Source organism: Helianthus annuus, chromosome 5, assembly GCF_002127325.2.
Source record: "Helianthus annuus cultivar XRQ/B chromosome 5, HanXRQr2.0-SUNRISE, whole genome shotgun sequence".
NCBI lineage: Eukaryota > Viridiplantae > Streptophyta > Magnoliopsida > Asterales > Asteraceae > Helianthus > Helianthus annuus.
In genome coordinates, this window is record NC_035437.2 from 134,518,807 (window position 1) to 134,590,895 (window position 72,089).

The 72,089-nt window shown below is 36.1% G+C and overlaps 3 protein-coding genes and 1 long non-coding RNA gene across 4 annotated transcripts; 2 read left to right on the forward strand and 2 right to left on the reverse strand.

Moving 5' to 3' along the window:
- Positions 1-28,647: 28,647 nt before the first annotated feature.
- Positions 28,648-35,404, forward strand: LOC110941366. Its single transcript, XM_022182985.2, has 3 exons — positions 28,648-28,767; positions 29,140-29,187; positions 34,692-35,404. Exon 3 carries the CDS (start codon positions 34,830-34,832, stop codon positions 35,241-35,243), a length of 414 nt encoding a protein of 137 aa, XP_022038677.1. The 5' UTR covers positions 28,648-28,767; positions 29,140-29,187; positions 34,692-34,829; the 3' UTR covers positions 35,244-35,404.
- On the forward strand, positions 29,214-33,676 carry LOC118492343. The gene is made up of 2 exons (XR_004893279.1): positions 29,214-31,169; positions 31,250-33,676. It is a non-coding gene; the product is annotated as an uncharacterized LOC118492343 (long non-coding RNA).
- Positions 35,405-43,561: 8,157 nt separating the features above from the next.
- On the reverse strand, positions 43,562-44,350 carry LOC110941367. Its single transcript, XM_022182986.2, has one exon. The coding sequence runs from the start codon at positions 44,286-44,288 to the stop codon at positions 43,734-43,736; it is 555 nt and encodes a 184-aa protein (XP_022038678.1). The 5' UTR covers positions 44,289-44,350; the 3' UTR covers positions 43,562-43,733.
- A 3,247-nt stretch (positions 44,351-47,597) lies between these two features.
- LOC110941368 (UDP-galactose transporter 1) lies at positions 47,598-52,068 on the reverse strand. The gene is made up of 5 exons (XM_022182987.2): positions 51,736-52,068; positions 50,303-50,552; positions 50,015-50,222; positions 48,281-48,512; positions 47,598-47,988 (listed from the first exon to the last, which is right to left on the reverse strand). The coding sequence occupies exons 1-5, from the start codon at positions 51,844-51,846 to the stop codon at positions 47,767-47,769; spliced, it is 1,023 nt and encodes a 340-aa protein (XP_022038679.1). The 5' UTR covers positions 51,847-52,068; the 3' UTR covers positions 47,598-47,766.
- Between the last annotated feature and the right edge of the window lie 20,021 nt (positions 52,069-72,089).

Here is a 72,089-nt window from a genome sequence, read left to right on the forward strand (position 1 = left end):
AGCGTTCCAAGATAGTCAATTCGAACGAGCCTGATCTGTCCAGATAAGTGACCCGGTTGTGTCCAAATAAGCGAATTCAACCGTTCATATAAGCGGTCCAAACTGTTTGAATTAGCGGTCCAAGCTGTTCAGATGAGCGGTCCAGACTGTTTGAATTAGCAATTCCAAATTGTTCGGATGAGCGGTCCAGACGGTTTGTTCAAGCGGTTCCAAGTTGTTCGTTCGAGCGGGTCAAAGATTATCCGTTCGGATTAACGATCCAAGACCTTGTTCCTGATTTGTACGAATAAGTGGTCCAGCAGTGTCCGAAAGAGTGGTTCAACTCCTGTTCGAACGAGCGGTTCCAATCAGTTGATTTTGGAGCGATTCAAGAATAATCCGACCGAATGAGCGGTTCTCAATTCGTCCGGATGAGCGGTTCAAGAGTAATCCGACCGAATGAGCGGTTCTCAATTCGTCCGGATGAGCGGTTCAAGTCAATTGATCGAAAAAGCGGTTCAAGCAATGTCCGTTCGAGCGGTTCCAGACCAAAATTTCGAGCGGTTCCAGACCAAATTTTCGAGCGGTTCCAGACCAAAATTTCGAGCGGTTCCAACAATGTTCAAAAACACGGTCCACTTTCAAACATCATTTTGACCCCTAAAAACTTTGAATTTTGATCTGAAACTTTCCAGGGTTTGTCACGGTACTATTTCGCACAATCCCTGAGATTTTGATCAAATTCCGACCGTGAAATCTTTCCGAATCAGAAAAAGAAGGTGTAGAAGTGAGAATTTCGAGCGAAAATCGAGCTAAACAGCAAGAACTCTTCCTCCTGAGCTCTGATACCACATGTAGGATCGTTTGCTGACCCGATGAGTCGATCAGAAGAGATCTTAGACTAATTCAGAGGCGGAATTCATTGAATTAGTCTTCGTAAAGCTTGATTTCACACTTTAACGTCTCCTTTATTGATTCTATAACAGTTTACAAGCACATGGAGACAATTCGGACAGAGCTTCGTCTTTACACCTTGAAAAACACCTACACAAGACTTTTCTATCTACTGGAACCACCCATATGACACCTATATATAGGAGTCAGGAACCACTCATATGGACATGTCCATATGAGCGAACCTACCAGTTGACATATGGGCGGTCCACTTAAATGCCACAAAAGCGGTCCGACACATTTACCCTATAAGCGGTCCTAATACTCTAAACACATATACAATACGATCAACCCTGTCCTAAGACTCGAACTAAGATGTAGTCGACAGACAACTGCACCAACAATTCTCAAGTTTTAAGAAAATAGTCAATGATTTGAAATACATTGTAGTTACCACTGTTTGGGACCATTTCCTTATCAATTGATTGCAAAGTCCTCTTTTATGTTCAATCACTGGTGATACTATTTTTACCTGAACTTCCCTGAATCAATGAATGCACACAGTTACATGACGACCATTGCTCACCCAATTTTGGACTCTAAAGTGTTTTACATTTATACTCTTTTCTTTTGACTTCAAAAGTTTTGAGATAAATACACCTTTGAGTTATTTTGCTTCTTCTTCTTTTCCTTTTTACACTTTCCATGTATAAGTTTTGAAGTACTTACTGGAAGGTTCTAAGGGAAGAATATTCAAATCCAAAATCATTTTTCAGCAATGTTTTTAAGAGATTTGGACATTTCTGAGCATGTTGATGCCAAATTTCACATTACTCATGATCTGGATATTTTGACTACTGATTTTCTTAATGTATTCTTAACACAGCTGATTTTGGTCCTTTTTAGAGGATTCTCAACCTGTTTTTCAATACATAAGATCTACATGGCTAAAGTTTTAATTTCCCTCCTTTTATGTTAACAAAACACTCATGTTTTCATCCGAACATGGATTTTTGTTGATATGAGGTAAACACTTTAGCGGTAGTTATGATAAAAACATTACAAACTTCATAACAACAATCGACATCAATTTTGTGAAATAATATACCATAGTCATCAGACATATTTTCAGATCTGAGAGCTATAGGTAATTTCTGCATGACGCATATGTTATGTGAAGTCTGTGTATCTTATGACATATTGGTTATTTTACAGAGCTTTTGAATTACTCGTTACTCTGTTTTTCAACGACTACAATCAACCTTAGTATCAATGAATTTTGAGCTGAACTGTTATGTCAAATTGATTGTTAGATCGAATTTGACTGTCCAGGCTCTAATACCAATTTTTAGGATCTGAGGCTCATATAATTGTGCTTGTTTGCATAATTTAAACATTAAGTGCAGCAGAAATGAACACAAACTTTGTAAGCACAATTTAGGAAGAGGATAGTTTTGATAAACACATGCTTTTCATAGAGTCGAATGATTACAATACAAAGCAAAAGATTTACAGAGCATGCTTACAAACTAAACTCCCCCTCAGCCTGATGCTCCAAGGTTGATTGCACAAGATGAAAGGATTGGACTAGAGGAGAAGAACCCACTCAGTCAATCAAATGTAACAGTACAGGGTACTGTTACATTTATAGGCAAACCAAACCACTGAGGCATCTCAGCTGACATCACTATGAAAGCGACATCTAACAACTTAACAAACTCTATCCACTGATCTATAACTACTGATCATACAGACACTGACTATATTCTAATCACTGATGTATAAACACTGATTCTTCATTCCACTGTTGCAGTCAACCACTGATATTGATCATCAGTGCTTTCTTCAAAGGGTGATCAGACCTTGAATGGGCAGTACTTCAGTTCTTCATCAGTGCTTGGATTCCATCAGTAGATTGAGCTTCAGTCTTTAACCTTCATCACTACTTTAGTAACAGTTGTCTTATTGAGCAGTGCTTTGAAGTCTGTCAGTTGCCAAATAACCACTCTCAAGGGGAAAGCTTAATGCAAACAGCTGATTATGATGAATCCACTGTTGTGAACCAGTCTTGGCTTTCATTATTTGTTCCTTTGGTAGGGTTCAATCCCAACACTTTGTAATCCGGTATGAAAGCGTCTATGAACAGATCAATTAATGTGTAGCTAATACATTAATATGTGTGCAACAGTGTAGGAAGGCTCAACCCTTTTATGTGTATTTCGTACCGGGCCATCTGGCGGGAACGGCATAGTCACCACATGGTCCAACCCGCGGGCTTATGGGTGGGGCTCGCAACACCCAATAGATTTATCACTCATGCCCCTCGGTCCTTATACAAGGATTAATGGTCTTAAGTTAATCGCTTACCCATTCACATGATCTAACAGTTCATTCCTTAGCTAAACATACCATTTGTAAACATTGTAACATGTATTTCACCCCTGGAGTTATAAAACTGAAAACAGTTAAAAGAAAAGGGGGGGCATGAACTCACTGAGTTGTCTCGTTTTCCGTACGCAGACCAACCCATTCCTATTGTTGTAACTAGGACATTCCCGTCTCTTGTCATGAAAATCATGCGAGTTTCGTAAATACGCATTTGTTTTGTAAAACCGGTATATTCAGTGTAAATCGTTCGTAAACCATTTGAGTTCCTTGAAATCCATTCGTAATACGTTTAAAAATGAGTTTTCGTCTATCGAGAAATTGTTTACTTTTGCAAAGCATGCGTGTCTTTCCACCCCCGAAAGCATTTATAAAAATGTAAACAGTAAAAAGTGGGGGTTATGAACTCACCTGGATTTCCATGTGCAAAGCTAGCCAAAAGTGCATTCCATAGTGTCGTTTCCGAACGTGACTCGCTAGCGTGTAATCTATAAACATCCCTAAAACGGGATAACTATAAGTTCCTAATAAAGTGACGTAGTTAACCTACGTGTCACTGAGCTCTACCAAATCGTTAACCGAACGATTCGACGGTAAGTTGTTAACTTAATGAAAACGATTAAGTTATACTTGTTTAGTTGGTTTATTGTCAGTAATAATTAATACGTCTTGAAGGACTTAGTTCCCGAGAGACTTAAAATATATAAATATTTAAAAAAAAAGAAAAAAATATAAATATGTCGGTATAATCGCGTTAGTCGTCCTGAGAAATCGTACGTGTGTAAAAGAATATTTATAGGAAAGTATATGTAACAAACTCGTGTTGTGTATCGCGTCTCATATCAAAATATGTGTATGTCGTTTAGGCGTTTGAAATAAATATAAAAACTTATATTTATTTGATAGAGTTTTCGTGTTGAGGTCATTTAAAATAAACATAGAAGTTATATTTATTTTATAAAAGAATACGAGTTGCTAGACATTTGAAATAAATATATATAAAATATATTTATTGCTGTAAAAGAACTCGTGTTGTACGATATTTGAAATAAATATATAAACTATATTTATTTTAATAAAATGAATTCGTGAATTGTTTGATATTTGAAATAAATATATAAACTATATTTATTTTATAAAATAATAAGAGTCGTTTGATGTCCGAAATAAATATATAAACTATATTTATTTTAATAAAAGAATCCGAATTGTTTGATGTCTAAAAGAAAAAATTTTACTTTTATGAGAGAATTCGGATTGTTGGTGTTTGAAGTAAATTATATTTACTTTTATAAAAGAATTCGTCGAATTTTTCGAAAGTTTAAATCAAATATAATATCTATATTTATTGTTGTGAATACTTTCCGAATCGTCGTTTTCGTAAATTGTAAAGTGTCGTCGAATGTAATTGTATGTTTGTATTTGTTTTTCTAAAAGATCATTTGAATCCGATAGTATATTTTATAATAAAACATGTTATTTTTATGAATTTTCTCGAAAAACGGGCAGAGTTTCCTCTGTTTTTGGACGCCCCGACAACACAAGTTGTCGTTATGTTTGCAAAATTCAATCAAAATTCAGTCATCAATATAAATAATTTTCGTAAAAAGATAAATTATAAACTAGACACTAATCCGTTCGTTTGAGCTCGATTTTCAGGTATTTAACCAAAGCTATATAAAATAACGAAATTATTTATCGCGCCAATAGACTTTACCAAAATATCATGTCGAAACGCTAAATGGGTTGACTGAGTTGACCGAGTCAACCGGGTTGACCGAGTTGACTCGCTGAGTTGACCAGGTTTGACCGAGTTGACTCAGCTTGACCGAGTCAACCAACCTGAATTCTGACCCGAACACTCCTCAAATCTGATCCGAACAAACCCGTGGGTGACCCGAAACGCCCGAACCGTGGCTGACCCGAGAAGTTGCGTTAACTGTCATTGATCGATGTTGATAGCCTTGACTGTTTGACCCGGACCGAACCGAGTAACTCGGTTTAATCGAGTTGACTAGAACCAGAACCAAAACTCGAACCTGTAATGATGCGAACCTGAACCAAACCTGAGCCAAAGCTCGAGCAACCACAACCACCATTACTACCGCCCACTGCCATCATCACCGGCACCGGCAGCCGTCGCGCGTCGGCTTCATCTGTCATCACCACCCTTCACTAACCCTAAACAGACCAAACCGAGCCCTTAAATGTCAGAACCGAACTGAGATGAGATTGATCTAATTCATAAAACAAGATTTCGACAGAGCCACTTACCGGAGGTTGAAACCCGTCGGATAATGACAAAGACCGCCGGACCTTGACGTCGACCGCTGGTCCGAGACGCCGACCACCGGACCGAGACGCCGACCGCCGGACCGAGTCTCCGAATCTGCTGACCAAACTTGAATCTGAAGGAGTGAACCCGAAACACCTGAACTTGAACCGTGTTGTCTAAACTCGAATTTGTTGAACTGAACTAAGACTCGACGTGAACTGATGTGAACTCAAAGCAACCAAAATTCGAACCACACCATAGCCATCACCACTGCCGTTTCTGGAGCTTTAGGTCGCCGGTCTGACGGCTCCGCCGTCTGTCCGCTGTCGCGCCACCGTGCACCACCGGCTCCGCCGGAGCTCCGCCGTTGGTCGGCCGGTTCCGGTCGCCGGTCTTCTGCCAAGGAAGAGAGAGCCGTGTGAGTGTTTGTGTGTTATGTGGTTTGTAGCAGAGAAGATGAGAGGGAAAAGGATGAAGGAGATGAAGGGTTGTGCTTGTTTAATGTAATTGAGAGAGAGAGAGAGAGAGAGAGAGAGGGAGGGAGAGAGAGAGAGAGAGAGAGAGAGAGTAGATGTGAGGATTTTTGGCATTGCTGTAGATTATATATGAGGAAAATGTATGTTACAGCTTGAATGGGTTTCACTTCTCTTTTATAATTAGGTTTATTTACTAGTGGGCTTGGGCCCAAGGCCCACAAGCCCATCTTGTTTTCTTTTTAAGCGGGCGGCAACATTCCCAAAGCCCGTTTTTCGAACACGATTGTCGTAACATGTCGCTTAATAATGGATTAAAGTCAAAATGCTCAAAATTTCGTCGATAACTATTGTTTGGCGCATTCACTTGTCGGTTACGCTAAAATCGCGTACTGACTCGTTTGGCGTTCTTGATTTGTTTTTCAATCCGGTTTTAACTATGGATATTTAAAATTTTAAACGGAACTAAATATATCATAATATTTCGGTTTTTCAGTTATTAACGCGTGCCTGATGCTTCCGTTTCGTAGCCGGTGCGTTCTTGAAGTCGCGTTTGTGACGTACGGAAGCACGATAAATTCGCAAAAAACTAAATTTATAAGTATAAAATATTCGCATAAAATTCTTTTTTGTCAGCTTTGTCAATATTTTGTTTGGTTTCAATTCGTTGTCGTTTAACGTTTAACAGGTTTCTCTGTAAACCACCGTTCGCGCACTGTAAAGTCGAATAAACGTTCCTAGGCACTCCAAAGGCCTAATTAAGTTAATCTACGTCTTAAACACTATTTATTATCGTCCTAATGCGTGTTTTGCGCGTAATTAGGAGCCGTAAATTACCGGTTGTCACACTTACGACTCTAGAACTTGCCAAGACGATACATTCCCGGTCCTTACCAACTTGAACCCAAGTAAGTAATTGGTGGAGGCTTTCAAAACCATTGTTTTCCTTATTTTTACTTCACTACCTAAAATCCCCCTAGATTAACCTCTTTGAGCCTAAACCTTTTCGTTTCAAAACCAGTAAAACACCCATTATCCACTAAAACCTTTTTCCTTTCAAACCCATTTGTTTTAGTAAAAAGCTCGGTTATCTTGTGACAAAAAAAATAGAATTTTGCAATAACCAAACAAGTTCCTCAAAAATCTTGTTTGAATATGCTTAGTTTGAATAAATGTCACAAAAACAAAAAAAAAGTTTTACGACAACCGATGCTTTTTACGCTTTTCGCCATTTCGCTAACTACTAACCCAAAAACCACCCACCATTAGCCCAAGTCTAACTCTTTCCAAAGTCCTCTTGATATTTACGAAGGTTTATAGTTTAAAAGGAGAAGGTTTGATCGCTAGGCAAGCATCTGGTAGAAGCAAGTTCCATGCCGGAATCGAGTGTTTCACAAAAAATACACCTTCGGCTGAGTGTTGAGTGATCTCCTGTAAGGTATGTGAACTTGTATATAAATAGAATTTTAAAGAGGCATGTTATACCCTAATCTCAATATTTCTGCGAAGCAACCATCACATTAGTAGTTCTAATATATCAGTAACATTTCTAGCATCTTGGCAATCAACACACATCCATTTACAAACACATATTCATTCATTCAAGCATGATCATCTAAACACATGACTTGTTTGGTTATCTAGGGTTTGTGTGAAATAAAAAGAATAATGTTAACACCATATAACATAAAACACTTACCTTATATTCTATCTAGTGTTGCTCTTGATGGAGTGAAAGGATTGAAGGATCAGAATTGCAAATGATTGTATGTGAGGTTTGAACGTCGCCCAAAATGATTAGAGAGAATTTAACTGCCGTACAGTGATATGATGGGGAGTGTTAAGGGTTTGTGTTCTATTATAACTTCTCTAATATCCATAACACACCCTTAATTATAAAATCTTCACATAAAGCACATACCATCTTGTAATTTACAATTAAGGCATATAATTCACGTATCTATCAAGCACAACCATTCCGTTTACAATTATTATTTGCGTTAGTCACCAACGTTTGAGAGTTATCATGTGTGTGTTCCGATAATTCCTCAAATTACCAATGTATTGCGTTCCGGTAATTCCTCGAATTACCAATGTAGACTCATTTAATTAACCCTAGTTAAATACAGTGCTATGAATGTATGTCTAAGTTGACCGTGGTTCGCTTAAAGTATTAACCTGAAATTACGGGTTGTTGTAACAGCCCTAAATTTTTAAACTATATATATGTGTGTGTACATGTATAAGTTATAATATTCATAGTAAAATAGCGAGATTTTTAAACTAGGAATAATTAACCTAGTTAAAACCTTGTTATAAAAAGATGGGGGAATTCAAAGGATTATAACCATTTTATATAAATTACAAACTAGAGGGGTTAAAATGTCAATTGGGAAAGTTGTTTTCTAAAAACACAGGATAAGTATCACACACATACTCTGTGTGTGATACCCTGTTCGATCAAAACCACAAGAGCCAAAGAAACTTCTATCAAAAACCCTAGAATCATCAAATTCTCTCAAAATCAAAGGAGGAATTGAATTAGAAATCAATTCCAATCTAGAATTGTGATCACACAAGTTAATATATCACAAGCTATGTCAAATTCTTAGATTTGGTGATATTTTGAATTTACATGAATTCTTATAGCTGAAATTAGTTGAGAATTGATTGATGTTATGATTTAATTAGGATGACTATAGGTCTAAGAACAAGTCTTAGACAAGAAATTGGTAGATTCATGTTAAAATCCATTGATTTCAATGGTTAACATATGGGTTTTATGAAAAGGATGAAGAACACTTGAATTGTAAGGATAAATTAGTGTCAACTGAATGTTTGAAAGTAAGTTTAGGTGTGATTATGGTATCCTTGACCCATAAATCGAAATACTATACTTAAACATGGTTAAAGTTACTAATCATGAATATGTTAGTGATAGGATACTAATTATGAACACAAGATGTTTGATAAACTACTTGAATCATTGTGATAATTTGTAAGACCCAGTTTATAATACTAAATGTTTATAAGTTAGAACCGTACATTTAGTACCAAAACTTTAGAGTTTACAAAAATCTTTTGAAGATTTAAAGCCAACTAGTTACAACATTCACATCATTAACCTACTAAACGATGTTCAAGGTAAAACTATTAGCGTTTACATAGTTACAAAACAAAAGATCTAGTGCGGAAGCGTTATAATATGTGTGTTCGGTTCGACACGATTGCTTGATCATCATCCTTTTTCTTGAGTACCTGAAAACTAAATGTTTTAAACAAGCATTAGCATTATGGTTCTAGTATTTCACGTATACAATCAAATTCGAACACGTTATTCGAGAGATTAAAATAGAATTCACATCAAGCTGGGCTCCACCGTAATTTACGGTGTCACTGTAAATTACGGTGGCTTCTGGGCAGTTTGGAACCTACCGTAAATCAGTAGGTTCCCACCGTAACAGTATGCAGGCCACCGTAAATTACGGTACTACCGTAATTTACGGTGTGCCCTGCACAAAACCCCTTTGTTTCAAATGCAGTTTTGCTGATTATTTTCGAGCGTCAAACAGCTTAATCTACGGATTAGCTTACAACTAAATTACAAGGCATCTAGTTAGTCGTTCGTGCTATTGTCATGCATCAAATATCTAAACTTTAACTCCTATATTAAGAGCAAAGTTTCTTAACTTGCTTATGGTATTAGCTACACGGCTTACACGTCATGTAGAACGTGCATTACGTAATAGTGTCTTGCTTCTTGCTTATTACAAAAACTTGTTTGACCCGTTTGGGTGCTGAATTTACACACCGTTCGGGACATGCAAGATTTCATGCTTATCACTTGTTTTGACCCGTTCACTTGTTTAAGACGAAAAGTCTCTTTCGTGACACAAGGGTCTAACCTGTTTACCATGCTTTATACTATGACATAAAGTACACAATAATTAACCTTTACGTAACGAAACGACAATTTCGTACCTTTAGAGCACACCCTTTCCCCGTGGATTCCCTTCGGCTTGTCCGCTTGACGATCCGGACTCCTTGCCTAGAAATTTCAGTTTACAACATGTTTAGAACTCTTTTTATGACCACAATCACATCATTATGGACCATTATCAAATCTGCGTTTTTATCAACATTTTACATTTAAATCCTCACTTAGGCATTTCAACAAACACCTAACGGGTCAGATTTTCCTACAATCATTACCAAGTTCATATCTTGTAGTTTTCTTCGGATTTCACTTTAATTAAACAACTTCGCACATATCTTATCATTCTAACATTTCAGAAATCACTTCCAAATCTCTGATTGTGCTAGAACAAGAGTTTTAAATTCTGCATCTATCAAGTTTCTTTGAGTTTACTACTCACCTACAATGGTGATTATGTAACCCTACAAGTTTTATACAAGATTATGTCAAGAATTCATCTAGGGTTTGATCCTAAACCTCATAACCCTTCTAATTTCACCCATACATCAGTAATCAAGCTGAATTTTTCATGTTTCACATTTAATCTAGAATTTGTGATGTAACAAAATTACTAAATTTTACATACCTTTTGATCCTTACAATGAGGTGTTCACTAATATGTGTTTAAAACTCGATTTGGAACGGATTTGAGGCTTCAATTGGGAATTTTTGTGTGAAACTTAGGGTTTTGGAGAACCCCTTTGTCGCCCCCTTCCTCTTGTTCGACCAGGCACACCCAAAAATGGTGTGTTTGGTGTATTTTGTTACAATCAGCCTATAACTTTCATTCTTTGGCAACTTTAGTCCCTCACTTATCATTTATTTTTAAATACTAGTGTTTTAACCAAGTGTAAGTTATTTTCAGGACTTGTAAATTTTTAACTAGGTTAAAAATTTCTACATGGTTATCTCTTGTTTATGAAATCCTTAATTTCTAATATAAAGGTTATATTTTCGGGGTGTTACAAGTCCACCCCCCTTAAAAAGGGTTTCGTCCCCGAAACCGAATTACGTACCAAATAAAGTAGGGTATAGCCGTTGCATTTCTTCTTCGGATTCCCATGTGGTATCAGCACCCTTCTTGTGTTCCCATTTGACTCTCACTTGATTGATCTCTTTATTTCTTAGGGTTTTCACCTTGCGATCTAAAATCGTGATAGGTTTTACTGCATAGTTGAGACTGTTATCCACCTCGATATCATCATAGTGGATATGAGCAGTTTCATCGGCCAAACATTTTCGGAGATGTGACACGTGGAATGTGTTATGTATCCCACTCAACTCTTCGGGTAATTCAAGACGATATGCTACTTTACCAACCCGTTCAGTGACTCTAAATGGCCCAATAAATCTTGGGCTTAGTTTTCCCCTTTTTCTGAATCTAATAATACCCTTCCATGGGGAAACTTTTAGCATAACCATATCGCCAACCTGAAATTCAATTGGCCTATTTCTTTTATCTGCATATGCCTTTTGCCGGTCTTGAGCTGCTTTCAAGTGTGCCCGAACTATGTCGATTTTCGCATTTGTAGTTCGGATTATATCGGTAGGTGCTAGCCCCCGCGGACCCACTTCTCCCCAACATACCGGGGTCCGACATTTTCTGCCATATAATAGCTCATACGGGACCATTTTAGTACTCGCGTGATAGCTATTGTTATATGCAAATTCGACCAAGGGTAAGTGGACGTCCCAACTACCTCCAAAGTCAATGATGCAAGCCCGCAGCATATCTCCCAACGTTTGTATTGTTCTTTCACTCTGCCCATCCGTTTGTGGATGGTATGCAGTGCTAAGAAACAATTTAGTTCCCATCTGTTCTTGGAATTTACGCCAGAATTTCGAAGTAAACCGAGTATCTCTGTCTGACACAATGGATATCGGTACCCCACGCCTTGCTATGATTTCATTGGTGTATACTTCCGACATTTTCTCAGATGTATAAGTCTCACGAATCGGAATAAAGTGAGCACTTTTAGTTAACCTATCCACAACTACCCATATAGCATCAAAACCACGACTTGTTTTAGGCAGTTTGGTCAATAGGTCCATCGTAATTTGCTCCCATTTCCAAACCGGGATTTCTAACGGTTGAAGTTTACCATATGGCTTTTGGTGTTCCGCCTTAACTTGTAGGCAAGTCAAACACTTTTCCACGTATTTCACGGTGTCACGCTTCATTCCGGGCCACCAATAGTTTTGCTTCAAGTCATTATACATCTTGGTCGCTCCCGGATGAATGGAATAACGGGATTTATGAGCTTCATCGAGTAGAAGCTTCTTAACCTCACATGTGTTAGGGACCCAGATTCTATTAAAACGAGTCTTTAGGCCGTGACTGCCTATCTCCAGGTCCTTAACTTGGCCGATAATTCTTCCCTTTTTCCAGTTTTCCGCCTTTACGGCTTCATCCTGTGCTTCTCGAATTCGTTCTAGTAAGCTTGAAGTCACAACAAGTTGCATTGATCTTACCCGTATCGGGGTATAATCTGCTTTGCGACTCAGCGCATCGGCCACTACATTGGCCTTCCCAGGGTGGTAATGTATTTCACAATCGAAATCTTTGACTATTTCCAACCACCACCTTTGTCTCATGTTTAATTCCTTCTGATCGAAGAAATATTTCAAGCTTTTATGGTCGGTAAAAATTGTGAATTTTACCCCGTACAAATAATGCCTCCATATCTTTAAGGCAAACACCACCGCCGCCAATTCTAAGTCGTGAACCGGGTACTTCTTTTCATGAATCTTCAATTGTCTCGAGGCGTAGGCGATGACCTTACCTCGTTGCATCAAAACACACCCGAGCCCTAAATAGGAAGCATCCGAGTAAACTTCCATGTCGTCAGTCCCTTCCGGTAATGTCAATACGGGAGCGTGGGTCAACCTTTCTTTGAGCGTTTGGAAAGCTTCCTCTTGCTTAACGCCCCACACAAACTTTTCCTCCTTGCGAGTCAATTTGGTCAATGGCAAGGAAATTTTGGAGAAATCCTGTATGAATTTCCGATAATACCCCGCAAGCCCTAAAAAGCTTTGGATTTCTGAGGGGTTTCTTGGAGGGTTCCAATTTGACACCGCTTCCACCTTGGACGGATCCACTAGTACTCCATCGGTACTAATGATATGCCCAAGAAATTGCACCTCTCTTAGCCAGAAAGTGCACTTAGAAAATTTTGCATATAGCTTTTCTCGTCTGAGGGTGTCTAATACTTCCCGCAGATGACACACATGCTCAGCTTCATTCTTTGAATATACCAAAATGTCATCGATAAATACGATTACCGACTTATCTAGCATGGGTTTGCAAACCCGGTTCATGAGGTCCATGAAAGCCGCGGGTGCATTTATCAATCCAAAGGGCATTACAAGGAACTCATAATGCCCGTACCGTGTACGAAAAGCCGTCTTCGGAACGTCTTCCTCCTTGACCTTCAATTGGTGATAACCAGATCGGAGATCAATTTTGGAGAACCAACTTGCTCCTTGTAATTGGTCAAATAAATCATCAATTCTTGGAAGTGGGTATCGATTCTTCACCGTGAGTTTGTTTAACTCTCGGTAATCGATACACATGCGCATACTGCCATCCTTCTTTTTCACGAATAAGACTGGTGCGCCCCACGGAGACACACTCGGTCGGATAAACCCCTTGTCAAGAAATTCCTGAATTTGAGACATCAATTCTTGTAACTCCGACGGTGCAGGTCGGTATGGCGCCTTGGCCACGGGTTTCGCGCCCGGAATCAACTCGATTCCGAACTCTACTTCCCGTTCTGGTGGTATCCCCGGTAGTTCTTCCAGAAACACATCTTCATAATCACGCACCACCGGTACATTCTCAATTTTGAGGGGTTCTTTTTCCGTTTCACTTGCATATACCATATAGGCCTTGCATCCATGTTTCATGAGTTTATGGGCTTCTAGCATTGTGCATATCACCGGGTTACCTCCTTTTTCACCATATATCGTAACTTGTTTTCCACTAGGAGACGTTAGTTTTATTTCCTTTCGGAAACAAACCACTTTCGCGTGGTAACGGGATAGCCAATCTATTCCCACTACCACTTGAAATTCTCCCATCGACATCGGGATCAAGTCTATTGCGTATTCCTCGTCATCAATGTTCATTGTACAGTTTTCACATACATCGCAAACAATAAAGCTTTTGTTATTACCTACCTCTACTTCTAAGGGCATAGGTAATTTCGTTAGAACAAATGAAGGGTGCCGAATAAACCCATATGAAACAAAGGATTTATTCGCACCAGTATCAAATAACACACGTGTGGGAATTGAGTTTACAATAAGTATACCTGAGACCACGTCAGGTTCGACCTTTGCTTCAGCAGCGGTCAGTTGGAAAGATCTTGCTTTGGCTTTCGAGGCTTCACCTTTCGAGTCTTGCCCTTCTTTCTTCCCAACCAATTCCGGGCATTCCGATCTTTTGTGACCCGTTCGGTAACAGTTGTAACAAACGGTCACTTTCTCCGGGCATGATATAGCCATATGTCCCGGTTTTCGACATATGGGACAAGGCTTATCTTTGAAGCGACATTCGCCCTTATGATTCTTGCCACAGATTTTGCAACTGGGTGTACCGCCCTTTGTATCTGATTTCTTCGCTGTTTCATTCGTTCTTGCTTTCTTGGTAGGGCTTGGATTTACGTCTTGTGCCCTTCGTTCACCCCGCTCTATACTCTTTTTCAGCTCGATCTCCCTTTCCCGAGCGGCATTGACAATCTCGGTAAGGGTCTCGTACTTTGAAGGGGTTATGAACTCCCTATATTCTGCGCTTAGCATGTTATGGTAGTAATAAACCTTTTGCTCTTCATTCGTTATCAGGTCGTCACAGAACTTCATCTTGTCCATAAACATCCCCATGATCTTGTCTATGGATTCACCTTTGTGTTTGAGTTGCATGAACTCTTCCTTGATCTTGTTTATAACCGCTTTGGGACTATGGTGTTTAAGAAACGGCGTCTTAAACTCCTCCCATGTCATGGCCTTAGCCGCTTCGCTTCCAATTTCCTTCTTTTTATTATCCCACCAGTCTTTCGCTTGACCTCTTAATTAACCCGTACCATAAGCTACGTAGTCATTCTCATCGCAATGAGTTCTCTCGAACACTCCCTCGATATCGCCTATCCATCGTTGACACACAATTGGATCAACCTCCCCATTATATATGGGTGGTTTACAAGCCATGAATTCCTTGTACGAACAAGGCTTTCGTCCTCCAGATTTTTCCTTTGCTAGATTCGAGTTATCCTCTAGCTTCTTGATTCTTTCTTCTACTACTGATAAAACCGTATTCTGGATTTTATCAATGAAGTTCGATAAACTGTTTTCGATCGCCTTTCCAACCTCCTCGGCAATCACTATTCTCATTTGTTCGGTGACTCTTGGCACCGCATCACCATCACCTCCGCCCGCCATCTTTAGTACTGAAATGTTTACATATATTGTTAAACATTCCATTTGTAACACATGCTTTACTTGTTTTGATTTCATCAAGTTCATAACTTGATTTAATCATTCTTGTTTCATGCATTTCTTGTATTTGAGTGAGCTTACACACCCTTTTCATGCATATTTATTCATGATTTATTTCTATATTCTCTAATTTCTACTTAAACGATTAACTCTTACCGGATGCTTGATCAAGCTTGAACCGAACACTTATTGGCAACCTTGGGCTCTGATTACCAACTTGTAAGACCCAGTTTATAATACTAAATGTTTATAAGTTAGAACGATACATTTAGTGCCAAAACTTTAGAGTTTACAAAAATCTTTTGAAGATTTAAAGCCAACTAGTTACAACATTCACATCATTAACCTACTAAACGATGTTCAAGGTAAAACTATTAGCGTTTACATAGTTACAAAACAAAAGATCTAGTGCGGAAGCGTTATAATATGTGTGTTTGGTTCGACACGATTGCTTGATCATCATCCTTTTTCTTGAGTACCTGAAAACTAAATGTTTAAAACAAGCATTAGCATTATGGTTCTAGTATTTCACGTATACAATAAAATTCGAACACGTTATTCGAGAGATTAAAATAGAATTCACATCAAGCTGGGCTCCACCGTAATTTACGGTGTCACCGTAAATTACGGTGGCTTCTGGGCAGTTTGGAACCTACCGTAAATCAGTAGGTTCCCACCGTAACAGTATGCAGGCCACCGTAAATTACGGTACTACCGTAATTTACGGTGTGCCCTGCACAAAACCCCTTTGTTTCAAATGCAGTTTTGCTGATTATTTTCGAGCGTCAAACAGCTTAATCTCACATTAATTGTTAAGCGACTGGGCTAATTTCTCAAAACTTGTATTTTACTTATGATAATACTCAACTATTATCATGAGGGCATGTCTACGGATTAGCTTACAACTAAATTACAAGGCATCTAGTTAGTCGTTCGTGCTATTGTCATGCATCAAATATCTAAACTTTAACTCCTATATTAAGAGCAAAGTTTCTTAACTTGCTTATGGTATTAGCTACACGGCTTACACGTCATGTAGAACGTGCATTACGTAATAGTGTCTTGCTTCTTGCTTATTACAAAAACTTGTTTGACCCGTTTGGGTGCTGAATTTACACACCGTTCGGGACATGCAAGATTTCATGCTTATCACTTGTTTTGACCGTTCACTTGTTTAAGACGAAAAGTCTCTTTCGTGACACAAGGGTCTAACCTGTTTACCATGCTTTATACTATGACATAAAGTACACAATAATTAACCTTTACGTAACGAAACGGCAATTTCGTACCTTTAGAGCACACCCTTTCCCCGTGGATTCCCTTCGGCTTGTCCGCTTGACGATCCGGACTCCTTGCCTAGAAATTTCAGTTTACAACATGTTTAGAACTCTTTTTATGACCACAATCACATCATTATGGACCATTATCAAATCTGCGTTTTTATCAACATTTTACATTTAAATCCTCACTTAGGCATTTCAACAAACACCTAACGGGTCAGATTTTCCTACAATCATTACCAAGTTAATATCTTGTAGTTTTCTTCGGATTTCACTTTAATTAAACAACTTCGCACATATCTTATCATTCTAACATTTCAGAAATCACTTCCAAATCTCTGATTGTGCTAGAACAAGAGTTTTAAATTCTGCATATATCAAGTTTCTTAGAGTTTACTACTCACCTACAATGGTGATTATGTAACCCTACAAGTTTTATACAAGATTATGTCAAGAATTCATCTAGGGTTTGATCCTAAACCTCATAACCCTTCTAATTTCACCCATGCATCAGTAATCAAGCTGAATTTTTCATGTTTCACATTTAATCTAGAATTTGTGATGTAACAAAATTACTAAATTTTACATACCTTTTGATCCTTACAACGAGGTGTTCACTAATATGTGTTTAAAACTCGATTTGGAACGGATTTGAGGCTTCAATTGGGAATTTTTGTGTGAAACTTAGGGTTTTGGAGAACCCCTTTGTCGCCCCCTTCCTCTTGTTCGACCAGGCACACCCAAAAATGGTGTGTTTGGTGTATTTTGTTACAATCAGCCTATAACTTTCATTCTTTGGCAACTTTAGTCCCTCACTTATCATTTATTTTTAAATACTAGTGTTTTAACCAAGTGTAAGTTATTTTCAAGACTTGTAAATTTTTAACTAGGTTAAAAATTTCTACATGGTTATCTCTTGTTTATGAAATCCTTAATTTCTAATATAAAGGTTATATTTTCGGGGTGTTACATAATTGATGTTATTTAATTGTTATGATGTAAGTTCTAGTGTTGGTTATAGTGTTCTTGACATATGATTATGAAAATGATGATTTCATATGGGTAAATTGTTAATCATAAACATAATCATGCTAGTATTATAATCTCGCCTTTAAGGTGTTCGACATAAGTTTAAGTGAATCGGAATATTTGGAAAATATGAAGTAATCACTCAATAGAATAACTAAAAGTATAGTATGTCGAATATTGAACCATGAGTTCTAAGCGATATATTCGAATTAAATTATATAGGTAATTTGGGTGAATCATCGAGTGGGCAAGGCGGAACAGATAACCGCTTAAAGAGGAAATCTTTAAAAGGTACGTGGCTATGCGCTTCGTAGATTATCGTTATTATCTTATGTTTAGTTATTTGAATAATGATTAAATCGTTATGAAGTTTGGTTATTACTGAAACGGAGGACTTCCGTATGTATTAACCGGTTGAAATAACTAGTGTATAGTGCTAAATAAAAACATGAAAGTGGTGGATTCCACTTTAAGGCTTAAACAGGTCAAAGTGATCTGAATCATACATGTTTGGTTGTGTGAAAGCGATAGAATTCGCCGACGAAACCAAACGGGTCAAAACAACCAAAGTAATAAACTTTGGTGAAATAAGGCGATGGATGTCGCTAGGAAAATTAAACGGGTTAATTTGACCCAAATGGTGGTTGTTTGGTAATATAAAGCGATGAATGTCGTTAAATAAACCAAACATGTTAAAACAACTAAAGTAATGAAACTTTGGAAAAATAAAGCGATGGATTTCGCTAAGAAAGCTAAATGGGTCAATAGGATGTCTCGATGTAAACCGGAAAGGTTACAGAAATAAAGACGTCGAAATGATACTGGATTTTGAATTTATACATATTATAGTAATGAGCCGAGAAAGGGTAACGCTGTATACAAGTCCTAAACTCAGGTTTGAGTATGACTAAAATATGCGCTAATTTCCAATATAGGATTCGTGTTAAGATTGTTTAACTAATTGTAGTTAAACGGGTCGAATAAACATACTCATTCAAATAAGAGCTCATAAAGCGCATGTATAATGCCCCATGATTTTAGAAATGTTACACGTGTTAGTCGTATAGAAGTTTCAGGTTTAAAAACCAAGTATAATTAATCCTACTTGTGAACGGGTTGAATAATTATAAGAATTATATAAACGAGGCTTAGATTTAAGAAATTGTTCATGTCAAATGTTGGATTTGATTTCCATGTTATAGATGATTTAATTACGGCCGTGTAGAAAGAAACGGGACCTAATTCGGGTCAATAACAGACAAGTTATGTCCAATTTCGTAAAAAGTTTACTAGTTGGAAATATGCAGGTCTGAAGTCTGATCTCGCTGTAAAAACTAAGGTGTCGCGCTACGCGACGGTGATTAGGCAAACCCGTCGCGTCACGCGAGGGTTGTCGCGGCCCGCGACGGCTATGACATGTTTACATCGCGCCCCGCAAGGAAGTAAAAGTCTGCAATGGTTGTTGCTGTTGTGTCTTTTAACCTTCTGAACTCGTATAAATGAGTCTTAATCATCATAAACTAACCATCTTTGGTGTTTTTGATTATAGGTGACCATATTTACTAGACGGATGATGATCAAGCAAGAAAAAGAACCGAATACACACTTAATCAAAGCTTCCGCTACTAAATCACAATTTTTGGTTACTAAACTTTTTGGGTTGTTTTGTCCAACTATGTATTAATAACATAGAATGTTCTAAAAACTTTGTATCTCGGTTTTTAGGTTGTGAAACTTATGTAAATGTTGTTTTACTAATGTTTATGATAAACGACATTGGATTGTGATATACACGTCATATGAATTTATGAAATATGTGAAAGGGTCTTACAGTTGTCACATGGTGGGTACCAGATTCCGCCAAGTTTTGTAACAGAAAATAAAATGCAACGTAAGAACAAGTTTAAAATCAAAGTTTGTAATTCTTGGTTTGAATCTCATATGTGGTGAGGTTTCAACATCAGTTTGCCCAAGCAAACTCGTGAAAACCATCCATGAGATATGTTCAAACAAGATGATTTGTAAAAAGTTTAAAGAGATGAAATTAAAATGCAAGAAAATGTAAGGAAAATGAAAGAAAAAGATAGAAATATTATTGTTTGAGTGCAAGAGAGCGTTTGAGAGTGTCCGGGCGACTGGGGGAGTGAAATGAGTGAGGTTAGGTGCTTATTTATAGGTTTAGTGTGAGATTGGGACGAGTGAGCCTTTCGGGTGAGAGGGTGTTTGGAACGAATGGTCCATGCATGAAGGGTAGTCCCTTCGTGCGAAGCGTGTTTTTCCCTTCCTCTCGAAGGCTCGAGTTCGATTATGTTGCGCGTTTTAGCTGGTTTTCGATGTAACAAGTATAATTGTGTAATGTACAAGAAATAACACATATAATGGTGTTTAAAACATTTATTTTTGAGTATAAACATGTAAACAAGTCTAGCATGAACAACATAAATGTGAATAAAATTCTAGAATTTTCATCATGATCAATAGTCTCGGATTACAAAGTTGAAATGAAGTTGTTACGCTCTAACACGTTTTACCTTAAAAATGACGCAGCGGAAAAGAGCTTTAAAAATTTACATTTCTAGACGTTATATATTTCAACTATATGGTCGATCTATCCGTGCAATCCTTGCTCTTGACTCGATTTACGTCCGCTTCGCCTCCTAAGTAGTAGAAGAAGTCCGTGTATCACCTGTGGGCGTCACATACAACTTAGCCATTAGTCAACGAAAACATTATATAACATTAAAACTCATATAATTAAGGATTGAATAACGTTTGACAATTTAACTTTAGTTCATCCAACTATCCTTACTCATCCTCTTATTCCGGGTTGGGCTTAAATTTCATAAGAATCCGATGTACTCATTCCTGCATTACATACCGACCTCAAACGCATAATTAGTAACGTTAAAATTCGAACATATCAATTCACGCATGCATACGTACTTACATACAAACATACATACACATCTACATACACACATGCCTTTCCTACAACTTTACTTACGTGCATACCCTCATATATGTCTTTACACATACATACATACACAACTACATACGTACATACCTTTCCTACATCTTTACATAATCCTACAATATTTACATGGGACTTAGACTTTGATTTATAGCCCATAAACATCTAAGGATCGATCAAATCATGTTTAGAAAACCCGCCGTAGTCCACGGGTAACAAACCGAAGCCTACGATGCATAAATCAACTTAAATAACAAGATTTCAGCTTTTGAGACTTGGGGAGGCCGTCGGCGACGGCCCTAGAGGCGTCGGCGACGGGCCTTGCCTTTACCCGTAGCCAGAAACACCCGTAAACAGCTAAATAAGGCGTCTGGCAAAACTAATGTTGTTTTGTCGTTCGTACGCGCTAAAACGCGCATAACTTTTGAACCGTTTAACCGTTTAACCTCTCGTTTCTTCCTACATGCTTGTAAATTCACATTCTATCATATTAACTTAAAATCCTACCTCCGGATTAAGGAAATTCTTAACTTAGAATCCCGCATTTAGGTACCATATTACTACATATTCTTTAGGATCCCACATTTAGGTACCATATTACTACATATTCTTTAGGATCCCACATTTAGGTACCATATTACTACATATTCTTTAGGATCCCACATTTAGGTACCATATTACTACATATTCTTTAGGATCCCACATTTAGGTACCATATTACTACATATTCTTTAGGATCCCACATTTAGGTACCATATTACTACATATTCTTTAGGATCCCACATTTAGGTACCATATTACTATATATTCTTTAGGATCCCACATTTAGGTACCATATTACTACATATTCTTTAGGATCCCACATTTAGGTACCATATTACTACATATTCTTTAGGATCCCACATTTAGGTACCATATTACTACATATTCTTTAGGATCCCACATTTAGGTACCATATTACTACATATTCTTTATTGTGTCTTTTATCTTTGGGGTGTTACACGTTATGGGTATTCGTGCATAAAAAGGTCTACGACATACAAAACCCCATACTCCTCACTTTCATACTTGACCAAAACATTACACCAATCGATTAGCTTGTTTCTAAACTACTTTTAAGATCGTTTGCCCAGTATACCCATCAAGGGCGTTTTGGTCAACTTTATTCCCATCATTTACGACGAAGGACTTCATCACATATTTGATCTCAACATCATGTTTAATTAATTAAAACATTATATTACTTAAACAAACTAAGAAGTGATTACGGAAATCACTTACCTTGTGCATCCGTGTTCATACCCGCTTGTTTGCCTCATCTTGACCCGTTAACCTTCCATGCTTGGTCCATGCTAGTGTGGTTCCTATTCTTTCATGCCGTCATGCCATAATAATGTTAGTATTCATGCTCATTCATATTAACACATATTTTCCAACTCTTATCTACATTGACTTTCACTAACACGCATACGACATGATTGGTCAACCACATAGTTTCAATATCCTTGAAATCTAAATTCGTTATCACACATAACACATAATTGATCTAACACATATTCCATGATCTCTCGATTCTTATATTTGTGTCAAAATGCCTAACCATGCTATAGATTCTCTGTTGACTTTCAGAAAGTCAACCTTCTAGCATATAACTTCCAATTTCGAACACGCATTTATGTTGATATAATAGACCATATTAATGACATCATATTAATTTCATACACAATGTTGTATAACACATACAACTACATGATCACCTAGTCACATACACAATATACACATACTTATGTTTTCATAACTCTACATTCGACAACCGCATTGTTCAACATTCAATTAATCAAAATTATCATCTTACATACGTACACGACATAACTCCAACATTATCACTTATCAATAAACTATTCATTTCACATTCGTACACATTTACTCTTAATCACCATAAATCAAGCGCATCAATTACATGGCGAGCATCACACCATTGAAGCATAAGGTACAAGTTCTTAATGCATAATTTTACCAAACCATACATTCAAATCCGAATTCTCATATGGACTTCACCTTAAGCACACTTAACTTATTATTTTGCTAACGGCTACACCATAAGCACCTTCTATGCATACTTACCCACAACTTTCATATAATTTCACAATTTTGCTCTCTTAGGCATTTCATCGAACACTTGGCGGGTGTACTACTAACAAAACATTATGTACAAGCATTCATTGCATATTCTTACTAGTTCATATCAACATCATCAAATTCCACTTGAATCATATAATTCTCATAATATACCCAAATTAACTAACAATTACTCATTACATACAATATCATACATAAACTTTACACAACAATTAAGCATACATGATTATCCATAACATCATCTTCACTACCACAAGTGGGTTTTCATCTCTAATCATATAATTAACCTAAACCACGTGTAATCTATGCTTTATATCATGATATTAATACATTCTCATGCTCAATTTCATACCAATTCGCGGGTTGGTCAAAACCCACTTCATATCAAAATCACCAAATCAAAAATTACAACTTACCAAGTGATCTTTAGGGCTAGATGACTAAGAATTCGGGTACATGCATTAGATTTGGGTTGAATTCCCCTTTCAATTTGAGCAAATAAGCTTGAACTAGGGTTTGGCTCCTTTGGGAGCTTCTAATCGACGTAGAACACACACCAATGTGTGTTTGTGTGTGTTGATATTTTCTTATAATATCCCAACTTCCCTTTTAACCCACATTAGTCCCTTATGATTGTAAATTAAACATAGTTGGCCCCATTGTTTTTCCACTCTCAATCTATAGCCAACACTATCAAACCAAGTTAGATAACTTGGTTGTTAGTGAAATAACCCACTTGAACAATAAATCCTACTTACTCATGCCAACCTAATAAAATATCAAAATAAAATATTTAGACTCAAGTTTTGGGGCGTTACAGAAGTAGAATACAACACAAGTACAAATTTCCAAAAAATAGAATTACAACAATACTTTCTAAATAAGGAAAGTACAGAAATGCGAAGCGTTACATTGCTAATACTGTGGAGGAAATTTGTTGCTACGAAACCTACTAATGGAACTTCCCAAACGAGTAACTTCCGCGAGTATGGTGTTTTATGACAACATCAACGCCATTTATTTATATGTTAATCTTGTTCAACATCAGCATACAAAGCATATTGAGTTAGATATTCATTTTGTTCGTATCTTGTCCAGCGTGGAGTAGTTCGAGTTATTCATCTCCCATCTCATTATCAGACTGCTGACATTTTCACCAGTGGATTCCCTAAAGTTCTATTTGATGATCTTGGCTCCAATCTTAGCATTCAACCTCCTCTTGCTTCGATTGCGGGGTGTAGTAGATAATATATTTGTGTATATTTAGAGGAGATATTTACTTGTTAATATTGTGTATATCTTTCATGTAGAATATGAGATATCTTGTATTATATATAATTTGATGATTAATGAAAGGAAAATCATTCAACATAATATTTCTGTCAATCACCATCATGGCTAGAAAAATAGAGCAAAGAAAGCTCTTGTAAGGCGGCTCAGCAGGGCCGACTCAACCCTTGAGGAGGCCTAAAGTGAGTTCAAGAATTGGGGCCTTTTTGTAAAAAAAATAATAATAATAACCTAAAGTCAGTTGCCTAACGGTATAACTGACCAAATAAACTGGATGGGTTGGGCGGGTAACATGTATTAAAATGTCTACTTTTATAGTTTCCTTATACAAAAAAGATCTTCAATTTAAGTTGATGTGTACAAAATGCAACATATAAATTACATCAACAGAGGCATAAAACCAACCCTTTTTAGTACTAATGTTGGAAAAAGCGCATTTCTTCCTTCCTTTTGAATTTACATGACCAAATGAGCTTAAAATAACAAAAGGAACAAATAAGCAGCGAAAAACCAACATAAATACAAGAAGAAGGAATAACGTGACATGCCTGACCTCTCGACAGCATCTCCCAAGACAAAAAACAAGAAAACAGAAGCTGACCACGGGGCCGTGCCCAGCCAGGCATGGGCCGTGGTCAAACCTCACACATAAAGACAAGCCCAACAGAAGCTTCTACGCCCACCACGGGGCCGTGCCCAACTCACCATGGGGCGTGGTCAACTCTCAGATTTGTAGAATCTTGATAGTACAGCGAAGAGTTGACCACGAGGCCGTGTCCAGAAGCCACGGGGTCGTGTGGGGCCCTCTGTTGATAGCTGCAATTAATGAAGGAAGAGAAGGAGCTGGCCATGGGCCGTGCCCAATGGACACGGGGCCGTGGCCGTGGCCGGGGTACTGTTCTGACTATAAATAGCGGTGCTTGGTAAAAGGTATCCCTTGGCAAACCACTTCTCTCTCACTTTGCCACCACTCCACCACCACTACAACACCAACACCCACCACCATCATCCATCTTTCATCTTTAGAGTGTGTAGTAGTCTCGGGATCCAAGATTGATAGTAAGAGTTCTTGTCAATCAAATGCCATGCTTGGCTAATCTCTTACATCACTTGGTGAAGACAAGTCTTTAATATATTACTTTTGATTTTCAATCTTTCGGCACTTTTTAATTGGGTATGTATTAATGACTTTAATAACTAGTTTCTTATGTTGAAAGTGAATTTTCCTAACCATTTCTTCATGATGTCATTGATTTGCTCATTCGTGTCTTTACGGTCTATATAAAGCGCGTTAACTACTAGGAAGGGGGTTAGAAGGTGGTTTGGTAAAATTCTTGTCTCGTTCAGTGTATAGATCCTGCGAGGACTTGGTTCAAAAGAGGGGCCTACTACTATAACTAAGATAATCTCTTAAAAAGTCCAAAAGTGCGAAAATCATCAAAGGGTACATTAAAGAGGAGTTGGATCCAAGTGATTTTATCTTGTCTATTTGGTATTCATTTTATTTATTTTTTAATTTTTAGATTTACTTAAATGTTTAAAAACTTTTATAAAAAATTTAGATCGATTAGACGTTGACAGTAAACCGGTATCAAAAGCTCTTGTGTCTTTGGACGACCTCGATATCTTACCAACACTATACTACGCTCACGATGGGTGCACTTGCCTTAGTGTGTGTTTAGTGTTAATACAATATCGTGTTTTATAAATCTAAAACTTGACTAATGCGTAAAACGAACTTAAAATATTAATAAAAACATATCACGCTCGACACGCACCACAAGTAGTTACCTAGCCAAACTAAATTAGATCATAGTTTCTCTACTGGAAATACAACTCAATTCTTTATCAAAAGCCTCATTTGAATTACTGCATATATATATATATATATATATATATATATATGTATATATATATATATATATATATATATATAGGGTGAGGTTCCTCTACAAAGTGTGTTTTTTCTACAAAGTGTAGGAAGTATTTTGTGCCATTGGATGTGTTTGATCAATGGTTGAGATTAGTTGGGTGGCATTTTTGTAATATTTTTGTTTTAATTATTGATTCATTTAATAGGCGAGGGGCATTGTAGTCATTAATCATGTTTTAAATAAAGAAACTACCATCACACTTTATTCTAGCCATTTCTTCATTAATTAATCATCAATCTCTAAAATCATGGATCTAGACATCAACATGATTCAAGAACATTCAAACAATGGAGAACAATAACACTATAATCTATTCCAAAAAAATGTTCATACGTGTTTTTTTTTTTTTTGCGATCTAATCTGTTTATACTAGTGTGTTATACGGAATGCAAGCTTTTATAACGGTGTGTTATACATAATCTAAGTTGTTTATATTGGTGTGTTATACTAGAGATCGAAGCTGTTTATACTGGTGTGTTATACGAAATCTAAGTTGTTTATACTAGTGTGTTATACTGGTGATCAAAATTGTTTATACTTGTGTGTTATACGGAATCTAAGTTGTTTATACTAGTATGTTATACTGGCGATCGAAGCTGTTTATACTGGCGTGTTATACGAAATCTAAGCTGTTTATACTGGTGTGTTATACGGAATGTAAGTTGTTTATATTGGTGTGTTATACGGAATGTAAGTTAGTTATCTTGATGTATTATACAGAATCTAAACTATTTATACCAGTGTGTTATACGGAAATGTAAGTTGTTTACACTTGTAACTGAAATAAACACAACGCGAATAAACCAATAACTTCTAAAACACAACGTCAAGAATTTGTTCATGAGTGATCGCATGTCATGTTAATTTGTTCTTTATACGTTATTTGTATTATAAGTAATTGACAATTTTGAATTCTTAAAAGATATGTTGTTTCCTTAAAAGTCTCCTTATTTTGTTTAAGAAATAAATCTTCCATAAATAAGTTAATTATTCAATTACATTTATGCCCTTTAATATAAAATCTACAAATGCCACATGTCACCCTTAGAACACTTCCTACACTTTGTAGGAAAAATTGACTTTGTAGCCAACTCCCACCCTATATATATACATATAATTAAAGAATTAATTTATTATATATTGGAGGCCTTTGGAATGTGTGGCTCAAAGCCATTGTCTCATTTGGATTACCCTTTAGCCGGGCCTGCGGCTCTGGCTCAACTAAGGCGCCTACAACCGACAACTACCCGGCAGCATACCATCGTTGGTGTCACCCGGAGACAGAGAACATGAAGAACAAGAATGAAGAGATTGCCTGACATCTTCCTTCATTTCTAGAGAAGGATGAAACACCCTGACCTGCTGCAATATGTTTTTACTTATAGGTGTTCAAAACCGGATATCCGAAAATTCGGATATCCGAAATTTTCGGATACCAGATTTCACTATCCGAATCCGTTCCAAAATTTTGGATATCCGAAATTTCGGATACGGATTCGGATAGTGAATCGGATATCCGAAAATCCAACTTTTTATTTAATTTTTTTAATTATTTTTTTCATATTCGGAAACGGATATTTTGGATAGTTTTGGATATCCGAATATAAGTTTTCGGATATTTTTCGTATATTTCGGATATTTTCAGATATTTTTCGGATACTTCGGATATTTTCGGATACTTCGGATATTTTCGAATATTCGGATATCCGAAAAAAAATGAAAATTAAATTTTCGGATATTTCGGATATCCGAAAATTTTGAAAATCACTATCCGAATCCGAATCCGAAAAATTCGGATATCCGAAATTTCGGATATCCGATATTTCGGATCGGATTTTCGGATACGGATAGTTTTGAACACCCCTACTTTTACTAGTGCACGTCAAGTTTCCCCCGCCACCAGTCGACGATATCGTACGATAAAACCGTCTACATTCTCTTCTTTTTACATCTCTCTCTTTCTTCTCTTCTGATCTCTCTCTTTCTTTTGATGCCATAAGCTTCCAAACCGTAGATTAAAAACTGAAGACCCAGCTTCTCAAATTTACCATTAATTGTTTGTTTTTTAAGATACAGGATAAAAAGAATTAAGATAGTTAGGCTGGTGGGCATGATATAAAGTCACTGAGGGTTTTATCATGCCATATCAACTCCACCTCATATGGGGGTTTTAAATCCCCTTTCTTTAAAATCGTTGTAATGGTTTAAAACCCCTTTTAAACAATATAAAAAAAGAGGGAACTGTGATTGGTGGAAAAGAAATGGGTCCCACATGCATACTTAATAGCGCTCGTTATTGGGCTGGTGGAGAATCGATGACGCCCCCCTTTGACGAGCAGAGGATGGGTAGAGGCACTAAAAGTGATGATGATGGGTAGAGGCACTAAAAGTGATGATGTGGCCAGAGACAATATACCACACCCTAGGCATAGGGTTGTGTCACAAGTGATTAGATCATTTTGATAAAACATGTGGTGGATAATTTGATGTGGTAATTTTGGTAGTAGTTTTAAAAGAGAAGTATAGCGACCACCTAGTGACCATGTACACGACTATCATTATAAAGCTATATGGCTTTTGCTTGGTCCTAAACGACGCCAAAACCTCTGGTTATCATTGCAGCAGCTAATTCTTCTTCATCATCTACAGGTATACCTAATTAATTTGCTCAATACTTGTTATGTTTATCTTATTTTGCTTGCTTGCTTCATTGATTGATTCCCCTATAGTAACTCTTGCTGAAAATTAGGTTTTGCGATAGTGTAATCCGAAGAAGTTGAGTTGACTAAATGTTAGGGTTCCGTTTGGATTATTGACGCAGATAACCTCTCGAGAGCTAAATTGCAATGATTGTAGTGTTGATTACAGTAAATATCTGATTAATCGTACAGTTAAACATACATTTCTACTTGTTGTTGGTGCTCTTTGATTTGATTTGATTTGATTAGTGATTGCGTAGGTAGGGCTAGCCTATTTTGTCTGCAATTGGGCTACTGATTCATTTGGGAAATAATGGTGCAGAAATGCTGGGAAGTTCTTTGCCTTCTACCTTATTCACCTTTGATTCCGGTACACAGTCTCGCTTATCTGTAAGTGTTGCTTATAGTCAGTCTACTTATAAGTTTTTAACATAACTGTTTCACCCATTAGGCTGTCTTTAGACACTATATTAAGCCTCCCATCATTCTTTCTTGTTAATCGTTCGACGCCTACTTTAATTACATGCTTTTGATCTTATAAATAGGAAGTATAGCATTGTATAATCAGTGAATAATTCTCTTTGTTGCTTGCGTATTTGGGTTGAAAAAGCTTGAATTTAAAGAAATCTACTGATATGCTTGGTTTTAAAATGCGTGTAGCGATCCAATGCGTTTTGATCCCAAAATCCGATGCGCAATGCGTTATGCGAGGTGTTCTTTATGTAATAATACTAAAAAAATATATAGAGCTAATATTTTAACTTGTGAACCTTTAAACACTAAAATATAATATATTTTCATCATCTATAGTAAGATTTGTTCAATTAAAGAGCTAATTTGTTCAAATACCAGTCAACTGCATAAGGCGCCACATTAGACCACATCATGTGATGCACGCATTATGCACTCCTGCCGGATTTGAGATCGGCAAATCTTCAAGATGAACACAATACAGTAGTGTAAAAGTAAAGAATTTGCTTTTAATTTCTTCTTGCTTTAATTCCAACCTGTGTTTAAAAAAGCGAGCTTTAAGCGCGCTTTAGGCGTGAAGCGCTGAAGCGTTTGGAAAAGCGCTTTTTTTGGTCTGAAGCGTTACAACACGTGAAGCGTTTTGAAACGAGCTTTAAGCGCGAAGCGATGATGGTTTGAAGCGACGCTTCAGCCTAATCAGGTCACATTTGGGCCATTTTTTAGGCCCAATAGTCTTTAAATAGGGTTTAAATGAGGCCCTACTTCTTTACCCTAATAATCAGCCGCCGTCTTTTAACATATCAGCCGCTGTCTTCCTCTTTCTCCTTCTATTCTCTCTGCAACTTGATTTCCGTTTAGAAATCATAATGGCCTCAGGATCAAACAGCACTACTGCTGCCTCGGAAAAATCCTTCTCATCTGGTGACCCGAGATGAATACGTACTTGATTATGATGATTATTGATTAAAGACTATTTTTATGTTTATGTTTTAAGTGTGTTTCGACTTTAATTTATGTTTTAACTATGCTTTTTATGTGTTAAGTGTGTTTTTAATCATGTTTTTGTGTTTATTATTGATTAACAAGTAGAATAGGTCATATTGATGTGTACAATATTTTATTTTTATTTTTTTTTAATTTTGAGCGCTTCGTATACGTGAAGCTCTCACTTCGCGCTTGGAGCTTCGCTTAAAGCTTTTGGAACCAAAACGCTTCGGAGCGCCTCACGCTTTTTTAAACCAAGATTCCAACAGAAACAACCTTTTATTGGCTTACCAAATTGGACACGAAAGTTAACCACTAGACGCGCTACTAATACCAAAATGACTCCACTAATAAGACTTTTACTTGAAATAATTACCCAGTAACTGGAGGAACAAAACACATTATAAAAATAAAATAAAGTAAAACAATTGCAGCAGATTGTCGACGTGCATGGATCATGAGGAGTGGAGCTCTTGACTGGGTGGAACATGGGTCACTGGTTTATGGCAGATAGTCCGTATGAATATCTGTCCCTTTAAAACGGGTTGTGTCCTCACGACTCACAACTGGCATAGTCAAAGTGTCCCATGGCTGTTTTTTTGGTGTTTCAAACAACAAGAATTTGGGTGTTTTGCAACGGTGTCCCCAACTGAAATTTTTCGTCACAATGGAAGCATATACCAATGGCTTTCTTGGCTTGAGTGAGGCGTTTGAGGGGAAGGGAAGCCGATTGTGATGGAGACTGAGCAGGTGGTCGAACGGTGGTCCACAGTAGGAACACTTATCTTGGCATGAAGCTTGTCTTCAATTCATGAGCGTGTCGGGATAATCCCATTACCCGATTAGTGATCCACTCGAAATCAGTCTGATAGGCGCTCATGGAGGTGGTCTGTTGAGGTTTAAACAAAGTGGCTTCATGATTTTCACATGTAGAAGGAACAAAGTGTAGTTCTAGTGCTCGTTTGAAGTCTTGCTAGGTTCCCGACAAATTGTTATTGGACAAATGCTTATACCAACTGAGAGCGTCGTTGGTGAAATAAAAGACGGCGAGAGATAGCCATTGATCCTTAGGAAATTGATAACAGGTGAAATAATTCTCGGCTTGGAATTGGGAGGGTTTGACTCGTTAATTAAGGGAATAAATATTTTTGGGGGGCAACGGGTGTTAGGCAGTGGTGAGTTGGAACCGGAACTTTGGAAGAAGCAGAGTGAATTGAAGAGGCGCAGTAACCGAAAGATAAAGTGCCTGTGAATTGAGCGATGTGGTTAACGAGGTGATTGTTTGTTCACATCGGCTTGCAGGGTTTCAGAGGATTTGGCTAAAGCTTAAGTTGCTTTAATCAAAGCAGCAAAGTGGGTATTGGCATGTGAGGAGGATGACATTGTGATTACGGTTAACTAGTCTAGTTTCTCGTTTAATGCTTGCAATGGTAGTTGAGTCCTTACGGGTGACATGAGTACAAGAATGAAAGCACCAATTGATATGTGCCGGATTTGAGATGGGCAAATCACCAAAATAAACAAGATACAGGAACGTAAAAGTAAAGAGTTTGCTTCAAATATGTTCTTTCTTTAATTCCAACAGAAACAACATTTTACAGTTTTACCGAATTGACCATGAAAACTAATCACTAGACCCATAACTAATACCTAAATGACTCCACTAATAAGACCCTTACTTGAAATAACTGCCACTAAAATAAAGTAAAACAATTGCAGCAAATTATCACTATTTTTTTCTTTCTAAAACAAGTTAGTTTTGAGATAAGATAAAAAAGAGTTGAAGTGAACTGACATTGCAAAGGCGTTTATCGCGTTCTTAAATATGTAAATGGCACTCTACATCATGGCATTCTATATCAAAACCATGGCAAACAAACCGATACCATGAAAGAACCAAGCACATTGAAGTTGATTACTACTCACTTCACTTAAAAAAGATCGAAGATGGTACGATTACAACAACTCATGTCAAAACTGGAAACTAGTTAGCCGATGTATTTAGTAAAGTTTCACCTAGAAGTCAAATTTACCATATATATGTACCAAGGTAGACATGATTAATATCTATGCTTGAGCTCGAGATGGAGCGCTAGCTTATACGTCACTTATTTGTTCATGTTATAGCTAATGAGCTAGGTGTAGACTAGAGGTCGTATCCAGAAGCGGAGTTTGCCGTATTTGTAACAAGCTACACGCCTAGATTATATGTCACTAACTCACTGTTACTTTTTGCTATAGTCTAGTATGTGGCTTGTGGGCCTTAGGTTTAGCTTAGTGGTGTTCCCTCTTCTGTATATACAGTTATACATAACCTTGTATATTGTAAATATATGTGAAATACACGATGATTCAGGAATGTATTTGATTCGTCTTACACAGGTATATGTATTATTATCACTTGTATAGATTTAATAAACTATATGATGTGTTTGGTATTATGGATTCTTTTATTTGTTTTAACATTATTTTAAGCGTCGTTATTTCAATTTGTGAAGATGACAAACCAGCAGTTTTAACAATGTGTTAAAAATTTTCAACTCATATACTAAAAAAATAAAAATAAAATAAACTTTACTAGTTTGCAGAGACAAACTAGCAGACAAACCATGGACAAAGAAAACAAACCCTTCGGTCGCAAACTCTTGGAACACTAGAAAAGGAAATAATGCTCTATATAAACTATTTATAACGATGAGATATAATTTGTATATGAAGATCATAGATGTGCTGTTTTTACTAGTTTAACATTATTTCTAGTTTTGTTTAAAGGATCTCCCAAACTGGCGAAACGAATTGCTTCAGTTCGGGCCAGATTGTGAACAACCCTAGTGATTATCTGGTTATTGCTTCTTCAAGTTGTGGATAATCATTATAGTGTTTGAGCATAGTGAAACTTTTTGAGATATTTCATATTTGATGATTTAGGTGTCGATATTCAGTTTAGAAGTGAATGCCCCGCTTGCGATGTGCACATATAATGTATATATGTGTGGGCGCCTGGGGGCAAAAGTGAAATGGTACTAACTTTAAGTCTTTAACGTTATTTTACTAATTTCGTGAAAATAACGTTAAAAGCGGCGGATGGTTAATTATGCATCATGTGGTGATGTTGACAGCTGAAAGACACGGGGGTACATGCACCAACCAGTCTCTGTCCCGATTGTTTGAGTGTTATGTGTCTTAGGTCCAAGGCTTGATACAAAACTACAATCGAGCCGGGGGTCTCACCGGAAGCAGCCTCTCTATTCCTACGGGATAGAGGTAAGGCTGTCTACATCTACCCTCGGAACCTACCTTAGCTTTGCTATTGGAGGGATTTACTGGTGATGATGATGATGTGGATGCAACAAAACTAATTCCGACTATCTGATTAAATAATCAGATTTTGCCAAACACTTAAACAACTGATTCACTAATCATTACAACTTCAATCCCCAGAAACATATCCAAACATCTAATTTTTTTACATCATATCTCTGATTATGATTGTTCCATATCACAATCCCAAACACCATTGTATTGTTCCTTATGTTAATACACCAGCTGACCAGCATGTGTAAATGTGTAACTAAAACCAAATATATGTTTTATCAGAAACTTAACACGTTTGCTCATCGTACCACTTCAATTAACATTTGATCCCCTTACTGGCAATTTTAGAGTGCTCTAAGATTGTTTGATTACCTAAATTTCCTGTGAGCCGTATCATGTTTCATAATGTTGTTCCACTTAATGACAGTTTAGTGTGATCTAAGATGGTTTGATTACCTAAATTTCATATGACCCGTAACATGTTCCCTAATGTTGATCCCCTTGACAATTTTAGTGTGGTCTAAGATGGTTTGATTACCTAAGTTTCATGTGACCCGTACCATGTCATGTTCTCTACGATCCATCATGCTCATTGCCACCGATATTATGTGTCTAGTGGTCTACATCATGTTCATTATCCCTTTTGTAGTTTGTTGACCATTCTGTATAAAGTTGTTTGGGCCACTATGGCTTTGGTCCACTATTTACTCTAGCCTTGAGATTCTCATGGTTGTCTTTATAGTCTTCTATAGTGGTATGCATTGAAACATAGTTTTCTTCAGTCTTCCTTTACAAGCTTTATACTCTAGTGGATGTTCGAAATGTACACGACGTAGATGTTGCAAGTTGATCGGACTGGAGGTCAAAACGAGTTCAATTTCACTTTACCTTTTTAATACGGTCTAAACGGGCTGGTTTGGTTTGAGATTTTTTTTTAATAATTAAATTGTTATTTAGGATTACGCTATTTCATTAGAGTAGTTTTAAATTAAACAATGTAGGTAGACTTTGGGCGATTTTAACACTTCTGACCCGTTTCCAGTTTTCCTTCTTTTCGATATGAATTATTGTGCATAACTTTATTTTTCTTTTTTACTTTTTCAGCCTGATCTTGAATCAAACTCATCAAATTCCATATCATTCAATGCAAAACGACTTTTTCCCGCTAAAAATATTGCATTTACAAAATGGAGAACGCATTCGGCTGCAAGAACTCCAGAGACGGTTTTAACCGAGGAAGATATGAAGAAATGGGAAGCTTGCAGACAAGTTTTTTCGAGATTTGAATTTACTAAAGAGGAAGAAGACAAAATACTAGGAAAAGCATTCGGCTTAGTCCACTCCCCTTACTGGGGCGAAGAACGCGAAGTAGCCGTACCAGAACAGGAAAATGTTAACGCGATATTCGATTATTTGACGGGTTTAGGCCTTTCGGACGAAGATCTCATCAAAATTCTCAAGAAATTCCCAGAGGTTGTCGGTTGTAGCCTTGAAAACGAGTTGAAGACGAATATTCAAATTCTTGAAAAACAATGGAGTATAAAAGGAAAATCGTTAAAAAATCTTCTACTCCGAAATCCTAAAGTATTGGGTTATATTATCGACTGCAAGGGAGATTGCAAGGCGCTCTGTACTCGTTGCTGGGTTCGGTTTTAACAGTTTTTTAAAAATACTCTCTAGTCTCAAATTAATTAAACAACTTGTATTGTGTTAGCTTCTTAATCATATTCTAAACATCAATTATTTGTAAAAGTTGAAGAAAAGAAAAAATAAACATGATCTTTGAAGGCTGCTTACTGAAGGCTACTTTGGTTGAATAACCATGTTATGTTATGATTTTTTTATGAAAGATAGCAGGTCCCAAAAGATACCATTTGTAAACATGGGTCCCACAAGTTTTGGCATATTGAATGTTTGGTTGATGTCACAATGTTCTTGGATTTGGACTTTAGATTTTTGAATTAATAATTTTGAATTTTGGTATATGAGAAAATGATCCTTAATGTTAAAGGATCATTTCTTCTTTCTGTATTGGACAATCGCATTGGTTGTTAAACTGAATTTAGGTTAAGACGGTGAATTATGGACGTTTGAATGACACTTTTTTTTAACAACAATTCCTTGATTTTCTAGCATAGATAATCATAATTTGTCCCATGCAGAGTTTAAACTCGTAACCTTTTGATTGTGGGGCATGATTGTAAAAATCCCAACTAATCTCTGATTAGTCGTCGATTAATCATTAATCGGAGGTTCACCGATTAATGGCCGATTAGTAGCTAGGCAGTCGATGGCGGTCCTATTTTGGCTAGATGCCGGACAAATTTTGATCAAACCATATAAATTCCTTCCAATTACTTAAAAATGGGTTGATGGGGGTTTAAAACATGTCTATTTTAAAAAAACTACATATAAAAATGTGTGTGTATCTATGTAACTAAAAATTACATATAAAATCTCAATCCGATTAACTCCGATTAATCCCTATTAATCCTGATTAATCGCTAGTTGGTATCCCACCGCCTGACCGCCCGACTAGAGCCTAACGATTCTTGCAACACTGTTGTGGGGTATACCATCACGATGTCTCTTTGAATTAACACTTTTTGGGATTTTTTTTTTTTTTCAAATTGCTAATGACCTATCAACGAATTTAGTTTTTGAGAGGTGTCTGGCCTCTAAAGGAAATTTAGTGTTACTTATACCAATATTCAGCTAAAGCCAACCCATAACCCACTCTTTGGGCTTTTCACCTGATATATGACCATAAACAACCGTTTTCTACCTTTTACTATAGTATAGACTATCGAATGGATGATGTGATCAAGGAAGAGACAAGTTGCGAAACAATGAAGACATTGATTTTGTAAAAGCTTGGGGTGAATATGTTATTTTAATATTAACTAGCATTAAGATCCACCCACGTTGCGGGGAGAGTATATCGTAAACGTTGAATGGATTAGTCCAAATGTTATGTGATGCATTAACTATATCAAAACACGTGTTTCGACGTATCTAGTTGAACTCAATGTAACCTGTATAAGTGTTGTGATTGGATCAAAATGTAAAGTAAATCAAATTCATATCGTACAATCATAACATATTATATGTGACCCAACTCATACATAGAAAACGTAACGGGTATGAAGGAAAATCTGACATGTGTAATCGAAATGAATTAATTAGAACTTTCGAAAAAAAGGGGAAAAAGAAACCATAATTTGACTCCACTCGGTTCGAAACAAAATTTACGAAACATACATAAAATAAGCACGAAAACAAATTATATTTGACTTGAATCAATTCCCCAAAAAAGTTTATGTCGAAACGTAGAACAACTCGAATTTATACCGAAACATACATAAAAATATGCACATAAAAAAAGGTTTCTTTAAACGAAAACATATTATATTTGACATGAGTCGTTTATAAAAAAAAAAGTTTACGTCGAAATATAGAACAACTCATATTTATGTCTACACGTACATAAAATATGCACGTAAAAAATAGTTTTTAAGTAAAGGAAGTATATGGGTAAACCGAAACAAAATATTATTAAAAAAACTAATAGGTAAAAAACGTTCGTAAAACCGTGCCAAGTAGCACCAATGCCACACCAGCATCGTCTCTCAACATCAGAAAAACTCATAAAAATAAAATAGATAAAATGGAAAAAATTACACCGAGCCAAAAGCAGGCTTAAAATCGTTGAACCACGCACACCTGTTACAGTGTGTTAATGCGAACAAATTAAGCAGAAACGTAAAACGTATAAAATAATAACTAGGTCGATTTGGGACCCGCCCGTTGCGGCAAACTTGTAAAACGGGGAAAATGGACACGTTGCGACGAGCCTGTCAAATGTGAAACAATAGAGCAAAAAAGTTGAACCTCACATGTACGTTACGACGTGTTAACTCGCAAAATTTAGAACGAGATGTAAAACCAAAAACTTGCGAAAGATAAAAAGTATGGGGAACCAAAGATGTAAATAATAAAGTTTTGGGTTAAAATACAAAATATGAAAATCTTTGGGTAAAGTAAATACAAAATAGTAACTAAAAGTTTTGGGTTAAAAGTGAAAAATTAAACTTTTTTTTTTGAAAAACTCTCCATGCTTATGCTTAGGGTATAACATCACAATGCAACAAAAAATTACTAATTTATAATATAGAAATAATCAAGGTTTGATTAATTTCTTTTCTTAAAAATATTTTTCAACATATCTTTGTTGTTCATAGTTCTATGATGTGACGAATATGATAGAAAAGAAATGAATTTAAAGATTTAGTGGTTTGGGTGGATGTTAACAAACTCATCTTACGTTCACTAGTTACTATTCGCCAAGAGTTTGTGATGGAGAGGGAGAAACCTGAGCTTTAAAGTGCCAATTTCGTGAGTTTTGTATGTGTTTTATGTGTTTACTTGCCTTGAATGAGATAACTACGAGTATTCGTTGTTTTACAAGTTAAACACGTAATTCGATGAAGTTATGACGGTTAGAGATGGCGTGGAGTGCATTGGAATGGGTATTGCAGCTTTCGGTACAGATTCGGAACTTGTTCGGTTGGGAAAATGACTTGAGAATACAAGAAGCATGAAAGAATGAAAGTTCAGGGACTATTTGGTACTTAATTAGAAGTTGCTTTGTATCTCAATGTGCAAGAAACAAGATTTACAAAGTATAGGGGCCTATTGGTAATTATCTGAAAGTTACTAATGGCTGAAATATGTGAAGAAACAAGAGTTTGTAAAGTTGAAGGGTCTCCTAATCATTAAATGAAAGTTATATGATGGAAATATGTGAAGAAAATGGTGGGAGTAAAGTTGGGGGACTAATCTTGTCAATGGATGAAAGTTCTACATGGTGCCTGGTGAGATATGGATTCACGCTTCTACCCATAGTTTGTAAACCATGGGTCACGGTTCAGGATAACTCTAGATCATCACCCGCATTCTACACCTTCACCCAAGGTTTAGCATGTAAAGAAGAGAAAAAACAAACAGGGACTTTACACCTTGACCCACGCTTCAGACCTTCACCCACGGTGGAGGTAATATTGCCAGCTCTGTGTGAACTGTGACCCACGGTTCTGAACCGTGGGTGAAGGACTGAAGGCGGGGAAAGAGGGGGCGCGAATATGACATGTTTGGTGGGTTTTAATATAAAATAAACCCTAGTTTTCATTATTCTTGAACTAAGGATCGACTAGAGAGGCAAGGAGGCAACTTTTTGGCATTCAAGCTCAATCAATCATCCTCATGTCTTCACATCTTACCGAATCAATCATGCAACGATCGTTTCTACAAGCTTTTGAAGATCATATGTGCGAGATGAGCGGCTAAATTCTTCTGGTTTCCTCCGGATGGAGGGTTTTTGTAAGTTAGATAATATTATGTGTTTGTGATTATCGTTTGAACTCGGTGATCTAAGCATTCGATGCTTTTCACCTTTGATTTGATTAATTGATTATAACTAATTACACTTTGTTTAACCCTAGTTCTTAAACATTCAATTCCCGAGAGTTCTAGTAATTGGGATATATTTGCTATGGGATTAGGGTTGGTAATTGTAATTGATAATTATTTGATAACCTCCCGTTATGTATTGACCGGAGTACTTAGTCATTGATTATCACAATTGGTTAATTAGGTTAAACACTTATGTCTATGTAAGTGTTTCGATTAAACACAATTGAATCTAGCAGCAAAGCCTGAATATGTCAAAAAAGACATCCCTAACCAAATCATGTCGGTATTTGAACCCCGAGAGCTCTCTACAATGAACTGCATGCTCCCCAAAGAATCCAAACACGCCTTATGACAAACAGGGCATAGCTCATCAACTGGGAATAAAGGAATCATCAATGGCAAAGCTTGAAAAGAAAGTTCGGGGGGGTCGAAGGTAACGGACCTAAAAAAAATTTCTATCGCGTAGTCTCGAGGTGTATGTTCGGGTCGGACGTCGGTGATTGTATTCGGGTCGGGTCGGGTCGGGTCGGATCAAACATTAATATCAAATAAAAAACGTTCTCAAACATTAAAAAAGAAGTTATCATTTTATTCTTTCCCATAGCATAATCTAATAACAAAACAAGTTAACAAATCACCCTAAATTTCAAACTCTAATTTCTATCTAAATCAAATCACAATAAAATTAAACAAATAAAATTAGACATAGTTACAGAAAGATTCAACAAGTTTAGGGCAAAAATTAGGACCAGTTTTACCTTTAATTTCAACCTAAATCACATAAATTGCAACGCTAAATTAAACCTCTTGAAGAAGTCGAACAAGAGTACAAGACCACAACAACGAGCAGCATTTTGGCTTCTGTTCTCGAACAAGAAGCTGAAGTCGAATAGTTCTGGCTTGTGGCTTCTGTTCTTCTGGTCGATGTCCCAAAGTAAACGAATTTGGGTTTTTTTGGATAGGGTGGTCTTTTAAGTTGGGCTATATAATGATTTGATTTGGGTTATATAATATAGATTCTAGTACTCTACCAAATATAATGATTTGGGCTAATTAAATATTTTATTTGGGCTATATAAATAAAAAAAAATTTAAAACTGGGGGGTCGAAAACGTATATACCTATTTTTTTTTATTAAACCGGGGGGTCGAAAACTTATATACCTACAAAATCATATATGAAACGTACATAACACTACTGACCGAAAAATTCGGGGGGTCGGGCACCCCTCCCCGCCCCTTAAATCCTGCGCCCCTGGGAATCATGAGGCGATACTTAAGGATAGTACGGTACTCCACCGGCGACATATGCTGGTCTAACCCATCAATAGGTATAACATGAAGAAAATCTTGTTCATTTGGTGCTCGTAGACACTCAAAAACGACTTTTTATCTAACGGTCAAGTCAAACTAAACTTCGATGTCGTGGACAATTTTACTAAAAATAGCATTCACCAATGCATGTTGGGCTTTAGGGGGGGGTGTCCTTATTAGTGAAATCGCTGAAGTCAAAGCTTGGAATCATATCACGAAGACAAGCCAAAACACAAACATAATCATAATCCATACCATATATGTCACTGTCTCTTAAGATGTGTTCCTGTATTAAAATTTTATTCAACCTAACTACCTTCACCTCAAATTCAGTTCAATAGCTTATATAAGCAACTAACACGAGTCAAATCAGCTTGAGCTGTGTTACGAGTGGATTTTCATCAAGCTAATTTTAGGCGATTTAGGTGCTAAAACCATACACTTTAATAATAAGCAACGTGTTCGAAAACAGGCTCGACCCACAAGGGAGACTTAAAATAGTATTTGTTCTTTTTTTTTTAAAACAAGTTACAACACAAAATTATACAAGTCTAAAATAACATGGTACCAAACTAGAACGGAAAAATGCAAGAATTGGAAATTTATTCAATCTAGCTACCTTTAGCTCAATAACTCATATAACTTATAAACAAAATGACACAAGTCAAATAAATTGAGTTGTATTAAAATTTAAAGTTGGATTTTTATCAAGCTAATTACGAAAGAGTTGAAAGCGAGTTAGATGTTACAACCATTCACTTGGATAATAAGCAATGTTTTCGAAAACCCATGGGTTGATAGCCGACACTTTAAAATAGTATTTTGTGTGGTAAGTAGGAATCACCAAGGTCCACACAACCAAACACTACTCCAACTTTCCCCTTAAAAAAATCAAAATACTTGACTTGATGGGTATCGTTACTCACTTTAAAAGATTTTATAGTCGTGTATCTTAGTTGAAAAATATAAATTATAATAAACTATATGAACTTTCCTTACTTATATGAATAAAATACGTTTTAAATACAAACGTATTTGGGTTCACTTCCCATTTTCTTCGCATATAATTTCTTTATGCAACGAACAACATGCTTTTAATTTTGTCAAAGAAGATGATTTTCTGTAAATCATGCCACATCTGTTTTGATTAAAATCCGATTTATGTTATGGGTGGGGAGAGGGGGGTGATGGTGGTGATAGGCAAGGTGAGGGAACGGTGGATTTGGGTGGGGTAGTGGAGCGAGAATTATTCATCGAGAAGTTATGCATGTTTTCTTTTACTGTTCATAGAATTTTATTTTGTTACTCGGTTGGAGAGTTATCAGGATATCACTTACCTTGGATTTCTGAGCTAAACATGCTTAAATGTAACCGTGGAGCTATCATATCATCTACAATTTATAAAGTGTCACGACACTCTCGTTAGAAACTTATCATCCTTAGTAAAGTTTGTCTCGTCATACTAAAGTTTGATCCATTGTCCTAAATAGATTTTCTATTGGAGATTTCGTGCATTTTATAAAGTGTATACAAAAGTTGTGTGTCGTCATATTCCAATTGAAACAAAAAAGATATTATTATATACAAATGGAAGCTTGATTTAAAATTCCATTTTAAACCCCTTAAAAAGGTTAAGTCGACCCTATGATATTGAAAATCCTTAAAAGAAGACGTCTATAATACAAGCATCTAGGTTGACTTAACCTATTCCACATATATATTGTAAGACCAGATTCCTTATTATATTTAAAATTTAAAATAAATTATTTATCCTAGAAAAATGCCTACTTTAATCAATCACAAAACGACATGTACCCAACATATTAAATAAAAAAGAAATATAAAAAACTATCACCTTCATACCCATAGTTATTATTAATATCATATGGTGTCATGGTGTTACACGAATATATGCAACTTGCGGTCTCTGTCTGTCTGGCGACCCAAATCGTATATTGCATTAATTTTACATCACATGGTACAAATGTCTTAAATATGCTCCTCATTTTTGTTAATAATAATATATTTAAATAAAGTTGGTTATGATTATAAAGCACCTAAATGGCTTTAACTAAACATAAGACAAACTATATTATTTACATACCCAAATTAGCTAATTGTAAATCAAATAAAAATAAAAGGATTATGTGTTACCATTATGCAGCTCAAAGAAAGAAATTCGGTAAAATAGTTAACCCTTTTCAAGATAATGCATAAAATTTTAATTACTCTTTAGGAAAATGCAATAGACACCCGCTACCGTATATAAGTATTCTTAACTATCTATCACCGTGTGGGATATTCAGCCGTAGGTGATCTCTTGGTAAAATCCAACGGTAATATATCGGAAATCACATTACCCACACCTGATTTATAACAAAATAAACACAATATTGTTTTTCTTCCTAAAAGTTCTAATACGAATTTACAATTTTATTCATATGTTCCAGATAACAATGAAAATAAATTAGAATTTTAGTTATTGTAATGTGTTATTTCAATATTCAATTATGAATCTGAAACTGTTAATAAGTTATATTTATTCCTATTGGACCAGTTGGGGAAATCTACCAAATGAACATGTGAAGACGTGAACCCTTGTTCCTCCACATGCAATACTTTAGCCCATGCATTATTGGTCATGTGAAAAATATTACAGGTAATTTATATTTAATTATTAAAATTATTTTTTAAAACGAATTATTGAACAAATAAACATTGAAATAGACAAAACAACATGCATAGTTGTATGTTTGGATTTTTTAATCATCACATACTTGTCTTTTCTCATTATTAGCAAAGCATCATACCCGTAAAATTATTTGTAATTTTGTATATTACAAATAATTTTAATTAGTCAATGAAATAAGTTTATAATGCATTACTGATTAAATAAAAAGTAAAACAGAAAAAAAAAAACATGTATAGTTGTATGTTTGGATTGTTTAATCCATCACGTACTTTTCTCCTCACTATTAGAGAAATATTATATTCACAATCGGATCCAATATCATGTAGTTTTTTACGTGTTATATAGTATTTGATACTTACTTTTACGTGTTATCTTCGTATCTGACAATCGTGTAACATTGATATATCAAACATTTTCAAAGACCGACATGAGTAAACAAAATCTTGAATCCATCACTTATGGTATTCAAAGAAATTTAACAATATAACTCACATAAATCGCCTTGAAAGATAATCTTTTATTCAAATGCACGCTAAAAAAGTAAAAAAAAAAAATAACATTTTTCGACCTCGTTGTAAAAGATCACAAAGCTATACAAAAACTACCGATGCATTATAAGTTCAAAATATCGTGCTTAAAAAGTGGGATATGATACAATATGATATGATATCATGGCTTACTTTTAGCAACGGATAAGTCTTGGTCAGTCGCTAAAATATAACCGGTAGACGATCGTGGTCGGTAAACAATCGACTCAGAAACCGCACATGATCTCTTGCAAGACGAGTACATACTGACCACAAATCCCGATCGGTCGCTAGTCGGTAGCTTTGACCTCTCACCACCACTCTCCATCTCAAACTCTTTATCTTTTGAACACTCAACAAAGGCAGCTAGAAAGGGGTCATTTCTGAAGCTCCGGCTGCCGCTATACTTTTTCATCGTGGGCGAGTGGCTGGATGGCGGCAGAGGGAGGAGATTTTGCGACGAATCGTCGTTGTTGTGGTTGTTGTTTTTGGGGATTCCGGGGAACTTTTCCCATGAGAAGGGGATGCTGAGGTAGTGTAGGGGAGTGGAGAGGGTGGCGGAGGGGTCGTCGGAGATGGTGGTTGAGGACGGAAAAGATTTGCTCCGGCGAGAGTGCTGTCGGAAATCCATGGAAGCTATATTAGTGTTGGATGAGACAAAAGAGCTTACAACCAACCTTTTGTGTGTGTTTTTCATGTATACATGCACATATGTAAAGGGTTATATAAAAAGAAATTAGAATATGTAGACATCTTGGCTTTCATGTGACATGTGTTGGATTTTTTTTTAATTAAAGAAGGTACACAAGTATACATGTATTCTATTGAGAAATAATTAAATATTACATATGCAAAGATACATTTAGATATTTAGTTAAATTATATAAATAGTATAAGAATCAAATACAAATGAATTTTAACATACAAAATAGCCTTTACATGAGAAGTGAATAGAAATTTTTTTTTTTAAATTTTTTCCCATACTTAAACATAATGTTTAGTTGTAAAATATATATAAAAAAAAATAAAGATTTTTAAAGGTTGTTACATATTGTTTATAAAGGTTGGATACATTTACAAATAATGAAGGTTTTTAAAGGTTCGATACACTCTTACATTACTTGAAATTAACTTTTAACGAAAAAAATCATCGACGAACCTTTTCGTCGATGATTACTATGAAATAGCGATGATTGTGCCAAATTCAATATTTTTTTAATGTTTTGATTCTATTGGTATACCGAGGTATTTCTGACAATAGCTAATTACTGATAGATCATCGATAGATTTAAAGTATAATTATTTCAGATAAGATCCGTGATAGGTTTATTAGTCTTCTTAGTGAGTTAGCATTTGCGACAGTATCCGGTCGATGATCAATTGGAGTCATGAAGATAGGATTTTGCATGAGATTTCGTGTTAGGTTTAGAAAAGTTCACCAACGAACGATCCGTAATCCTTAAAAAGATATTATTTTTATGTGCTTATTTTTATGGGCAACGCGCCGTCCATTTTTTTAACTTAAAAAAAATACTACTTTTATGTGCTTATTTTTATGCACGTTTCGATATAAATTCAAGTAGGCTTACGTTTCGACGTAAATTTTATTCGGAAATATGGTGATCAAATATGATACGTTTTCGTGCTTATTTTTATGTACGTGCAGTCAGTATACGTTTTGATGTAATTTTTTTTTTCAAAAACTAGTTGGGTCAAATATGATACGTTTTCATTAGATGGTATAAACTCATGGTAGTTTACGTTTTAATGCCGCGACAACGTTTCAACGCCGCAGGTCACGGCAACGCGCGGGCCAATTTACTAGTTGGATGGGAGGAGAGGTTTTATCGATTATTTCACTATCGTGCCTTCGAGCGGGTGGAGGTCGGGTTTCCGCGTATCTGGGAGAGCCAATGGGCTGGCGGCGGTCGAGTAGTCGACCTTGACCACCGCGCTCAATGTCATGATGGTTGGCACGCCATTCCTTGACGTTCAAAAAAAAAAAAACAATAGTTATGATTCTTCATGATAATAATGTTAGTAATATTACTCTAGTAGAATCAAATAAAAGGTTGATTCTGGTTTACGTTTTTACCTTTTATTTTTCAAATCAATTGCTAAAATGAAATTACAGGGAAAATGTTTAACTGTATTTTAGAATAACCATTTATATTGACTTTTTTTTTTCAAATGACTTCCATTTTTTTAAATAATTATAACTTTTTATACGACATTGTTAATTTTTTTTAAATTGCACCATAAAATTAAGCATTTTTTATATTTAATTTGAGTACCGTATTACAATATAAAAATGACAACTAAAAAAACCTCAAAAATTGTATTGTATATTTATGTTATATAACATTTTTGTACTGGATTTTTCGTATTGGATTTTTTATGCTAGATTGTTTTGTATTAGATTTTTTTAGCTAGGTTTTTTGTACTAGGTTTCTTTTTGTGTTGTATTTAAAAATACAAAAACCAGAGGGTTTGTATTTTTAGGACTAAAATGTCATTTAATCCTAGTTATACGAGGTGCGACATGTTATCTCTATTTAGACTACCTAGGTTTGATGAACTATCGTACAAAAGGGAAACCGATAATCGTGTGCCTTGATGGTCCCTAACCACATTATTCTTCCCCATCGCACACCTTATTATCCAATGATATTGATAGCACTTGTCTCTACATAAAAATCATAAATCAATATACAATTTTAAAGATGGCATGTTTGTGAAGCAAATATCAATATCCACAATGAGAGTTGAAGTATGTATACTTCACAAAAAGGATAAGGTTTGATAGAGTTGAACTATCAACAAATCTAATTTATCCAAAGATTTCATTCTTGTTCTTGACGAGTCATAATTTCATTATTGTTTGAAGTTACAAAAGATTACACATAATGTTGAGTGACTAACAAACGGCGAAGGTGATGAGAGATTAGGGCAGTACATGAGACGATAAATACGTGTTCATAACACAGAGATTGAAATGTGTTATGAACACTTATGGTGTCACTCAACCTTATGGTGTCACTCAACCTTCAGCGTTATAAATTACATATAAAGAAACCGTCGCTATATATATTAGTTAATGTAGACAATGAATTTAAGATAAAAACAATATAAATTATCAAATATGATGTAGTTACATATAAGTAAACTTTGCCCTACAATAGTTAAACGTTTATGTAATTTTCCTTTTGATTGAAGGATCATTTGACATAAAATGTTAACAACTAAACATCTTACGTTAAAGCGACATTTTCATCGTTAAACTATAGATAAATAATATTTAAAAAAATATATATGTTCAATAAACCAGGCACTGTCCCTAATTCTATATACGACCATTGGGCATTTGGGCCCAATCCTTTCTATATACAATACAATGCAACCACACCTTAAACAAGCTTGAAATCAGCCCAAAATTAGTGCTTGTTTAATCAGACTTTGTAGTTTGTACCAACTTAATTAAATAGATTGACCCGTTAGCACGTTTAATTAAATAGTCAACCTGCCAACCTATTCATAACCCGTTTAACCCTTAACAACCTGTTTAAGTTTTCGGGTTGATTATAACGTGTTCACATTTACCTCTTGATTACAACGCGTTTGACTCATTTAAGCAAATATTTACCTCTTGATTACAATGCATTTGACTCATTTAAGCAAATGGGTTAAATGGGTCATACTTGAATTACATAAATTTAAATATGTCTTAGGTTAATCTTTGACATGAATAAACAAATGGTCCAATGGACCTTTGTTCAGTTACGGAGATTTAACTTAACCCAAAACCCGCTAATCCAACACGATTGACTCCCCTACAATGTCAGCAAATCACAAAATCGCAATGTTGATGTTCTCTTCATGTATGTCAAAAAACTAGACTTGAACAAGTGAAAGAATGTATGCGTGCACAATGCATGCGTTCAACGTCTGGATTCGGGTGTTTTCACTTGTTCATAGGATATCAAATCGCTAAACAAAAACACATATATAAAACTGATAGATGCCAAAATTATATCATATCATTCTGCTAAACACATACTAATAAAATTTTAAGTATTTTTTTGGCAAAAGATATAAGGTGTACCACAGTCTCGAATAGTCTAAAAACTGCATCACAACTCGAGTAAATGATGTATTTCTAAACACTGATAACAAAACTAAACTTTATCATCTATTTTATCGTTTACAAGTGGAGTCATTTCCAAGCGAGAACGTGGGGTCCGCGGAGTACGAGGAGTTCCCGGTAGTTGGTTAGCAAGCCTGTGTCTAACATACCCGTAAAACGTGCATCCTATCAGAGTTATTGCACACCCAAATGCGTTCATAGGAGAAATCGGGTTTTTAAATATCATCCATGAAAATGCAACCGCAAATGCCACCTTGACAAACAACAAATGGAATCGAGTCAAACGGGTGAGTCAAAAGTCTCACAAAGTGTAATATAGAAATGCATAAAACCTCGTAAACTGTTTTAGTTAAAAACCTATATTATTGCTGTAATAATATAGTTTTTCTAATCACATTGAACAGATTTATTTTTAAAATGCTGAAAAAGGCGTTTTTGGTCAACCCAACCCATTTGACCTACGAGTGTTCATGAATAGCGGAATTGACCGAGCAGCCCAAACCGAAGAAAGATGTATAGTAGATTACTGAAGATGTGTTACGTACCTTAAGATTTCCAGCAACGTTGAAAGTGACAGCGGTTGTTGAGTGGATGACATAAAAGATGGAGAAGTTAAGGCAAAAAGCGGTTACTCCTGACCCGATAATGATTACGAATGACGACATAAGATTAGGGCTTGTCTGAATCCATTCCAAAACTCCAGCTCCTTCTAGAAGAAGTGCGGGGACCGCTAATATCATAGTTGCAAATGGTGCCATATAGTACACGGTGTTTATGCTGTCAAAATAGAACATGAGCATTAGGAATGATCAAGATTCACACATAAATGATTGGTCAAAGTGTTAAACTCAAAACAAATACAGGAGGAAACAAATTCGAGCCGAGCCAGCTCGATTTGAATTCGAGCCGAGCTCGAGCTGGCCTTGGCTCAGCTCAGCTCGGCTCGTTAACAGCCCTACTACTACGGTGCAATGCAAAATGTCCACATCACTTTCAACAACAACTGGGTATACTTTCAAGCTTCAAAATGACATGAATATTTGTGGTTATCTGTACAGAATGGAAGCATAATTTCATCGACAAAAGACTACTGAGAAGGGTTTTTAGTATCAAACTAAAGGTATTCTTGAGACTTATTATTTGTGAATTCTAAGAATAGGTTTCATTTTTTTTAAAACTAACTCGTTCTTATGGATGGGGTGAGTTTATACAAGTTAACAAACACACATATATATATGTGTGTCTATGTATATATGAATGTACACGCATATATGTATATGTGTATGAGTATGAGTATGAGTATGTAAGTATGTATGTATGAAAACACTTAACGGTTTATTTATCAAGGTTTCTTCCTTATCCACTTATAAGGTTACTCTTAATGATGGTTGTACTTGTCTAGTTGATAACCAAACAAAAGTCAACAATTACACATACACACACTATTGACTTATTGTCTCTTTTGTTTATATGTTGGTGAAAAAAGCACTTTGTAATAAGCATAGTTATTAAAGGCGTTAGGCGCACTCAAGGCGCATAGGTCTCGCCTGGGGCCTAGGCGCAAGGCGAAAAAAAAAGCGCGGGCCTGGGAAAAAAGCGCACAACAAAAAAAACTTAAAATATTTTTATATATTAGAAAATTAATACTATTCTTCAAATAAAATAAAACTAAAGCTATCATATAACATTTAATATCGTCTATTTAGTACCAAAAGTTATAAAATGCTAGTATTAGTGTAGAAAAATAGTTTCCGTTAGATAAAAGTAGAAATCTAGCTGGAATCTTGCCAGAATTTAGAGAATTTGGCCGGAAACTCTCCAGAATCTAGGAATCTCGTTGGAATATGCGCATGAACCATCACTCGGAGAATTAAAGCGCAATTGTCTTGACTTAAGGCGCAATTGCCTTGCCTTGCTAGGAAATTGGGCCTAAGCGCAAGAGGCGATGGCTTTTAACAACTATGGTAATAAGCACAGTGCTAGGTGCTTATATTAAAGAGCTTACAAACCATAAGCATAAGCTAAAAATAAGCAATCCCAAACACCCCCTAATATACGTCTATTTGTTTCTCATCATGTAAAAAATTCTATTATACTAAGAGACATGACATAGAAGCATAAGTAGGACAAACATGTGGGCCACATCATAGTTGGCATAATGCATAAAAATACCTTCTATCTTAAATCACAACACTCCTCAAAACAATATTCAATTCCGAATATTATAACAAACAGAAAAACGGTTATTGTAGAGGCAAACAATGAATAATGAGCGATACCTGTCAAACTTATAACCATGAAGCAAAGACTCTGCAAGAATAGTTTTCGTTGACGTTGCAAGACAACCAAATAAAGCGGCACAGAACCCGAAAACGTTAAAACTAAGTTCGGTAACAGACGTAAGAAGAATCCCTCCAACAATTGGAACAAGAGAGGCCCAAATTCTCCAATCAAAGTACTTTCTCCATACCATCCACTGCAAAATCACTGTTCTAAACGATTTAGCATCAAACAGTTGTTTGGAAAAGTGGCACGTATTAAATATAGTATTTGTGTATTCATCTAACCTGTTGTTGCGGGGGTAAATGACTTGATGGTTTGCATAAACGAAACAGGGATGTAACGTAGGCTGACGTTTCCCAAAACTATATTGATACAAAACACAAACGACATTGGAAAGATTCTCCTCCACCGATCTTCAGGTTCGACGGATATGAGCGGTTTAACCTTTAGGATTTTGATCATCACATACGCCCCAATTGATGAGCATATAAAGTGTACACATGATACCGTCAGAGGGAACTTGAAATCAAGTTTCTGAAAGACAACAAACATTTATAAAAATTCACGAATTACATAGGGAAAAAAGGTTAAAACAAACAAACAAGCTTTGATTACTTTTGATCACTAAGAATGAAAATCAGAATCATGATCGGTTTACCCAAACAATTAGAACTGATTATTGATTGCATTACTTAAATTTAAAATGCGCACATCAGAAGCACATAATTCTTGCATCACATAATGCGGCGATGAGATCACATAGCTTCAGTTGATGCGCGCATAACATGATGCGCATGTGATGCGGTGACACCTTACGCGGTTAACGGGTATCTGAACAAATACGATTACCACCGCTTGAACAATGGGTTTGAGTATTTAAACAAATTTTAGACCATCGATGAAACAAATCTGACCACATATGATGAGAATATCTTATTTTAGTATCTATAAACACTTTTTAGCATTTTTTTAATAACAAAAGCCTCGCGTACAGCATCACGATCAAATTTTGGGATCAAAACGGATCATCGAAGCACCTTGCAACTACACCAGCACAATAACAAGTCTAACTTCAAAATTGACAAGAAGAATCATACCCTTTGCTAAAAACAGTGTTGTAAAAATCGCGACTAGTCGGCAGTTAATCGCTAGGCGGCCAGTAACTGAGTAATTTTACGTTAACCAGTCTATCAATCGCTAATCGGCCTAGTCGGACCTAGTCGGCCGGCCAAAAATCGGCGATTCCGGGAAAAAACCTATATATTCCGGCCAAAACTTCTAAATTTCGGCAAGTTTCCAACCAATCCATGTGAATTCCAACAATTAATCGTGTATACTTAAAAAAATGAGTTGGGTAAGAGTTAAAAACTAGATACTTAAAATATTTACTTACAAAAATGTGTATATGTATACATAAAAATGAAAATTACATATAAAAAACCCCATCCGATTAATCCCAAGTAGCTGGTCCCCAACTCACCGGCCGACTAGCGACTAGGGAGTTCTCAAACCTTGGCTAAAAACATTTCGAAAAAATTCATCAAATCGTACGTGTAAGCTAGATTCCTAAAATCAAAACTAGAATGTAATAAGCAGATCCTCTATCTACTAACCAATAACAATTATAAATGAATCCACAAACAAAACAGACTCTGCTAGTGAATCAAATTGAAACAAAACCTAAATAAATTAACATAAGATAGAAATAAAGATAAACCTGAAAGATCCATTTGTTCATGATGATGACGGCAACATTGAAACTCCACCATTGAAAGATGGCGAAGACGGATCGGAAGACGGTCCATGAACACAATCGGGTTTCCTCCATTGGATTTGTAGATCGGGTTTACGTTTGTTTACAATTGGGCAGCTCAGATCCGAATCAAAAGAAGCACCAATTGCATCTATATGGATATCAGATTAGAACTAGTGAAGGTGTTAATTGAGAGTGTGAGGTGAGTCTTGTTCAACATGACGTTTGGATTTGGATCTGTTGTTATTTCGCCATTGGCTTGCTTTCTCTTCTTCACGCCATCACACCCTTCCCTACTTATATTACGGGTTTCCTACTCTTCCCAATTAAAGTGGACTCTATACCCTCAACCCAAGACTCGACCCGACCCGATCAATCCATGTAACTTTTTTGGTATAGCAATCGAAAGTAGGCTGTTCAACTTGCTCGGCGTTCAACGCTCGTTCGATGTTCGCTCGAAAAATGCTCGGAATTTGCTCGTTCGATTCAGCTCGATTGAAAAAAATACTCGGTTCGGATCGGTTCGGATCGGTTCGGTTTGTAAACGAACCGAGCACGAGCAAAGGTCCGCTCGGGTCGGTTCGGCTTGGTTGGCTCGATTTAATCTATCAATACTTTCTATAAAAGGAGAAATCCAAGTGACATAAGAAAAGCTGATGTGTCAGCAGGAGAGCATATCCAGCAAGGCTTTTCTTATTTATTACATCATAATGCATAATATATAAATCACTTTAATTTGATTTCAGACCACTGTCTTGTGTATTCAAATGGTCTGGCCCACATTCCAAAGGGCAAACCACTGCCCTTCTATAAGAAAGTAGCAGATGCTTCCTTTGGCAAATGTATACCTAGCAGCAGATGTTTTGAAATTGCGGGTAATTTGAAATTCAAAATGCATGGGGATATGTAATTTTCAATTAATGCATGTCACTCACTCACTTCTGTCAATTATCTTCTTATATAAACGTGTTCTCTACTTTTGTATTTTCAAACCACATTTCTAATGTATCTCTCCCTCAAATCCCTTTTTCTCAATACTCGGCGTTCATAAAAGATAACAGAAAACTGAAGCTCTCTCTGTCCCACTTTCAGAAAAAAATTTGGGGATATGTGGTTTGCCTTGATCATGGTAATGTGATATATATGATTATGTTTGTTTTTCTTTTTGATTTTTACTAAAGTTTTGTTATCTGAGTTATGACTAAATGATGATTGTGAATGATCTGCTGCAGTTGATGATGATGATGATTGTTCTACAGTTGTTTCCAGTGTCATTGTTTCAACATCGTGTAAAGTATGTGTTTTTTGCTACTCCAGTTTTGAAATTTTGAATTCTTAATTTTCAAGTGATATACTCTAATTCTCGGTTTATATTTCAGTCTAATCCCAGTTGTTTGAAATTCATACAATCTGCTGCGGGTTATTATAGGTTTGTATTAAAAGAAGCATAAACTTAAATTAAAATACAAAGAAAGATTATTAATAATGTACATATAAATGATGATTATATATATGATTTTGGGCAGATGATGATGATGTAGAACCCGCAGTAGTTCCTACTAAACGCAAGAAAGGATCTGCTACTGCTGTAAGATAAGATTTTATCTTACTAGAGTAATGGTCTTTCCTGCAGATGATGATGATGATGATTGTTCTACAGTTGTTTCCAGTGTCATTGTTTCAACACCGTGTAAAGTATGTGTTTTTTGCTACTCCAGTTTTGAAATTTTGAATTCTTAATTTTCAAGTGATATACTCTAATTCTCGGTTTATATTTGAGTCTAATCCCAGTTGTTTGAAATTCATACAATCTGCTGCGGGTTATTATAGGTTTGTATTAAAAGAAGCATAAAGTTAAATTAAACACAAAGAAAGATTATTAATAATGTACATTTAAATGATGATTATATATATGATTTTGGGCAGATGATGATGATGTAGAACCCGCAGTAGTTCCTACTAAACGCAAGAAAAGATCTGCTACTGCTGTAAGATAAGATCTTATCTTACTAGAGTAATGGTCTTTCCTGCCTTTTTTGTGTTAAAAGCATAAAGTTTGGTTTAAAGCAGCTTTTTATGAACAAAGTTAAGGATTTCGTATATGAGGACAGGGCCACTCTTCAACAGTTGAAGAAGTGTTTTCATGTACTGCATCTTGATCTGTTCACGAGAGATCAGGTTTCTAGAAACCTGATGTTGATGCATTGAGTACTTACGTGGAGTTCATGGCGATTGTCGAAGATATACATTGATGGAGTTTAAAGCTTAAAGCACTAAATTTTTGCTGGTAGGTTCGTAAATTTCTTGGTGGTGTTGTTAGATTTTAAAGTTTCGTTGTAATTTTAAGCTGAATAAGTATTATTATGTAATTTTTAATATCATCTGATTATTGCAGACTGGTACTTTGATGTATAAGTGAAATTGTTTCTGAGTTTAATTAGATTATGTTGATATTGTATCATCATCTGCTCTAAATCATCATCTGCTGATCTAACGGCTGTTTGACTTGCTACTGTTGTCAATTGCTAACATCTGTTGTTGCCAACATCTGATTGACTTGCTACTGTTGGAAACAGGAGAGGCTTAAACACATGTTCGCAATATCTTTGTATTCCAAATGAATAGATTTTTATCTGAGTTATGACTAAATGATGATTGCTGATGTGTCAATTTTTATGCTTCTGAGATCTTTTATCTGAGTTAAAATACATTTAATTTCAAACTACTGCTCTATATTTAAATGTCAAAGGTCTGGCCCACATTCAAGAGTGTAAACTACTGCCCATAGCTAAGAAAGTATAACTTAGCAGATGTTTCCTTTGGCAAACATATACCATAGCAGTGGTTTTAAAACTGCCGGTAATTTCAAATTTAAAATGCCTCGGGACATGTACTTTGCAATTAATGCACGTCACTCAATAACTACTTCTTATGTTAAAGGCGTCTTATAGGTAAATGAATAGGTTAATTGTAATTATAATAACATGTTTAATTTTATATTTTCCCATGTAAATGCATTAAAAGCCTAACGAGTGTCGCATCATATTCTTTAATCATAACCGCCTTCATTGGGTATATAAAATACATTGGGCAGTGGTTTTGATCATTACCATTTTCATCCATCTACTCAATCATCTTCAAAAGTTTGTTGACGAGATTTTCACAAGGCTCTCTTCAGAATGGAAAAAATTGGGTTTCAAGTAATTGTTGACGAGATTTTCACAAGGCTCTCTGCAGAAGATATTGGCCGTTTCAAATGTCTTTCCACGAATTTTTATAGCGAATTGTCAAGTCATGCATTTCAGATGATGCATGCTCTCCGAAGAGGAGATTCAGTACAAAATAAACTACTATCCTTTAAAGACACGTCAATTGTCATTGACGACGTAGTTGCTGGTACTTTGGATGTTGTTAGAAGCAAAACCTTAAGTTTTCTACCAATGTCCACCCTAGCAACTTACGTATTCTATCGTCATTTAATGGTTTGTTGTTAGTTTGCAATCAAGGGATTTGCTGTCAGTTGATTCTTTGGAATCCAACTACCAGGCGCTATAAGGTTTTGTGTGATGACTACTTCAATTACAATCATCATCAAAACTCTGATACTGGTGGAATTTATTTTGATCAGTTCAATGATCTGAAAGTGCTGAACATCAGATGTTACCATAATGTAATTGCTGCTCGTGTTTACTCACGACGTCGTGAGTCATGGAGAACAATAAATATCGGTAGCGTAAACAATTATGGTTCAAGTGGTTATTCATGGTCTATATGAGTTTATGCTGATAAAACCATATATTTTATGGTTTCAAATTATTGGTATCCACTAGTTGAGAGGAACATCGTTGCTTTTGATGTTCTGAGTGAGACTTTCAGAATGCTTCATTTTCCTGAGAGTATTGTAGTCAATCCTTGCCAAGGGCATTTTTTGACCCTCGCAAAGAGGCTGCATTTGATTTTTATTGGAAAGTCTGCTGAGCTAACTGCTGATTTGTTCAGATATGAAGAAGAAGACTGGATGAAGGTGTTTGTTTTCAATAATCCTCGTGTAGTTGATTATGTAGATAGGCGCCGAAGGACTAATATAATTGAAGACAATAAGTGGCTGATAACAAGCATCTGGGGGGATATGATTGAAGTTGATCTCAGCAACGAACTTCTGAAATACCTCCAACATGTTGACAACTTCAATGGTCCGAAAGGAGCTTTACTTATCGAGACTATTGTTTCACCAATTGATTAGGAAGTAGGATCCTGTATTTTATTGAATGCTATTTGCTGTTTTGACAATTATATTTTATATATAATTAGTTGTGTTAAAATTATTAATCAAAGCTCTGTTATTTGCTGCGTTAAAATTTTATTGAATGAATATTGATGTTTGAAAGTGTAAAAGCTTGTAATATTGGCAAAGGTCTGTTTAAATGATCAAAGCTCTGTTATTGCGAACAGATGTTTCAAAATAAAACAGTGGTTGATACATCTGTTGATTTGGGTCAACAGATGGATGAACTTTGTATGCTGTTTGACACTTGTAGTTTTATATAATTAGTTCTGTTAAAATTATTAACCATGTTTGTTATTTAAATTAAGTAAATAAATATTTAGGTTTGAGAGTGTAAAAGCTTGTAATATTGGCAAAGGTATGTTTAAATGATCAAAGCTCTGTTATTGGGAACAAATGTTTGAAAATAAAACAGTGGTTGATACATCTGTTGACTTTGGTCAACAGATGTATGAAAACAGATGTTTGTAACTACTGTTGAGAAAACTGTTTTTGAAACCGCTGTTTTGTTAAAATGGTGGTTTAAAACGACTGTTGTGTTAAAATAGTGTTTTGTGGAGGTTGAAGGGGATTGAAATGACTGATGGGTTAAAATATTGTTTTTTTGGAGAAGGAAGATTCTTGAATTACTGTTTATATAATGACTGTAGTTAAAGCTCAGTGTTTTAATCCACTGATAGATTATCCACTGATAGTTATAGTCAGCTACTGTTTTCATTTTCAGCACTGTAATATTGGCAAAGGTATGTTTAAATAATCAAAGCTCTGTTATTGGGAACATATGTTTGGAAATAAAACAGTGGTTGGTGCATCTGTTGACTTTGTTCAACAGATGGATGAAAAAAGATGTTTGGAACTACTGTTGAGAAAACTGTGGTTGAAACTGCTGTTTGGTACACTGGGTTAAAATAGTGTTTTGTGGAGGTTGAAGGGGATTTAAACGACTGATGGGTTAAAATATTGTTTTTTTGGAGAAGGAACATGCTTGAACCACTGTTTATATAATGACTGTTGTTAAAGGTCAGTGTTTTAATTCACTGATAGTCTATCCACTGAGAGTTATAGTCAGTTACTGTTTTCATTTTCAGCACTCTAAACTACTGATATTGATTCATCAGTGGTTTCCTAACAACTGTCATCCATTATTCATCAGAGGTTCTCACGTGGACAGTACCTAGCCGTCAGATTTTTTGTAACCGCTGCCACGTCAGCATTCACCTTTTCCACCTATAAAATCCTGATCAAAACTCCAAACAGGGTTTTGACTGTCGAGTCAAATTCAAAATTCCTTTCAAAAGCAGTTTTCATCATATTATCTCAAATCACTCATCTTCTTCCTTCGTTCTTAACTACCTTTGATTTATCATGGATCTGCCATTCAAAATCCGTTATAACTACGTGAGTACACTTGCAAAAACAAGTAAAAACACAGGTTTTCATTCCGTGATGATGCACTTTCATCTTCAAAGTACAAAACTTTGTTGACCTGCAATGAAACCATCTACGCGGATTCCCAACGAGAGTTCTGGAAAAATGCAAAGCTTGAAACTAAGGACAAAAAGACCTTAGCTATTACTTCATCAATAAGGGGAATTCTAGTGGTCATCACACCTCAAACCATTTCAGAGGTTTTTGAAATCAATGATCTTACAGGTAAAAGCTCTTTCCCAAAAACAGAGTACCAAACTGATTTCTCTGAGAGAGGGTATGAAGAAGAAATGAAAAAGGATACTCTAGAAAAGGGTAGTTTTCCGCCTGCTCCGAGGTTTTTATTCCATACCCTCCTGATGTGTGTGTCAAATAAAACAACAACTTTTAATGAAATACCATTGGAAATTCAATACCTGGGCTATGCTATCATGGCTGAACATAATTTTAACTACTCTCAGGAAATTTTCAATGATATGGTTAAGAATGTTAATAAAAAATCATTTTTATTGTTTCCAAGGTTTTTAAGTTTTTATCTTCAAAAGAAATTTTCAAAGGATAATGCACATGTGCTTATCCAAGGAAATCCTATTCAAATAAACAGTCTAACTTCTGAAACATTCACAAGGCAGTCAAAACCTTTAAAAACCCAAACAGAGGTACCTGAGCAGAATTTAGCAGCAACAACTGCTCCTCAGGCCCCTGTTGTTGAGCCCACTGCTCCTGGTGATCACAGAAGCACAACCCCATCTGTGAAACCCACACCAAAAACCACCAAAAAGAACAAAAAGAAAACTATCCAAAAGCCCTCCAAACCCACCAAAAAGGTGACTCTGGAAGACGAGATCCCAGAGGTAACACCTGTGACAACACAAAAGTCACCTGAAACCACTGCTGCTACTTCCTCACAGCAGATGGAAGAAAGATCTCAACCTGAGCCTAAAACTCCTCCTGCATCCTCTCAAAAGGATCAGGTTGTATCAACAGGGACACCACAATCAATGATACCTCTATTGGATGCACTTGATATAGCTCAGGTAAAAATAGGTTCTTCTCAATCACCTGTCAATGAGAATATACCACAACAAGTGACTGAGTCTGGTGTCTCTATCTCTGTTAACCCACCAACAGTTGAGGAAGCTATACTGCAGGAATTACAAGTAATTCCTGTCAGTAGTTCAAGTGGAGCAACTACTACTGGTGTTGAATCCACTGGTTTACACCTGGACAGTAGTTTCATTAGTGAGACTCTCTTGAAGGTAATTTCTTCTTTGGGAACCATAGTGTCCACTGGTGTGTTTCCATTATACGCTGGTTACCTTAAAATGGTAAGCTCTGCTGAAGAAAGACGTCCCCAGTACCGAGAACAAGGGGCATCAGTGGATGATTTTTGGAAAACTTTTCCTAAGTCAACCACTTATACAACCACCACTGGTGGGAAATCAGATGATCCCATTAACTTGGGTGATGGTTTAAAGTACAAAGAATTGACGGAGAGGGTTGATAAACTTGACACATCTGTTGGAGAAATCAAAACTATGCTGCAATAGTTGTTACAAGCTCAAAAGGCTACACCCACTGCTGCACCATCCGTAACATCTGATCCATCTGCTGTTGAGCTATGGCATCTGTTTCAACCTCTGTTTCACAAACAAAGACAATATGCAGATCAACAGCATGAAGTTCAACTTCAAATGGTCAGAAATGTCATGGAAGGTAGGTACAAAGATACTCAAGCAGATATCAAAGCCATTAAACCTCATCTGCTTCAAACTACTGGCACTGCTCCTCCTTCAATCATCTATGTTGAAAATCCTGATGATGTCAAAAAGTGGGAGAAAACTAAAGGGAAGAGGGGAAAAGAAGATGGTTTATACATGCCACCAGATCGAATGTCCAAACTTGTGGTAGAAATCCCAAGACCAGATGGTTCCAAAAAGGTTGATGAGACTCAAAATGCATTTGCTGCATTAAAGGCAAACATGAAAGGATCTAAAAGGTTTGAGGAGGAGAAGAAAGTTTTGATGGAAAAAGAAGAGCAGGGTACTTCTAAACCTAAAAGAAGACAACCTACCAGAAAAGTAAGTCAACGCAAAACCACACCTTCCAAAACCACCAAACAAACTCCTCAAATTCCCAAAAGTTCCTCTCATCAAACCTCCAAACCAACAGATGTTAAAACTCATGTTGTATCAACAGTTGTTGGTACTTCAGTTGTTTCAACAGATGTTATCTCAACAACTGCCATCACTACTACATCAACCCACACTCAATCCACTGTCATACCAAAAACAATATCACCATCACAAAAACCAGCTGCCAAAAAGCAGAAAACAACAGTTGACACATCAACTGTTGTAGTGACCACAGTGGTTGGAAAACCAGTTGTTTCAACAGGTGTTAATCAGATATCAACTACTTCAATCTCTGCCAGTGAACCCATAAATACACCATCAACTTTTCCAAAGCACAAAAGGAGAAAGATAACAAACATTGTAGTGGAAGATGACACTTACCCAACTCTAACATCTACACAACCACTGTCCCTTGTCACCATTCCAAACCCTGTTCCATTATCTTCAGTTCAACTCTTCAATCAAAACACTACCATTGACCCTGTAGGAGTACAATATCTTCTAGATCTTCCAGCAGTCAGGGAGGAAATCAAATCCTTTTACTCTGAAGATGATCCTGAAAAGAGGAAACTCCCATCTGTTCAAGGTTATCCTTTGCCAAGAAATATAGAAGAATATCTCAAAATAAAGGCCCAACAAGCAGAGGATATATCTAAAAGAGATACAAAGGGAAAGTCTAACAAAGATATTCAAAGAAATTATCAATACCTGCTCAGTAAAGTTAGAACTTTAGAGCAGTTCTCAAAAGTCTTTTGTCAGAAATTATCAAAAAAAGATGATGAAAGCATGAGAAATTACTATCTTGAATACATAATAGCATATAAGAAGTACAGGGTAGAAAAGTATCAATATAAAGAATGGACCATCAGTGAACTGCAAGAGGAGACAGTCAGAATTCAAAAGATGATTCAAGACAACGTAAAGCAAACTCCTTCTGTTTGGGCCAATTACAAGAAAAATGTACCAGAAAGGACGTTGAAACTGAAAAGAATGAAAGAAGAGCTGATAACTGCTGATTATGGGGCAAGAAATCAGGTTACAAGGTGGAGAGAAGAAAAGGTGTTTCTACCTACAAAAAGTTGGAAGAGTTAAGGAAGAGAGATCCCACTGCTCCTAAAAAGCCTGACTATCCGGAAGCAGTGGTTCCAGTCAAACAACAAAAATTGCCAATCAGGAGACCCACTGCTCCACATGCTAGCATCCTTTATCAAAGAAGGAAAGAAAAGCAGATGGATGAATTAACAAAAGAAGACAAGGCCCAAGAAGATTGCATCATCAAAATGGTTTTTCAGACATTTACGGAAGAAAAATAAGACTCAGCAGAATCTAAACTTTAAGTTTTTATACTCTAAACTTTAAGTATTTACTGACTGACTTATTTATTTATTTTATTTATAAGTCTATATAAATATGATTATAATCATCGTTTATATTTGTTATGCATGGTTTTCTAAGAAACCACTCGTGTTTGCACAATCTAAACTTTAAGTTTGTTAGACATCTTTTAGACATCTTTTATTAACTTTGTTAAAATCTTTTATATTTACTTATAGTTGTCTTTTAGCTATAATAAATAACACGTTTTGGTAAAATATATATATACACATATCTATATGTTCTGTCAATATGTGTTATGCATGGTTTTCTAAGAAACGACCCGTGTTTGCACACGGGTCTTACTGCTAGTACATATAACAAAAGAAACCAGTTTGAGGACACATGTCAGTCTCTCAACCACTCTCTAATTATATTTGGTATTCACTTTATTTGGTCTCACGATTTAATCACTTTATTTGGTCAAGATTAATTAAAAAATTAATTTCAATATTATAGTTTGCTTTTATCGGATTTCTAGATTTCAGATATTCAAAAATTAGTTTCAAACTTATGGTTTTCTATCATAGGATTTCTAGACTCCATTTATCCAAGAACTAGCAAACGAAATACCATATATATTGAAAGAAACAAATTGGTTAAATTACTAAACATTTGTTAAAAGTTCGATTTTTACTTGTATTATCAATTATTATTAGATTTAAAATTGAATTAGTTAAATTAATCTGTTAAATGTAGCCATGATATTTCTACTGGTTAAAAGTTTGATTTTTACTTGTATTATCAATTATTATTAGATTTAAAATTGAATTAGTTAAATTATTCTGTTAAATGTAGCCATGATATTTCTACGAATATATTAAAATAATAAACTTTCAAATTCTAATTGATTAATTAATTTAAACCCTTAATTGAATTATCTATACTACTCTATTCTATATTTATATCTATATCTATATCTATTTTATACTATATGAAAAAATATTTAATGGCACGTGTCATCCGTTTGGGGTATCTAACTTTTATTCTCCCCCTATTTTTCCTACTTATCTCATATTAATTAGATAAATAATAAATTAATACTAAATTTTATCCCACTTTGAATGTCGAATATAATCTTTCCATTTTTCGAATAAAATGTTAGTTATTATTGAATAATATGTTTGACCATAATATCTTTGTTTCAATAATTATTTTTGCAATCACCAAATCTATCGTGTATTGATTATATCCGGTAGTTTTTTAAAATAACATTTTTTATTAATTGGTATATAAAATTATATTTATTCAACCCGTGTAATACAGGAGAGTCTTATAGATCTAACTTTTTTATTATTTAGTATACAAAAAGGAATTTATTCATCCTGTATAATACACAGGGTTTTTAAGATATAACTTTTTTATTATTTAGTTTATAAAATTATATTTATCAAATCCGTACAATGCACAAGGTTATTAATGATATAACATTTTTTTATTATTTAATATATAAAATTACATTTATTCCAGGTGTGTAATAGACGGGTTTTTTTCTTTTTGAAGATATATTGTTTTATTATTTATTACATAAAATTACATTTTCTTCAACCCGTGTAATACATGGGGTTCTAACCTAGTTTTTAATATGTGTGTATCATTTTTAATGAAATGACTAGAGACCAACATCAACAATGTTTGGTCCAAGATTCAAATAGCGTTCATTTAAGTAATTAGAATTGAAATCCAATATCAATAGTCCATTGTCCAATACTTAAGTGTCCATTTGAGTATTGAGTCAAAATTTCAAATACTAAAATGTGAAGCGTCGATCAATACTCAAGTCTCAATCCGCCATTCGATTCAGAAGTACAAGACCCTAATCAAAACCCCTCATTGGCCATCATTATTTGATTTCTCCATGCCACTCGCCAAGACGGCAACTCGCTAGGGTTTTGCTTCAATCGATTCATTCAATTTCAAACTTCTGATAAAACAAGGGTATGATTCAATTGGTCGACAATTTATCTTTCCGCTTAGCTAATCTCGATAGAACTAGTTGAGTGTTTTTGTATTCCTTGTTATTTGTTAATATTTTACTTGTGTTCTATTGGACGAAACATCAAGGACGAAAACTGCACTTTATTCTAATAACTAGCACTCCCATCTTCACTTTCCTTGTTTGTTCTGCGATGCTCAATACTCGCTCGATGTTCGTTCGAAAAATGCTCGGATCGAAAGACGCTCGCTCGGTTGAAAAATGCTCGGTTCGGTTCAGATCGATTTGTAAACGAACCGAGCACGAGCAAAGGTCTGATCGGTTCGGTTCGGCTCGTGAAGCAAGAAAATCGAAACATTAACATATGTATCGGAAAAAACACTAAAAGCAAAAAAGTACCGGTTATGATAATACCGATATATGTAACGATATTGTTCTGTTGGAGTCGATTTGGTTTCTCATGTTAGCGAGAAAAAAACACTAAAAGAGGAAATAGTAAAACGAATAAATACAAAGGGATTAAACATGTATATTAGCAAATTTAAAGTGGAAGATTAACTATATGGAAAAATAAGCTATTAAAGTAGAGAGACTAAACATGTGTATTATTAGCAAAGTTACGTAGACTGACTAAACACATATATTAGCAAACTTAAGGGTTAAAAAGGTAAAATTGAAAGTTACCTTGAGTCACCAACATGTAAAAAAACTTGAGTCACTCACATGTGACTCTAGCCTTGTCACACCCCAACCGATGGCGGAATCATCGGGGCGCGGCACTAGGTGAATCAGATTGCTCAAGAGAATCCATAACAACTATTTAGTGACGATATTTAAAGTGTTCATTATCCCATACTAATAAACAATACATCAGTAAACAGTCATACAGATTTTCATGTTCTCTCAAACAATACAAATCCGACAACCTAGATTTATTGTGGGTTTCTAGACATCCTAGCTTGATTTCGAGATAGCCTGCGATTATCCTGCAACATACGTTAAAGCAACGTCAGTACAAAAAGTATTGGCGAGTATACAGGTTTGACAGTGTAAATAAAGTAGATAAAAGTGCTGCGAATTTCCATATACATAAACGAGACACACAACATATACACTACAAAACAAATATTACCAGCTAAGTCACTCGATGCTAGCTAAGGTGGGACGTCGCGAGTAAAAGTCCTAGCACATATGTATCAAGTATCACGTGTAAATATGTACGACAGTAATTCGCATGTGATAATAGTTTTGATAAGTGCGTTTTAGATATGAACGTATGTTACACCCCAAAGTGTGTTTAAAGCGTTAAAAGGGGTCAAGTATACTCACAGTAGGTGTTTAGCAAGTAAACACAACTTGATTGGATTGAAGGGAGCGCTTGGGAGATTAGCCTGATCACAGAACGATAGTGTAAGCGTTGAACAGTGTGTAACAGTGCGTAAAACAGCGTGTCGGTGAGGTGAGCGATCGGATGGCGCTTCGATCGGATGACCGTCCGGACGGATGACCGTTCGGTCGGATGGTCATTCGACTGAGGGAATGTGTGTTTGTAAAACGTTGAGCTTTTGAAGTTTTCGCTGTAGTATAAATAAGGTCATTCGATCGGATGGTCATCCGGACGGATGACCGTTCGATCGGATAGCCATTCGTTTGAAGACTGATATTCTTTGGAGTTTTGAAAATTGTTTAAGGGTTGAGATTACCTGTCACCTGACCGAATAGTCGTTCGATCGGATGGTCATCCGATCGGACAGCGATTCGATCGGTGATTCACTGTTTTGAAATTTTGTAAAATCAGTTAAGTTTGAAAAGGTTTGTGGTTAAACCGAGACAGCGCGACAACGTGTCAAACAAAGAAACCACTCCAAGTTCAGCTTAGGCGATCGGATGGAAATCACCCCGTTCAATCGGACTTAACCGTTCTTGACGGAGTTTCATGTTCAACCCGTAAATCAGTCGTCCCTTAGGTAGAGATCCATTCTCAGACCGGTTCCCACTAGAGAATGAGTAGAGAACCCGAACGAGCTTAGATTTCATCAGTTTCGCATAGAAGAGTGTAAAAGAGTTGATAGAAAGTTTGAATCAGTTGAAAAGTGTTTAGATCTAGCTTAATTTTGTGTAAAATCATGTGGAAATCCTTTAGATCTGAACCGTTCTTGCTAAGATAAGGTCACGCTTCAATGTTCATAAAAACCTAAGGTGACGTCACTCTAGAATAGCTTAAATAAGAGGATTTCGCGGTGGCAATGTACGATTTGATGGTGAAGGTGGTGAGAAAGTGTGCGATGAAAGTACAAGATTTAGAGTGAAAACTTACAAGAATCGAGAGGAATCGAGAGGAAAGTATTCGAAAGTGTGCTGGTCGGATGAGGCTGTCACATCAACGAACAGTTGATGTGACAAGTGGGGTATTTATAGGTGAGAGGGAAAGGGCGGTGGAAAGTTACGTGGGTCGGACGACCGTTCGATCAGATGGCCATCCGATCAGATGGTCATCCGGACAGATGGCCATTCGATCGAAGGGTCATTCGATCGGGCGGTGTAGGATCGTTTGGCGACCCGAATGAGTCGATCAGAGGCGTTTTCGTCAATTACAGGTGCGGAATAACAAGTAATCAATGTAGGAATAGCTTGTAATACACTTTAAACTCTTTCTATATTGATTTGACACCAAATACAATCAGTTCTCGATCCGACAGCACTTCGGTACGAGATTCAACCAACCGTTACAAATGAGATCGCTCTTCAGGTATATATAGACAACTGGAACCGCTTATTGGACAGGCCCAATAAGCGGCCCATACATGATGTCACAAGAGCGATCCAGCCCATTTGCCATTCGAGCGATCCGAATATATGTTCACTCGAGCGATCCTAAAACCTAATGGACTAAAAAGCGATCCAACATGTCTAGTTCTATACATTTTCACATTTTCTCGTATATTATGCCCAGATCTAACATCTAAGATAATGACTCGATACAAGACGTAATCAGCAGATGTAGTGCATCAACAGACTCCCCCTCAGATGTTGATGGAGTCGACTATCGAGTCACACCAATGCTGTGTCTTCACATCTTCAGTCTTGATCAGTCTTTGGGCTTCTTGCTCTCTATCTACAGACTCCCCCTCTCGATTTGCTGGTATTCCTTTGATCTTCAGCAATATCTTCAGGATCGTTGTCTGGCTTTCCTGCATAAACTCTACCTCAAAGTAAATTTCTTTCACATATATTTCAAACATATAACTCTGCACCAATTCAGATTCTCATTCAAAACAAACACAGATTGTGATGAACCACTTGAAAAAGTTAGATTATGAAAACAATTAATTTCACACACACACTCCCCCTCAAGTATTGCTCATCATGTTTAGCACTCGGAATTTTGAAAATCAGCTATCCAACATCAGTTGTCGAAGATCTTTTTGAATTTTCAAAATTTATGCTAAAACACACACAAAATCTTTTTGGATTTTTCTGAAAGAAAATAAAATGCAGAAATAAACTATTTATAGACAATATTTTTGTGAGCTCGTGCAAGAGGATCATATCAGTTTTGAGACAAATCACCAACACCGTTAAGCTTTTAAACATACTCAGTCATAAACAATTTACCTAGATTATCAGTATGTTTGTCTACTTAAATTTTCAACACAAATTTCAATCGATTCAAGATATGATATTAATGTTTTAGAAACTTAAACTTAATTGTGTGTCACTCCACTTGAATATACTCCTGTATCCATATCCCAAATATTCAGTCTTACAGGTGAGTATACCACAGATGATATCTGTAAAGGGGTTATGTGCGAGGGTCGTGAGAGCTCAGGTCGATACTTCCGTATACGCAGAGAGATGACGGTTTCGACTTTTGGTGGGTCCCCTTTAGAGGATCTTTTTTACAACAGCAATGACTATCAATTTTATTGTTTAATCAGATTGCTGAGGGCGGTGTTTTTTCAAGCATTTGCAGAAAGTATTATCCGGGGACTAGGTCAGTACTTCCATACAGCAGAAGTCCCGGGATAATACCCCAGATATCACTGAGTATAAAGACCTAGTATCTCAGAATACGGGACCTTTCAAACAAGATTTCGGGGGTTACCCATATATCCAAGAATAGTTACCCACGAATCAAGCAAGTTTGATTTAGGTTTATATCTCGTTTCAATTTACTAAATGTGCGAAAATCTACTGACACATCCGCAGTAAGATCGTTTATCACATTTTGACTTTCCAATTCTTTAGCGTGTCGTGATAGTCCACTGATGTACTATCATTTCCTCTTTTATGCAACAAAAACTCATTTTTGATTTTATCATGTTTTTGGCTTTTTCAAATTTTCTGATGTTTTTGGATTTTCTAAAAATTCTTACTCCCCCTAAAATTCAAATACATCTAAAGAAAATTGAAAACAAACTGTACAAAATATGACAACTGATATCAAATCACCTCAAATCGCCATTCACTAGGCATAAACAATCAGAACTCCCCCTATCAACAAACTATTTTCCCATTTAGATTTCAAAAACACTTAAGTTTGTTTTAATCAAAATGGTTTTTCCGGAAAATAAGTTTGATTGATTTTTCCACTTGTAGGTTACCATTTGTAGAATTATCCAACAAATGTTCGGGGATGTGGTTCATCATCTTGTCTTCCAACCAGATGTAGGAAAATACAAGTACAACTTAATGTCCTTGATTTACCATATTCAATTCAGAAACCTCTGTACCAATTGTAAAATATCAACAAACATAAACAAACCTCTTTACCGTTTGTATGATTGACGTTACCGAATAAAATTCAAGAAAGATGCTGATTCATGCTCCACGCTTACCAACCTGGGAGCTCCGGCAAGTCCTGAGACTTACTGTTCATAATATGTACCATCCCAGTCACAAACCAGGGATGGTTCAACCTTTTCTTTCTTTGTTTTCTTCTCGTAAAATTCCTTAACCCCTTTGACTTTTCGATCAATCATCTTGCCAAAGATATGTTTTACCCTGGGGTTAAAGACATTCTCAGCATCAAATTCCTGTTCATCATGATAAAATTGGTTAGAAATCTCAACTTTACCAATTCTCTTCTTGTAATTATCAGCCCGAAGTGATGGAAACTCATCATCATTCACACTCGGAACTGAATTCTCATCTTTTACATCAGCTTCACATTTTGAAACAACTTGTGGCTCAACTGACTTTGTGGAATCAGTTTCATCGCCTGAAGATAGCTCCTTTGATTTCGATCCATCAGAATCATCGCTAGAGCTTTCACCACCTTTCTTCACAACCCATTTCTGATTGTCAGATTTGGTTCTCTTTTTGTAAAACTTGTTCGAACTCTCACCAATTTCAAAAATAGAATCTTTGAACAATTTTGTTCTATCAAGTGGTGACTCGAACGCAAACAACTTTTCTGAGATTTTACGAAAAACTCCCTGTTTTGATTGTATCGCTTGAGAACAATCTTTGGCAATATGTCCAACGTTGTTGCACTTGAAACAGGTTCTCGAGTCCTTCTTTTGTTCAGCTTGTTTCTTTTTCAGAAACTCACTGTTCGTTTCCCTCCAGAAGCTTGTCTTTTCTTCTTCATCAGCTGATGTTCCTGAAACAAAGGACATTTTGGATTTAAAATCACGAACATATTTTTTATTTTTCTGTTTTTCTGTCGGAGTAAAACCTAATCCTTTCTTTTTGAAATTACCGCTATGGTTTGATCTCTTTTGGAAATCTGAACCACAACCGTAACTCTTTTTCTTGTTTAATCTCTGTTGTATTCTTGAGGTGTATTTTTTAGGCTTTTCATTAAGACATAAGTCTTTGATTTCAGAAATATTAATTTCTGTGAGTTTGAAAACCTTGTTTATCAATTCAGTTTTGACACCTCTTAAAGGAAATTCCTCATCAGAATATAATTTGTCCGAATTATTCAAAGTATAAGCAACTTTAAACAATCCATCATCCAAATTAGATTTTGATAAAAGAAATTTTCTATCATAAACTAATTTTCCCTGTTTTTCTGTTTGTATCGGAGTTTTTGACTCAGATTTTGACTCTGATGCTGACTCCGACTTTGACTCATCACTGTCATCACTATCTAACACATGATCCACGACTTTCTTCATCAATTGAGACTGTTGATCAGTGTCAGATGATGTAAACACAACATCAATACTTTCTGGAAGATTGACCGACGACTCTGACTCCCACTGTAAATTTGTAGCCTTTTTGACTCTTTCATCGTTAGGATGTCTAGGCAAATATCCGTTTTCCAGTGGAGGTGGACATCTGTTATAACTGACACCTTGCTTCTTACCATATGACGTCTTTTCAGTATCCTTTTTCTTGTCACTCTTCTTTTTGTCAGCAATCTTTTCACCAGCATCAACTCCAGCTGCATTCTCTTCAGTTATATCATCCTCTTCCCATACCTTCATGCTCTCAACAGTTGGATAAATCCTGTCAATCACATAGGAAGTACATGAGTAACTTTTCAACAAACGATTTACTCTTTCAGTTTCGATTCGTTGCAGTTCAAGCTTCTGTTCTAAAGCAGCATATTTTTCAATGTAATTGTTTACAACTTTTTGTTTTGTCATAAACGCTCCCTGAAGAGTCTTCATAGCAACTGCTTGTTCTTCACTAGTTTGATTGTACTGATTCATTGTCTTGTTCAGCACATCATAAGACTCCTTCAGACTGTTTAAGTTGTAAATCAATGTGCTGTTCTGCTTTTTCACAATCTCGCAGTTTTCACATTTTACAAAAACCTCTTTTGCATCAACTTTTTCTTCAACTTTAAACTTAGGCACTTTTGTCATCTTTTGCCTTCTCACCACCGGCACTTCTTCATCATCACTACTCACCGGTGTCTTGATCTTCTTCTTTTTCTTCTCCTTCTTGACTTTTTCGTCTTCGCTATCACTCTCAGCAAGCAACTTCATATCTTCTCTGTATTTTCTCGCCCAATACTCTGTATCATCATCACTATCATCTATAATCTTTGCTGTAAATGCAGTGTAAGCTGTGGTTTGATCAGGAATGTAATCATCCCAAGTAAAATTTGCCCAGCTAAAACCTTCTGCAAGCTTTTCATCTTCTTGATCAATCAAACAAGCTTTTCCATTTTCTGGAATGTAATTATCCCAGTTAAATGATTGCTTCTGATTTGGATTAACCACACAAGCTCTCTTTCCGGTATCTTCAATCACATCTCTTCCATGTGCAGTCTGAGCTTGATGTTTTTGTTGTTGAGATGATTGACCGACTTGGTGGTAGATGGCTTTGCGATAATAATCATTGTTGTTGTTGAACGGATTTTGAGCTCCACTTGCTTCTCGGTTTGTGCACTCTCTCTTGAAGTGTCCTTTTTCCCTGCACCGAAAACAAATGACTTTAGATTTATCAAAACCTAAAGTAGAAACATTCGCATCACGAAGATCATCTCTCCCCGTGATTTGTTTAAACTTTTCAGCTCTCCGTAAAACACTAGCCAAACACCACTTTATATCCATCAACTCCATCTCTTCAGCATCTATCTGGTCGTAGTCTTCTTTGGTTAGCATTGGATTGCCGATACGACCTGCAACAAAACAAGTGTAAGATTCCAAAACCATTCCTAATAAAGACATTTGGTTTTTGGCAATTTCTTCAGAATAATCTTGATCATTCTCAAGATTCAAAACAATGTTGCACTGTAACTTTCTCCCATTTTTAGTTGCTGAGATATTTGGATCAAATGATGGAAATGAAGTAAAACTGGTCTTGCTGCTTGATCCAGATGATGGGCTTTCAGATAAGCTCTTGGCACTCATACCAGTCACAATCTTTGGGGATGAATTTGACGATTTCTCATTTACCCCAGCTTTATAATATAGCCCGATATCTTGTTCACCATCGAAGTCTTTCATTCTAATCACTTTTCTCTGTTCCATCTCTTGAGCTTCGATCTTTTCGATGAACTTACTGAGCGTCAGATTACTAAAACCTTTCTTGTTTCTGAGCATCATCAAGTATGTGCCCCAACTCTCATATGGTAACGCATCAGCAAGTTTGTCGATCAACTCCTCATTGCTCTTTTCAATACTCAATCTTTTCATATTTGCAAGCAAGTTACAATATCGTTCAATAATCTCACGTGTACTCTCATTCTTTAACCCACGGAAGAGATCAAATTCTTTCTTTAGAAGCGACTTCTTGCTTTTAACCATCTCTTCACTTCCCCCAAACTTCGACCGTAAAGCTTTCCAAATCGAATAAGATGTTCCATTATGCTGTAAAAGAACCATGATATCTTCTTTGACTGCCTGTTGAAGAAGACTTAGCATCATTTTCTCATTTTTGTACTTCTTCCTCTCATCATCTTTAAGATCTTTGATTGGAACTGGTTCTTCATCATCGTTCAATGGTCTCACATATTTTGTTTCTACACATTCCCAAGCGTCAAGATAATTCGCTTGCACCCAATTTTCAAACCGACCTTCCCAACCTTTATATTCTTCAATATTCATTAACTTGGGAGGTTTTTGCATCGTCTCGGTTTCATTTTCCAGCATTGTGGTTTGAATAGCGGTGATTGGGGTACTAGGGGTAGCAAACGCGTTATAGAAATCCTCGTCCATTTTCATATTTTCGAAAAATATAAAAATCAGCTTTAAAAGCGAACCCAAATATCAAATGTATACAAAAAGTGGTCTAATTGTTCAAATAAGCGGACCGGGTGAGTCCAAATAAGTGGTGTTCAAATGAGCGGTTCAACTGTATTCTAGATAAGCGATCCAGAGATGATGCTATATGAGCGGTCCAAATATTATCCGAACGAGCGGTTCAAGAAGTGTTGTACGAGCGGTTCCTGATGGTCCAAATCAGCGGTCCACAATCAGTCGTTCGAATGAGCGGTTCTCAAAGTCCAAATAAGCGGTTCAACTATTCAATTTGCCACAACAACGGTCCAATATGATCAAATAAGCGAACCAGGATGGGTCCAATAAGCGGTCCTGGGATGTTCCAAAAAGCGAGCAGAACTCGGACATCATTTTGACTTACTTTTTCTTTGAATTTCAACACCAAACTTTCAAGGATTTGTCTCTGTACTAATGCGCACAATCCCTGAGATTTTCAGCAAATTTCGACCGTTGAAAATGTCTGAATCTGAAAAAGA

What these genes read in the sequence shown, in the direction of transcription:
- LOC110941366 (XM_022182985.2), top strand. Translation starts at nt 34,830, where the DNA reads ATGAAGAAATGGGAAGCTTGCAGACAAGTTTTTTCGAGATTTGAATTT.
- LOC110941367 (XM_022182986.2), bottom strand. Translation starts at nt 44,288, where the DNA reads ATGAAAAACACACACAAAAGGTTGGTTGTAAGCTCTTTTGTCTCATCC.
- LOC110941368 (XM_022182987.2), bottom strand. Translation starts at nt 51,846, where the DNA reads ATGGAGGAAACCCGATTGTGTTCATGGACCGTCTTCCGATCCGTCTTC. An exon ending in TGAACAAATGGATCTTTCAG is followed by an intron (nt 50,553 to 51,735) that starts GTTTATCTTTAT and finishes GTTGTCTTTCAG; the next exon opens with AAACTTGATTTCAAGTTCCC. An exon ending in ACGTTGCTGGAAATCTTAAG is followed by an intron (nt 47,989 to 48,280) that starts GTACGTAACACA and finishes TTGTTTGTCAAG; the next exon opens with GTGGCATTTGCGGTTGCATT.